General features: G+C 36.6%; 1 long non-coding RNA gene and 1 other non-coding gene across 3 annotated transcripts; one reads left to right on the forward strand and one right to left on the reverse strand.

The window, feature by feature from the left end:
* The first annotated feature begins 7,047 nt into the window (after positions 1 to 7,047).
* TRNAY-AUA (transfer RNA tyrosine (anticodon AUA)) lies at positions 7,048 to 7,120 on the forward strand. The gene has a single exon. It is a non-coding gene; the product is annotated as a tRNA-Tyr (tRNA).
* Positions 7,121 to 22,377: 15,257 nt separating this feature from the next.
* LOC138697397 (uncharacterized) lies at positions 22,378 to 47,688 on the reverse strand. Of its 2 annotated transcripts, XR_011331575.1 has the most exons (5): positions 47,269 to 47,688; positions 46,239 to 46,312; positions 31,159 to 31,361; positions 30,798 to 30,913; positions 22,378 to 25,054 (listed from the first exon to the last, which is right to left on the reverse strand). It is a non-coding gene; the product is annotated as an uncharacterized lncRNA (long non-coding RNA). The 2 variants fall into 2 exon arrangements; XR_011331576.1 differs by lacking the exons at positions 30,798 to 30,913; positions 31,159 to 31,361 and having other exon boundaries at positions 22,381 to 25,054; positions 47,269 to 47,666.
* Between the last annotated feature and the right edge of the window lie 24,401 nt (positions 47,689 to 72,089).

The following is a 72,089-nucleotide window of genomic DNA, read 5'->3' on the forward strand; positions in this document are numbered from 1 at the left end:
ACACTGGTTAAGAATGAATCTGGTGACAGAGTAAAAAGTTTGACTGTGGCTTACGGAAAAATGGATTTGAAAGTAAAATTAATATTTTTTAATTCATCGCCAATTTATTACCATCTTATATAGGTGTGCCTCGTTTTACCGTGACAACGCTTTTTAGTTCTTTTAGCACTCTGATTATTTTATTATTTATGTCTTTGTTATATTAAGAATTTTAGATAAGGGCGCAAATAGCCAAAGTAGCTGACGCGCCCTCCTTACACCCTACTACTACTTCTTATATAGGTCGAATTAATGCATGGATACCGAATAAGAGCTTGAGTTTTGAGTTGACCGAAGTGGGGATTTTTTACTGATCTTGGGGATTTTTTGAACATCTATAGGCATTTCCATCTGAAAAAATTTGGCAACACTGGTTAAGAATGAATCTGGTGACAGAGTAAAAAGTTTGACTGTGTCTTAGCGCGTTCCCAACAGACCACACGTTACTTTTACTAATGTAAATTTTTAAAAACATAGTATAAGAAGTTTCCATATATTTGAAGAGTTAAAAGACAATATCCAGAGAGATATTCGACCACAGCGAAACCGGAGAAGATTAGCAGTCAGCAATTGGGGGCTATACCGAAGAGTATAAGAGAATTACAGCGTGATGAGAAAACAACGACGAGGCAGTCGAGGAGGGGTGAAACAGAATCAGGGGGCAGTGGCGAAAAAAGAGGAGGTAATAGCAAGAAGAAACAATATGATTTAAGGAGTTGGTGCGCTGTGGAATTAGTGCGAGAAAAAAGAGAGAAAAATTAGATAGTAGGGGGGAGACAAGGATGTCAATGGCAAGTGAAGTGAAGGGGTTTGAATAAGTGTGGGTGCCGATAGTGGATCTTCACTAGTATGAGAAGTAGGGACGTAATAGATGGTAGTGTGAGGAGTGAGAAGTGACAAAGATACACTTAAAAGTACATGAGTGAAAGAATGAATTAAGATATGACTCGCATAAATTGCCATGTAATAAGTTGGATTGGCACTGTATGCAAAATCTGTGAATTATCATCTCGCCGAAAGAAATACTTAATGACAAATATATTACATGACATATCCAGAGAGAGATGATGGCAGGTACTCATGAATGACTGTTTCAACTACTTGTGGTAAACCAAAATCTCTGTGAATGTTGAATTATTTCGGATGAAGGGATAGTATTGGCTTGGCTTTTCGAGAGTCAGACAGGGACGGATCCTTACACTTGTGCTGAGGGGTAGTATTATCAGAATCTCCAATAATTCAGGCAAGCTAATTTTGTTTGTGTACATGCCATTGATTTCTCACGAAGCTGAACGGGCGACTATGAGAGCAACAATCAAGCGGGAGTAACCTCCGTAACCACCGGCGCCATATCCGCGGGCCCGCGGTAAAGTAGGTAAATAACCCCATTGTAAGCACAACAGTGCACGTTTCATCGCATTCATTTGCAACCAATGCAAGTATTTCAATTACAGCATTCAAATGGGCGCTATTGGACATCACCAACTGCAAAAACGGAAGAGTGAGGAATTTCATTTACAATAAAGGATGGTTAAGTACTACATGTGCTTTGAGTGGTTCGTTGTGCGTCACAATCCAAAAATGCTTGTTATAACATTGTGAATAACTATTTTGAAGTAGCAGTTGTTGTACAGTTGATTTTCATGTAAAAATAGCTATTGTCAAACAACAACTAATACTTCTGTTAGGTAGTAAATAGGACTCGGAAATTAATTACCTAAAATTACCGAAAAAAGACCTTCAATATCTGAAAATATGAAATTAAAATAAAAAAAGACCAAGATTTTAATGGTGGTAGTGGTGGTGATTGTGGGTGGTGGTATCTCCGAAACTACACCAATGCAAATTTAAATAGGAAAAATAAACAATTTCGGAACCTATTTCTCATTCAGCATTGCAGTAAATAGCCATCGCCATTCGGAAGATTTCGAGTTTGAAGGATCGCTGGTTATCCTGACAGACATTTCTATATATTGAAAAACTACTCTCTACTTCAACTGAAGTCATGGGCTCATACTTGAACTCATCAGGCATCCGATGAAAAAAATCTTCATTAAAAGTACTGAAGTCAAAATTTGCAACTTGCAGAACTTTAACTACTTTAGACATTGACTTGACTGGTATTCAATGTTTCTTTCCAATATATATACATATATACAGTATGTATATATACATATATGTACACAAACTTTAATTTTCACTCTGACTTCATGTCCAATTTTTCCTCAACATAGTTGGAAATGTTTTTCGACACCTTTAATCCTTTTGACAACTGAATTAATGCTCTTATTTCCTTTCTCTATCCATGTTATTGTTTTTGCTAAAATTGAAAACTTACAATTGATAAACGCCAAACTTTCCTCAATTTGATTATCAGCCAACAAGTCTTGATAAATTGCTGACTGAGGGCACTGTAGCTGCAGTATTTGTTACTTTGCGTTGAACGGGAGGAAGCAATTAACACACGTAATCAGGAGTCAAGGCTGGTGAAACCATAAGGAAAATCCCAGCATGACGCAAGGCAATTGCATAAGGCGTAAGAAATATGCAGTAGGTTCTCGAATTTAGATTAGAACTACACTGTAAAAAAGGTTCTTTAAAAAAAAGACAAAATGCAGCAGAAAGTAGAATATTTCCTAAAAAAATTACCAACAAAGAATAAAATATTGAAAAATGCAAAATGAAAGTGTACTATATTTGTTCGTGTTGAAGTGAAACGAGTTTATATTGCATCCTGCATTGTCTGATGTTTCAGAAGAAAAGATGATATTTCATCTACTTCCGAGTACTAGTAAATACATGTTTCCATATCTAGTGAGGCGCACCGTTAGTCGAGAAACTACACCACAAGTCTTTTAGCGAGTTGTGATGCAAACATGAGTTGCGAGCATTGATCACTGTAAGACGTAATGCTTTCTACTTCAACTCCTTCCACTATCATCTGCATGACAGAGGAACGATGGTATCAATGGCGCTTGTATCTTCGCAATGTCTGTATCGAAGTCGTGTTATTCCGTGTCGATTGTGAAGAAAAGAAACTTCCATTCGCAATGGGAGGAGAAATTTTATTTCTGAGTATGAATAAAATATTAAATAAGGGTTGTACGTGGCTTTTCAAAACTAGTAAATAACGCCATTAAACTACGTGTCACTCCCAGTATTCTGATTAAGAGGTTAAGCTCCATCTTTATTGTTTTTAATCAACTGTCCCAAGATAGCTCTGAATCTCACAAGTGATACCAACAAGGCACCACCTACGAGGCAACCGATGTTCTTTCAGCACGACAGAGCTTCTTCACATATCCGAGAGATGACACAATATGCAAAAATCAACTTTTCCTTAACGAAAGATTGGCCACGGTAGTTCCGTTCATTGGCCTCCAAGGTCTCCAGTTCTCACTCCCTTACATTTTGGTTTATGGAGATAGATGACAAGCGAAGTATACAAAAAACGTGAATATAGGTGACGATTTCACGTCTGACATTATTGATACTGCAGTTTTCAAGAACAACACGCAATATTACCAATAGAGTTCAAAGTGCATGTAGGTTGTCTGCGGAATTTTCGAACACCTCACTCACTCACTCACTCACTCACTCACTCAATCACTCACTCACTCACTCACTCACTCACTCACTCACTCACTCACTCACTCACTCACTCACTCACTTGCGGCTTTTAAGGAACCCGGAGGTTCATTCCGCCCTCACATAAGTCAACTATCTGCCCCTATCCTGAGCAAGATTAATCCAGTCTCTACAATCATATCCCACCTCCCTCAAATCCATTTTAATATTATCCTTCCATCTACGTCTCGGCCTCTCCAAACTATTTTCGATGAGTTACTATGAAATATCAGTCGCCACTTCCTTATCTCCCCCATCATCCTTTCCTCATCATCCCGTTTCTGGTTTTTCAGATCAATCTACCGGCGGCCTCTGCTGACTCTCTCGACCGGCCTCCGTGGAATGTAGTTCAGCGATGTTGGATGGCTTCTGCAATGACACCCGAGGCAGACCTAGTCGGGAGAGGAGCTTCGCCGGACCGACAGGGTAGCGTTGGGGGAATTTGCCGAAGGAGGGATGGTATATGGATTCTGTCGGCTGTAGGGACCGGTCGTTAAGGAAGTCATGTTGTTAGGGCGGTGCGCGTAGGGTATCTGTGGCATGCAACTCATTCCATATAGAGGGTTAGCGCAATAGATCTCAATAGGTCGCAGTGCTGGGCCATCCGTCCGTGCCTCCTCAGTTAAATTCCATTATTATTATTATTATTATTATTATTATTATTATTATTATTATTATTATTATTATTATAGCACAATTTTTCAATCTCCTGACTATATGACTACCTAATTTACATGATATATCTGTTATAGCTAGCAAAGTAATTATGTTTAATGTAAATTATGTTCTGCAAAATGTATTTATAGATAATGTTATGGGAAAATTGTGATTTTGTTTTTAAGAAATGAACAGCGTACTTAAATCCATTTTTCGATGTCTATAATAATCTGAAAATCTGTGTGTATGTCATTGAAATTAATTTTGAAAACACTGAAATTCTTCGACATAATATGTATAATGAAAACGTAAAAGACTGCTATACGTATAGACTTGTCACTACCTATTCGTTTTTATACAGAGTGAAAAGTAATTAAATCGACAAACTCCGGGAAGTTGTAAGGGACACCAAAAGAAACGGTTTTCTTTGTCATATTTTCCTGAGGTTTTATTAAACCGGCAGAAGGTGTATGCGTTCTTCAGTTCATGACGACTCTACAAATACACATTTTGTTGTACATCTTGACACAGTGCAGTGCTTTATTAAACCGGGCTGGTGGTGCGGATATTTGTTGTAGCAGGGGAAACAAACGATAATCCTTAAGTCTTTCACTGCGTTAGACAATCCATGTTCCGCCTATGTAATCTTTGTGTACAGGTCAATGGAGGTATTTCTGAACAACTTTTGCAGTGGTTTTGGTGTGTAAATGTTTTATAAGAGACTCACGCAATAAAGCATGGCAATGGTTTGTGTTACATTAAGATCTGGTGTTCTCGCAAAATAGTGTCTCAGAGCACAGTATGACATTAGAGAAAACTGTTTATTTCGATGTCCCATACAACCTCCCGGAGTTTGTCAGTTTAATTACTTTTCATTCTGCATAAAGATTCGTTTCCTAATTCTAAATATAAGGTATACGACAAAAAAACTGCACTGAAATATTGCTTATCTGCTGTCCACAGTTCCCTAGCAACGAAGCATTTATTTATTTATGTAATAGTTTGACATATTGTGAATTCAGTGCAATTATAATTCTCACAACAGAGAAGAAGGTAGGCCTATTTATTGTCAAGCATTATTTGCGGTTATACGGAGTGTGGCGTCAGAATGGGCCGAACTTACAGACCGATTATATAGTCCTGACAGCTCAGCGACGCGAAAGAAGGGAAGTAATAGGAGGAGTGGGGAGAGTTCCGGAGTAGAGATAGAGCGAACGGTCGGTAAAGGCAAGCGAGTGAATAACCCAAACACCCCTTGGCGTAACTAAATGGACTCGCCTGTTTCACGCGCACATCTCCGGCGACTGTCAGGACTAAATAATCGTACTGTACATCACGTCAAAGAGCAGTATCAGGAGCGATTTAACAATTCGGCACCAAATACCACAACAATGTTAGCCGTCGTCGAGAAGTGCCATCGTACGGAATTTCTTATATCGCCTTGCATAATAACGACTTATCTTAATTTTCAAAGTATGATTGTAATTTCAGTACTCCGTATTACCGGAAATATTCTTCGACAATAAACACCTTCCCCTCTAGTGAGAAGCATAATTGCAGAAATCAACACAACACTGGATTCAAAATTTATCAAACTATTATACACAATAAATAAATACTTCGTTGCAAGGGAAACCTGGACAGCAGATGACCGATAATTTCACCGTTGTTTGTTTTTCCGCATTATTTACTCGTTTTTTCCGTAAATAAATGAAATAATTGCTTTTTCTTTCACTTAACCCGTACATTAGAGTTCCCAGACGTCCCGTAAAATTCGGGATCGTTCCGTTTTTCGCTAATGCGTCCCGTTGTCCGAGAAAAGTCTTCGGGGCAGCTTTCCGTCCCGTATTTTAGAGTTCTAAACTCAGAAAAAAAAACGGAAAAGTTACAATGTACATTCTATATTACAAATTACAAACATCTCACTTCATCATTGAAGGTAGATGGACTATTATAAAACAATATTATTGCGAGTTATTAATTTCTCAAGGCGAGTATGGCAACACCAAATGTTTAGATGATGTCTGGGTGTATCTTTTTAAAAGTACTGAAGAAGAACTCTCAAATTTGAATAGGGTAGTGGAATTCATTATGTGTATCCATGAAACAATGCATGTGTCGAAAGATTATTTTCTCACATGAGCGCTCTATGGACTGATGAGAAAAATAAATTATCTGTAAGAACAGTAAAATCAATGCTTGTTGTAAAATTATTCTTTAGTGAAGATTGTGTTGCTTTTCATGACATGATTCTTCAAAATAAACTGTTAAGTGAAATTAATTCTTCAGAGAAGGCCAAGGCCAAGGCGGATGGATTTATAAGAATATTGTCACGTGAGTAGAGTCTTTTGTAGCTATTTCTGTAATAACTTAGTAAAAGCAATTTGAAGGCAACTTACATAAAGGATTTTTACTAAAGATGTTATTAATTGGTCCAACAGAATAATTTCTGTTATACTGACAATTAATATTTGACGAGAAAAATTCGCTCCGGCGCCGGGGATCGAACCCGGGTCCTTGGTTCTACGTACCAAGCGCTCTGACCACTGAGCTACGCCGAATTCAATCCACAGCACCGGATCGAACCTTCCTCCTACAGTGTTATTTCCCTTTTGTGGCCTGACTCCAAGTTGGGCATATACGTTGACGTTTATATTTCAAGTCAACTGCCATTATCTAGGAGCGCACTCAGCTGAGTGACTAATGGCCGGGATTCCGCAGCTATTCGGCGTAGCTCAGTGGTCAGAGCGCTTGGTACATAGAACCAAGGACCCGGGTTCGATCCCCGGCGCCGGAGCGAATTTTTGTCCGAAAATATTAATTGTCACTATAACAGATATTATTCTGTTGGACCATTTAATAACATCTTTAGTAAATTCGTCCAGCTAGCAGTGCATTATTCTGTACAGATTGCTGTGCACTTTACTGCGGAATCCCGGCCATTAGTCACTCAGCTGAGTGCGCTCCTAGATAATGGCAGTTGAAATATAAACGTCAACATATATGCCCAACTTGGAGTCAGGCCACAAAAGGCAAATAACATTGTAGGAGGAAGGTTCGATCCGGTGCTGTGGATTGAATTCGGCGTAGCTCAGTGGTCAGAGGGCTTGGTACGTAGAACCAAGGACCCGGGTTCGATCCCCGGCGCCGGAGCGAATTTTTCTCCTCAAATATTAATTACATAAAGGAGCTTAAACTTAATGCAAATATGCTCCCCAACAATTTTGTTTACTATTTGTTTACTTACCCTTAGTTAGTAATGTGTTTGTATAGTAAACTTTACTACACACATACTTTGAAAGATTGGCATATTTGATGGGTGTGCATAGGCCTACTGAACTTACTCAGTGATAACTGATAAGTGTCCCGTATTTTTTTCCATATATCTGGGAACCCTAACGTGCATGTGAGTAGATATGTTTCATTTCCGATATGGCATAAGTCCGAGTTAATCCCAAACTGTTTTATAATACATTATGTTATTGAAGAATTTGGAATTTCTTAGTCGAATTTCACCAGTTATTATTAATTACATACACACAATAAAAAGAAGGGACTTACTGAGGAATTGTCTGCGTGGTATCTAATTTAATTAAAGTTAACGAGAGAGCTGCTTTCCTATCCTTTTAACGTTTAAAATGGTGGAGGTAGATGTGGGTAGATCAATTCCAATTCAGAAAATGGCTTTGAACTCGAGTTAGTCCCAATGAAATTATGTTGTGGTTATAATTCTAATTGAAACATGGGAATACATTGCTCCCACTCCATTATACTCTTATACAGGGCAATTACAACTTCTTCATAAGCTTTTAAGCGGATGCATAAAATAATGTAACGCTTAGAATAATGTATGATACATAAAATTAACAGAAACTGTCCAAGTTTAGGACACACCTCCACAAGTGTTCGATGAGGCTTCCTTGCGTTACACAATACACATCGACGCGATATTGAAGTGCGTTCCATACGCAGTAGCATATCCGTTGTAATGGTCGTAAATGCATCTGTAATGGGATCCTTGAGCTCAACCAAAGTTGCTGGTAGTGATGGCAAGTACACTATGTCTTTTACACAACCCCAGAGAAAAACATCACAGACCGTTAGGTTGGGGGATTTAGAAAGCCACTGTAACAACGCTAAGTCATCTTCAGCGCATCGCCCAATCCAACGGCGAAGGAGTTCTGTGTTCAGATAGCGACGCACTTCAGTGTGCCAATAGGGCGGCGCTTCATCAAGTTGGAATATGAAGTTATTGGAATCCTCAGTCACTTGAGGAAACAACATATCGAGAAATGACATCATACCGGTCACAGTTGTCTCAATGGAAAAAAAAAAAAAAAACGATCGTATGCCTTTGATTTAGACACTGCGGCAAACACATTCACTTTTGGAGAATCTCGTTCATGTTGCAATGTCAGAAGTTGTTTTTCAGTAGCCTACCTCAGATGCGCACATTATTGCGATTAACTTTGCCAGTCAAGTGAAATGTGCTCTCGTCACTAACCACTAGAAAGTCATCAAAGCCATCATTCTCCTCTATATCAGCCTTAATGCAATTACAAAATTTATATCGTTTAACGAGGTTTTCCGGTTTTAACTTTTGCAGTAACTGTATGCAGTACGGTTTCATTCGCAATCGGGTTCGTAAAATTTTCCATTAAGTCTGTTGCAGAATATCAAGTTCCCGACTCACGCGGTATGTTGATTTCTAAGGGCTGCGAATGAAACTCGCTCCACTGTTTCGGCAGAAACCCTTGGGCGTCCACTGCTTTTATCTTTACTCACGGTACCAGTTACCTTAAATTAACGTTGCCATCGCAGAACACTTTGGTGACCTGGCGGTGAAGTTCCAGGGTATTTTCTCCGGAACGCAAGCTGTACGGTAACAAAAGGAAATGACTTCTCATGAGCTGCTGCCAGAAAGTAAAAGGAGGATAAAAATGGCCAAGGAATCTTTTAATATAAAAATTAGATTCTTCTGCGGACCTCTGCAAAAAGCACTAAGGAAGAGACTAGTGAAGTGCTTTGTACGGAGTTTGGCATTGTATGGGAAAGAAACATGGACATTACGGAGGAGAGGAGAGGAGAGGAGAGGAGAGGAGAGGAGAGGAGAGGAGAGGAGAGGAGAGGAGAGGAGAGGAGAGGAGAGGAGAGGAGAGGAGAGGAGCATTTGAAATGTGGATATGGAGAATGGAACGTGTGAAGTGGATATACAGAATAAGAAATGAAACTGTATTGGAAAGAGTGGATGAAGAAAGAATGATGCTGAAACTGATCACAAGGAGGAAAAGTAATTGATTGGGTCACTGGCTAAGAAGAAATTGCCTATTGAAGGACGCACTGGAAGGAATGATGAACGGGATAAAAGTTCGTGGCAGAAGAAGACATCAAATGATAGGCGTCATTAAGACATATGAATCGTATGAGGAGACAAAGAGGACGGCAGAAAATAGGAAAGACTGGAGGAAGCTGACTTTGCATTGAAAGACCTGCCTTTTGGGCAGAACACTAAATGAAATATTCCAAAACTGCCAACACTTTCTGCTGCATAGTCACTATTTTGAAAATTATGCTTGTGCTGCCGTCTGTCTACACGCGCCAGAGTTACAATGGAAAAATAATCCTTCAGTTTTTTTCTTTCGATTCATGATTGTATAAATATATTGCATCCATAGTTTTCGCAATTATTTGGCATAAATCCGAATTAATTATGTAATGACCCTGTTTGTGTATTCTCTGTGACATATAAAGTTATCTTCTCTTAATGAGAAATTCATATAGAGTGTTAGTTGGGAGGCCAGATGTAGATGGGAGGATAATATTAAAATGTATTTGAGGAAGGTGGGATATGATGGCAGGGACTGGTTTAATCTTGCTCAGGATAGGGACCGATGACGGGCTTATATGAGGACGGCAATGAAATTCCGGGTTCTCTAGAAGCCATTTGTAAGTAAGTAAGTAATGTTAAGATTTAGGCCTCGCAAAGGATTTTGAAAAATGATCTTGATTGTCGTATTCAAGCGGTCTATGCAAGGAAACTGTCGGCTTGCAAGCAGAGCTGTTTCATAGAGAAAAGGTCCACATCAGCGCAGGATGGTCGTTTTAATTTTCTTCACACACTTATAGAACATCATTCGACTGCAGTTGATACAAGAAATATTCTCCAAGAAGTGGGTAGAGTGCATGATAGTGAGCGACCCATAGGAAAAAGATTGATGTAAGCCAGGCCTGCACAAACGGCGCTCATTGAGAGCGGCCGCTCCTTCGGAGCGGGAGAACCGTCTAAGGCCGGGAATACACGGGCGCGCTGCGGCAGTAATGTAACAAGAGTCGAACAGAATTCGAGGCCTCGTTCGCTCGTTTGTACGCGATTTCAAGCACGCGCTGCGGCCAGAACGCGCACACCTCAAATGCCGCGCAGCGATCCGTTCCCTGTCGGTTTTTCTCGCGAACACAAAGGGATTCGTTGCCGCAGTCTGGACGGGTTCGTTGCCGTTTGTCTCGTGAAGCGCGCACACCCTAAGCATGGAGTGGTCTGAAGTAGATTGGACCTCATAAATGATGCCCTGTCTTGTGGAAACCTGGTGATATTGACTATTACTTATAATAAAAACAACGGAACGTGCCAGTGAATATGCAAGATGAGACAGGGCTCCAAAACGAGCAGGATGATAGTACACAATTACTGACAGACGCTGTTGGAATTATGCAAGCCGCTGCTGGGACGTTAATTTTTTTAATTAGTTATTTTACGACGTTCAATCAACTACTAGGTTAGGTTCTATTTAGCGTCGATGAAATTTGTGATAGCGAATTGGCAATTGACGAGATGAGGCCGAGGATTCGCCATAGATTACTTGACATTCGTCTTACGATTGAAGAAAAACCTCAGAAAAACACAATTAGGTAATCAGCCCAAGCGAGAATCGAACCCATGCTTGAGCGCAATTCCGGATCAGCAGGCAAACGCGCTACCGCCTGAACCACGCCGATGGTTTCTGGGAGGTTAAAAATCACTGTTAAACAGTGTGAAGTCAAATCATTTTGTACTTTCTTTTATCGAAAATAATAGCATATATGCGATTACTAAGAAATAATTCAGCAAGCAAGCCTAACAGCTCGTCGGAAAGATACGTCAGAATGACGTACTCCTGCTATAGTTAGACGATAGTCCACGCAGCTGTCTGGTGTAGTGTGTATTATCAGTAGCTATTTCACTTTGCCTATCTACGGCTACATAATGGGGGAATCTAAAAGATGGAAAAGTGAACATCAGGCAAATTCTTTTAATGTTGCATGGGAAAATGCTTATTTCTTTACAGCAGCTGGCGTCAATACTCAGTGCTTTATCTCCCACAAAAGTATGAAAGAAAGAGGAAAACATAATATAATGCGTCATTACTAGTCAACACATACAGAAACGATGTTTTTGTTGAAGATCGCAGTAAAGGTGTTTAGGAGTTGAAAGTTGCATTATTACATGAGGTAGGGTACGTTAGAATTTATTAATCTTCAACAATTTAAATATTTCTCTTGACGGAAAAGGCCAGCTCATTGTTGATATGTTGAATAAATTACGGGATTTCAGTCCTAAACTTACAGGAAGGTAATATGGCTCACTTTCAAACGATAGAAATTATTCGTAATGAAGCCATGTTAAACGATTATGTCCAAATATTAATTGAAATTCAAAATGAATTTAATTCTAGGTTCCAAGATATTGTCTTAATTGGAAAGAATTTTAAAGTTATCATAATAAATTCCTTCAACACCAATTCAAACAATGTCATACGATTTACAAGTCGGCCTGGTTGGCGCAGTTGGTATAGCGCTGGCCTTCAATGCCCAAGGTTGCGGGTTCGATTCTGGGCCAGGTCGATGGCAATTAAGTGTGCTTAAATACGACAGGCTCATGTCAGTAGATTTACTGGCATGTAAAAGAACTCCTGCAGGACAAACTTCCGGCACACAGATATAACTTCGGCAGTTGCGAGCGTCATTAAATAAAACATAACATTTAACATTTAACGATTTATAGCTCGAACTTAACTGATCTTCAGTGTGACCTAAGGGCTAAAGACCGTTTGAATAATACTACTAGTCTAGATGAGTTTTACAAGACTAAACCTCAGCAATAATATTTCGACTACACAGGCTGGCTGTGAGAATGATTGCTATGTTTATCTCAACATTTATATTTGTGAGCAACTGTTTTCTATTATCAACTTTAATAAAGGCAGGCACCGAACATCATTCTGCAACTGATGTTTCATTAGATCAGTACTGTTACTTTCAGCTGCCAACAGCATAAAACCCCGTTTTCATGTACTGATAAATAAAAATATAGCAAATGATATTGTATATTTAAGTAGCTATAGAGTTTCTATTATTTCTGTTAAATAAATATTTCTTTATTAATTAATAATAGTTTAAGATAGTTTTGTAAACCCTGAACGGGAATTCATTTCATAAACACTCTTGCTAGTAGTTTCTTTTGTGTAAATTTGTACGAGATCACCCCTTCTTCCAGTCCACCCTTACACAGAGCACAGCTAATATCTGCATTCCGCTCATGAGCTGTGAGCCGGCTCGGAGAGCACAAACCTTGTGCAGGCCTGATGTAAGCCAATCTGCGTATTTCCAGACTAGCAAGAGGCCTCCAGTTGATTGCTCTTTTCCCACCAGCATGTCGACAGGGTCTCGCATTGGCATACGACGTCACGTAGCTCATACCATATTCAGTAGAATTCATCAGTGCTTGGGAGTGAGAAGAAGGCTATTGCCCTTTCTACGCGAAAATGATGCGATGATAAAGTTGACTCCTTCATATGAGGAACATATTCTCAACCTGTAATCGAATACTACCTTCAATATAAGTCCCTGGAAGAAACTTCTGCTACCGTTTGTTCAATAATGCATATCTAATAATTGAAATAAAGACAATAGTTCAAAAAATTGTATGAGCAATTATTATTATTATATCAATAGCTTTCCATAAAGCATTAGTAGGCAAATGGAGCCTAGTTTGCAGGGTGGCGCGAGCGCATACTGGTTTCTGACGTATAAACAGTGCCAGCATCACTTACACATGGCACATTGCTCCCTCTCACCCCCTTTATTAACCCAGATATGCCTATTGTCCTATTAAAAGGACAGTTGTCAATGTTTCAAATTACCCTCCTTACAGATAACGCATTTGATTTTTCACAGGTGTCACTATTACTGGTCTTAATTAGAGGTTTGCTAGGTGTGGTAAGACTGGTAATTAGAGTTCTGGTCACCGTTGAGTTTGAGATATGGACGTGAGAATTGTTAGTTTATTTCAGCTATGGCATCCGAGACGCAAATCAGATAAGAATGTTAAATATTTTTACAGTTCGGAATTATTTTACAAATTGTTGTAGATCAAATGACTCCTAATAAACATAAATATAACGTGAAACCACAATGCGTTCGAAATATCTATTCATTGCGACATGGCAATGACGAAAACTTATATGTCCTTTTAAAAGGACAGAAGGCATATCCCCATATATTTAAAAATTGTTTCGCTATTTCAATTTTAGTGGATTTTCCCTGCATGAAATGCTATCTACTACCCTTTATTAACACTGTAAATTTGTAACGTATTCATGCGAATACATTGTATAGTCTTCATCAGACAACTTGATAAACTAGAATTTAATATATACTGTATAAACGCATTACAAGTTCTTATTTTCCTTTTATAGCTGTAGTAAACAAAGGAAGATAACAAGTGAAACAATTTCTACCAATCGTTTGCCACAATGAACCGGTAGGGCTATGAAAATGTAACAGTAAAAAGGAGTATTGCGCTTACATAGTCCTTTGATTACCGGCGAGGATCACAACCACATAGTCGACCTGGTTGACGAGTCGGTACAGCGCTAGCTTTCTATGCCCAAGGTTGCGGGTTCGATCCCGGGCCAGGTCGATGGCATTTAAGTGTGCTTAATTGCGACAGGTTCATGTCAGTAGATTTACTGGCATGTAAAAGAACTCCTGCGGGACAAAATTCCGGCACATCAGGCGACGCTGATATAACCTCTGAAGTTGCGAGCGTCGTTAAATAAAACATAATATTTCACAACCACATCCACAGATGAGTACAGTTTGATGAAAAGAACTTCAGCATGCGTAATAAGGAGTTCTTAAGTAACTGTTTGTACGTGATTTATAAATAAAAATGAGGCAACATAAGTCGCGTAATCTGAATACATTTAGCAGATATGTTTCCGAATATAGTCAAGATGTGTTTTACGTAGTACCTGGGGGGAAAAAACGTTTGTGTATTCTCTGTGACATAGAGTTTCCCTCTCATAATGAGAAATGCATATAGTGTGTTAGTTGGGAAACCAGAAGGAAAAAGATCTTCGGGGAGGCTGAGCTGTAGATGGGAGGATAATATTAAAATGGATTTGAGGGAGGTGAGATATGATGGTAGGGATTGGTTTAATCTTGCTCAGGATAGGGACTGATGGCGGGCTTCCTATGAGGGCGGCAATGAACCTCCGGATTCTCTGAAAGCCATTTTTAAGTAAGTACGGTATGCGCCAAAATATACAGTACTGGATTTCGCGCATCCCGCATGCGCATGCCTGTGCGTCTGCGTGTTGTTGCATCACCATTATGAATTGCTAGTTGTGTAGCGAACGTTGTGCTTTGTGGTTGGAATTGACAATGGGTCTCGCGACGGAGGAAAAAGTATTATTTTCGCTCGTACGGAAATGGTTTTGAAGATGGGCCGAGTTTAAAGTTAGTGGCGCAACAATATCGCAATATTCTTATACCACCTGATGCTTACGTGTGGGGAAAGTTAAAGGAGAACATTTGAAGAGTCCACTGCAAGAATGATGGATGTCACTTTCTTGTCGAAAATGAACCAAGACTGTCAATGCATAGCTTAAGACATATAGAATGTACATAGAGAGTTACATGGCATTAACACTGATAGTCATTGTCCAGTAATGATCGGACAATCACAGTTAAGCTTTGAGCGCTAAGCATTTCAAACTTTCAATTGCTTCTCCTGAAAAAATGTATTCCAAACGGCATCCATCATTCTTGCAATGGACTCTTCATTTTCAACTGTAATGATCCACCCACAACTGTGCCTGCATTATGTCAGAAGATCGTGTCGTTTTTTAGGACTCTGAAGCAACCTATGTTCCAGAATATGTTTCAAAATCTGCGTGATCGTTATGAACACTGTCTACAGCGCAATGGAGCACGAACATTTACATAATCATCCCGATAACTAACAAAAACAAATAACAGTAACATATTGTTCCAGTACTGTATATTTTGACGCATACTGTAAATGTACACGTGAATAGGAAGAAACACAAATGTCCTGTAAAAATAAAAAGGCGTGTAGGGGAAAAATTGCGAAGGTGTGTTTTTTATATATAGATTTCACTACAAGTAATCGATGGTGATAATATAATAATTTAAAATTCTTTTTGTTATTTTAAGAAAAAACTTCTTAAACAATCTAAACTAAACCCATTTCATGAAGATTTGTGCGAAGCAATCACCTCGGCTAATATATTCAATTCACTAATTTAACAAACATTGTCAGCGGCGTAGCTCTGGTGGTAACGTGTTTGCCTGCTGATTCTTGGCCTCATCTCGCCAATACCCTCTCGCTATCACCAAATCTATCGACGCTAAGTAACCCAGTAGTTGACACAGCGTTGCTAAATAACCAAGTTAAAAAACAAATATCAAATTTAACAGATTTTTGGGAAAATATACTAGAAAATGCATACCAGATCAAACCACATTGTGGAAGACCTATATGAAAAGAATTTCAATAAATGCATTCATGACATTATAGATGGAATGAACATTAGAAAGTACTGGCTTGTGACGCACGGAAGGGGCTGACCTAGGAACGAGTAGTGTTGCCTGCTCGAAACCCGTGCATGCAGCGAACCTTGATGTAGTCAGCCGGAATGTACCTGGCTTGAGGGTTAGCACAATAAATAATACTGAAAGGTCGTAGTGCTTATTTTAAATTGGTTCTTTAATGACTCTGTATAAATTACTAGGTTATTTAGCGTCGATGGGGTTGGTGATAGCGAGATGATATTTGGAGAGATGTGGTACTATAACTGTAGGAGTATTATAGAAATAAATTTATGGAAAGAGATAATAAAAGAGGAAATTTGGGAGTGAAGTGAAGAGAGAAAGTTAAATACGTAAATAGAGGACAGAATAGCAGAGAAATAGTAAGTGATGTGTTGTAAAATAGAGAAAACAAATAATTTCGGACAAAAATAACTAGAACATAATGATTAAGAGTAGATAGATTTGAGAATAGAGAATAAAATAAATGAAGAATATAAATTATTAAGGAAGGGAATATGCAATATTTTATAGGAAAGCGAGAAATGGAAGGCAGACAGTCTAGATATGAGAGAGAGAGAATAGAATAGGATAGATAAGGAAGAATAGACAGCGATTGATTTAAAACAGAAGAATAGGAAGTAATCAGAAAATTCTTGGCAAATGAATATGTTAATAGAAAATGGTGGTAGGCCTATGTATTAAAGGAAAAGAAGAAATGTGATGGTCCACCAGAACTATTGTAAAGTTGACTGACAAATAAATATATCATATCATATCTTTTGGAGAGATGAGGCCGAGGATTCGCCATAGATTACCTGATATTCGCATTAGAGTTGGGGAAAACCTCAGAATATGTCCAACCAGGTAATCAGCCCAAGCGGGAATCAAACACATGCCCGAACCCAACTCAGGATCGGTATACAAGAGCGCGATCCGACTGAGCTACGCCAGTGGCCTCATAGTGCTGGGTCATTGAGCTCCCCCCCCCCTCGCAATTCAATTCAAACGTAAACTTCCTAGAATTAACATATTTGAAGGGTACACGGGAAAAACGATCAAGGTCCATCAAAAATCGAAATTGAGTTAATAATGCTATCTTAAAGTGGAAAGGAAGTACTATCATGTGGTCTAGCCAGTAATAAGAAATCATCGTTCTTGACATTCCACTACGTCAATTTCTATTAATACATACATAACAAAGTATTAAGTAATATAATAATATTGAATTGGGCTAACCGTCTATACTTATCTAGTTTATATTTGAATTAAACATTAACGTTTTCGGCACTTATGTGCCATTTTCAAATGCATGGAATTACCTTAATACATGTTCAAATAGATACACCTTATGTGTGTGAAATATATGGTGTGTACCCTTGATGATCTACCATCGTTTACAAAATAATATATAAATTAAATTAAAAACACTAGCTAATAATTAAAATCTATACTAATTTACATCTACAATAAAAGTCCCATTGTTTTATGTGACAATATGGTTATCTTGAAGTTGTTATCACATGCAGTTCCTATATTTATTGAATGTTTTGAGTTGCACTGTGTTGCACGTATTAAAATGTTAAAATTTGTTTGTTATATATTAGCACACCAACCGGTTCCGCCAGACGTTCATTAAAAAAATAAGAACTATTGTGAGCACTGAACGATTCTCAGTAACAGCCTGACCAACGTCGAGCACACAACACGTCCAACCAATGTAAGTAAGTTAATATTTTCAATCAATGCATTTAAACACCAGTACATTCACACACGTAACAACACCATTTTATATTCGTAGTGTAAAAGGCTTAACTGACAATCGTATGGTGACAATGATGAATTTGTAACATCCAACTTTGGCAAACCGAAGGAACACAATAACAAGCATCAATGCAACTGATATTACGCAACATTTCATCGTGGTACAGTGCTTCGACTTGCGTAAGTGAAACAACATGAATCCTTGGTGTGCTAATATATAACAAACAAATTTTAACATTTTAATACGTGCAACACAGTGCAACTCAAAACATTCAATAAATATAGGAACTGCATGTGATAACTTCAAGATAACCATATTGTCACGTAAAACAATGGGATTTTTATTGTAGATGTAAATTAGTATAGATTTTAATTATTAGCAAGTGTTTTTAATTTAATTTATATATTATTTTGTAAACGATGGTAGATCATCAAGGGTACACACCATATATTTCACCCACATAAGGTGTATCTATTTGAACATGTATTAAGGTAATTCCATGCATTTGAAAATGGAACATAAGTGCCGAGAACGTTAATGTTTAATTCAAATATAAACTAGATAAGTATAGACGGTTAGCCCAATGCAATATTATTATATTACAATGTGCTTATCGGAAAATCATACAAAATGAAAAAAAAAGTATTAAGTGCTTAAACTTTAAAATTCGTTTTTCTCGAAACTTTCTAAAATGGACCTTGATCGTTATTTCCGTGTACCCTTCATTTGTGTACACATACATCTCTCCCTTTCATTACAAATTTATAGTACGCATGATTAATGTTCCAGAAAGGGTATTGTCATTCGTCTCTCGATGCTGCCCGCCGAACACAGCGTGCTGTAAGGCTAGAGAAGGGGAAGAGACTCGTACCTCAACGGAAGGGAGCGATCAGTGGGAGATGGCGGCAACGGTCTGCTTATGTTTACAATTAATAATATAAAAAATAAGAAATATCACACGTTTGTATATTATTTTGACATAGGCCTACTATGAAGCTGGAGCCCCGTCTGTTGCTTTTGACACAAGCCATTGTAAATTCAAATTCTTCCGTTCTATGGTGCCTTTCAGAGTCTGGAAAAGATCTTCTACAGTTGTATTTTGTAATTACATCTAGAAGACATTCAGACACAGTAAAATATTAATTAACTCCTCCGATGAAAATGGCTAGGTGAGCTTTGTCATTTCTATCGGTGCTTTCGTCCAATGCAAGTGAGTAAGCTACAAACTGGTTAATTGTGGTTTCGACTTCAGATACAATTACATTTACAATCTTGAAATTCCTTCTCTGAACTGTAATTGGAAACAATTTAATTTTCTTAAACTTTGACTTTGTTCTGGACACAGTATTTTAGTAGCGTTCTGTATGCACGTTTTTACAAATGATGCTTCTGTGAAGAACTTCATTGATTTTCCAATATTCCAAGCTAGACCATAGTTAGCAAGAAGTTTTTTTTTTTGTTTAAGACTGAGGACACGTGTGTGATTTGTGTTTGTCCTTTCTTGTTTTATATTTATCAAAATATTTGTAGGCCTACGCATTTCACATGTAATTAAACGAAAAACTATATGTTTGTCATGCGCAACTGAGTGTAAACGTATTGTAATATACTGATTATTATGTATGACCAACAGTTATACAGATAGCACCAAAATAAATTATTTTCACATGTCCAACATGCCTGTAATTGTACGATATTCTTTGTGAAGAGTCGAGTAGTGTCGTCGCATGTTGAATTTTAACACACCCTTAAGAATTCTCGAACAAATTAAACATTTCACATTCTCCCCACTAACACAAAAAAAGTATTTCTCTTCCCTTTCATCCTAGAATGTACTACGTCCATGACATTGTGAAACGGTGGAACACTCCGACCAACACAATGATAATGGCAGTCCACCACTGCTCTTCGTTTGGGCATAAGCATTGAGTACAGTACAGGTGGAGATGGGTGAGGCGGAGCGCGCTCATTACGTACTGGCTTCGGTTCCGTTCATGGGCTTACTCGCGAATAGGCTTTTGGAGACGTCTGGGTACCACTGTACCACTGCTTACATAAAACTGTCGGTGGACATTAACCTTATTCCTCTCCACACGTTATACTGTCCAACATACTTAGCTTTTAACTGCTATTTTTTCATAACCCTGATAATCAGAGTCCTCTTCCTCACACAAAATTGCTTGGCATTCGCTACTGAATGCGTGGGGAAAAGCTTTCAATGTTATACAGACACTCTGTTACTAAGCTAATCTGTAACATGGACAATAATGGCTCATGCATTATTCTTCTACCCTATCTGTACTGCCGACTGACACGAAAGAAGAATAGCCCTATGTAGAGGCAAACAAATCGTGAAGGATGGCTTCTAGAAAAAAGAATTTTACATTTTGTTTAACGTTAACACTTTCGCCTGAAAGAGCCGGAGCGCTTATCTATAATGTAATGGTCGCTATCTCGCAACGAGGTACTTGCAGTGAATATTATTGCTACACTGACCGTCAGTTTGAAAAGCTGAATGATTGAGAACGCTCTGTGCAAACACAATCATGCAGTCTGGAGGGACAATCTGTATTAGTTTCTCCAAGCTGAAATAACGTTCGATTTAATCTACATGCAAAAGAAGTATGGCATGGTAATATTTAGGCTGTTTGGAAAAGAGAGTCATATTTATTACGCCGGTGTTATGGAAAACAAACTGTTTTATTCTACAAAATGCAAAGAATATTATAATATTGATTCATTCATAGCGTTCTGCTCAAAAGGCAGGTCTTTCAATCCAAACTCAGCTTCCTCCAATCTTTCCTATTTTCTGCCTTCCTCTTAGTCTCCGCATATGATTCACGTATCTTAATGTCGTCTATCATCTGATATCTTCTTCTGTTACGAACTCTTCTCCCGTTCACCATTCCTTCTAGTGCGTCCTTCAGTAGGCAGTTTCTTCTCAGCCAGTGACCCAACCGATTCCTTTTCCTCTTCCTGATCAGTTTCAACATCATTCTTTCTTCACCCACTCTTTCCAATACAACTTCATTTCTTATGCTGTCTGTCCACTTCACACGCTCCATTCTTCTACATATCCCTATTTCAACTGCGTCTATTCGTTTCTCTTCATTTCGTCGTAAAGGGCATGTTTCGTCCCCAACAATGCCACACTCCACACAAAGCTTTACTAGTCTCTTCCTCAGTTCTTTTACCAGAGGTCCGCAGAAGATGCTCTTTTTAATAGAGACTTCCTTTGCCATTGCTATCCTCCTTTTGACTTCCTAGCTGTAGCCCATGTTACTGCTTATAGTACATCCCAAGTATTTGAAACTGTCCACTTGCTCTACTGTCTCATTTAGAATTCCTCTTCTGCTAACAACGCCATATCATCAGAGATTTTTTCTTATTCCTCCTACTATTACTCCTCCCATGTTCTGAAAACAGTTCTTCACTTTATTCTTCTTCCTCCTACTATTACTCCTCCCATGTTCTGAAAACAGTTCTTCACTAAATCCTCCCAGTAAATGTTGAACAGGGTAGGTGATATAGGGCGTCCTTGTCGTATTCCTCTCCCTATTTCACTTCCTTCTGACATTTCTTCTTCTATCCTGACTTTCATTCGTTATTTCATATAAAGGTTATTGAACAACCTCCCTCTTTCCAATCCACGCCAATTTTCTTTAGGATCCCCATCAGTTCATTCCATTTCACTCTGTCAAACGCCTTTTCAATGTCCACAAATACTATATACACTTCTTCATTCTTTTCTAGGTATATCTCGCCGATTGTTCGTAGCAGTCCAAATGCACCTCTCGTACCTTTTCCCTTCCTGAAGGCAAACTGCTCTTCTTCCAACTTTTATTATAATATATAAACAAATATTAAACACAGTGAAACTGACGTACAGATACTCTGGTGTCCAGTAACAGAGTAAAACTCATTCGATATGCAAGTAATGAAATTGAATAAAAATAATACAGTTTGTTGTAATGTTTATTTTGTTACTGGTGTTCAGTGAAATTAAATTCACGAAATAGTCTTGGCAAAATAACTGTCGTGGATTAATCTTTTGAGATAGCCTAGTTTCCCTCGCGCTTCGCTTCCCTCCGCTCTTGTGAAATTATCGATAAGATGAAACTCACTCGTGGTATTATTTATGAAATTCAAACTAGGAATCAGCTATACGTATACCGAACACCTAACAGGACGAATGCTAATCATTGGAATAAATGTACTGAACGTTGACACAGCACAAATCTTAGAAACTTTGGAAACTGCTGACACAATCAAAGCAATTTCTGTTTATAATTGATTTCAGTTACTTTACGTACAAGTAACATATATTCACAGTTCTGATGAATTGTTATTTATACAGTAACCTATAATCCTCAATTTTAATTATTCGTGAAATGGTAAAGCGAATTTCACGTCAGTAATTTTATTTAACATATTTCCATTTAGAAATTTCAGAAATAACAAACTTAGTTCCTCTCAAGAGCACTTGCGTAACAGGGAGAAATTGTAGATTAAAGCTTGTTTCGTATTTTTTGTATTTTAATGACAAATGCACACTTATATTTTTGGAGGATTTTGTAATTTACCTAAAGCAAACATTAAGCCTCTCGTATTATAATATTTACAGCTACTGGATGCAACACGCCTGTACCATATTTTATTTTTGCAGCCTTCGCTCTTTGAGATATTAAATTCTAAATGTTGTTATTGACTTCTCTCTGTGTTGACGTCACGACTTTCGTCACATCTGACGCCGCTTGATAATCAGCCCATTGGTTATTCTCTTTCCGTGAATCCATAATATTAAAATGTGAACTGTGAGATACCAGTACAATATCATGAATTTTACAACCTCTATCTCAATATATGTTTCATGTTCCCCATAATAATTTAGTATCATTCGCATTGTGTCGATTAAATTAATTTTATTTATATTTTTAATTGAAAAATATAATAAAACATACTAATCATTCACCGTACTCCAAAACAAAAACATAAACTACTATCTTTCCTCAACTTGCAGACAAGATATCATCCCAAAAACTAACATGACATGCATTCAACGATAATTTGTAAGATTCCAATAGGCGCGTGCAGTTAATTTTTCAGAAATTCACAACAAATGGCACTTAATTTATTATAATTTTTCATCCGAAAATCTATCTACATTCTACGTTGATATAATTAATATATCATATTATATTTTGGTAACTATATTCTATTACACTTGCTTATGCGAGGCTGAGTCAAAAAGTAACCTTAATTTGAAGAGTCCACTGCAAGAATGATGGATGTCATTTGGAATACATTTTGCAGGAGAAGCAATTGAAAGTTTGAAATGCTTAGCGCTCAAACGTTAACTGAGATTTTCCGATTATTACTGGGCAATGATTAATGCCATAAAACTCTGTATGTACATTCTATATATCTTAAGCTATCCATTGACAGTCTTGGTTCATTTTCGACAAGAAAGTGACATCCATCATTCTTGCAGTGGACTCTTCATTTATAAATAAAAAATCTGACTCTCATAGTAGATCGTAATACAACACATATATAGGATCACCAGATGTCCTCTTTTGTCCGGACATGTCCTCCTTTTTAGACCCTTGTCCGGGGTCCGAGCGGATTTTAAAAAAATCAAGAAATGTCCTCTTTTCGTAACTTGTATGCCTGATATTTTGAAATTATCTGATTTGACTCCTTTTTCAAGTAATTTGCCAGTAGGTGGCAGTAGCATCCACAGAATATACTCTTTGCCAACGATTATAACTCTCTTTGTTCCTATGTGTTATGGTCGTTGCTTTCATATGTAGCTAACTATAAAATAATTTTATATTATTAAGTTTTATCATAAGTATGTTGTAATAAAATATATATAGACATCATTTTAAGTATAATATAGACTAGGCCTAAGCCTAAGTGTAAATAAATATTTTCTGTCCTCTTTAATATTATAGTTCCCTTGACTTTAATTTGTAACTAACTCTAAATTATTATTATTATTATTATTATTATTATTATTATTATTAGTATTATTATTATTATTAAGTTTTATCACACTTATTTTGTGATAAAATAGATATTAGCATACTTTTAAATATGATATAACCCTAAATCTGTACTGTAAATTTGTTGTAATAAAATAGATACTGACATAATTTAAAGTATAATATAGGCCTAAGCCCAAATCTAAGTACATATTCTCTGTTCCCTCTTTTCGGACAATATTCTCTTTTTTTACGCTTTGTGTCGTCTTTCTTTTTATCGATGTGAATCTGGTCATCATATATATATATATATATATATATATATATATATATATATAGGATGTTAAAAAAAGTATCCAATTTTTAGGTGGTGATAGTATGCATCAAAACAAGAAAATAATGTCTAATAAACATGAGTCCTACAACACATACTTTCTGGGATCTGAACATTTGTTCATAGGAGGTGCTCAATATGACGTCCATTCATTGAAATGCATTTCTCTGCCCAGCAATACAGCAGACTACTAGATAATTATAGAGTAGTTGACACCCCTGGCATGGAATACTGATACGTAGCAAGGAATACTGATTTTCTCTGGATAAATCAAAACCTCTATTGAGATTACCGTTGATAAACCTTGTAGTTCAACATATATTTTATTTTTCTTGCCTCATATTTTTTCTTCTTCTTGATCTGCTTCATCAGAAACACTACATACAAATAATCATAGAAACATTCCAATCTAAATTTAAAAAGTAATAAAAATAGTCTAATTTACACTAATGAGTAAATAATCATAGAAACATTCTAATCTGAACTAAATTTTGCTACTATGATTTGGATTGAATGAAGTGCTTTTATTTGATCCGCATTTGCCTCCGGAGCAAGGCGAGAATTCGCCTGGACGGCTCCCTTGGTTTATGGTATAGTAGCTCTTCCCATCACACCGGCCTGTGTCGTATGCACAGCACTTCATACCATAAACGACAGCCTAAGCATCGCAGCAGTCGTCGCCGAGGTTGTCCTGGTCTACAAGACGTCTCTCGGGGTGTTCCGCGAATGGGCATGACAGGAGACAACTTGATGCGTGTGACATCGCTGGTACATCTGTAGAATACAAATTATGTAAGAATTGCGCATATGAAAATAAAGAATCGCCCACGCACTCCAATCTTTGTGTGTTTGCGATCACCGCATGTGTAATTTTATTTTTTTTAAGTGGGTTATTTTACGACTCTGTACGAACATCTCAAGGTTATTTTGTGTCTGAATGAAATAAAGGTGATAACTAGAGTTAGGAAGTTAGTAGATAAGAAATTATTGTGACGACACAGATAATAGGTAGGTAGGTAGGTAGGCAGGCGGGTAAATAGTAGGCGTGGTTTAAAGTGTTACAAGTGGGCGTGACAAGTGACGTCATAAGGGGGCGTGCCTAATATGCGATGTCATAGGTGGTCGTGACTAAAGTGTGACGTCATAGTGGGTGGGTGAGTGTGACGTCATAAAGTGCAAAGTTAAAGTGTGACGTCATAGACTTGGCGGTTTGGATTTTAAAAACACAAGTGCAGGCATGTTTTGTATATGTAGTTGAAGTTGGAAAGGGGAATGGGGGTTATTGGTGACGTAATAATTTGTAATACACAAATTCACATATGTTTGTATATTTAATTCTAGTTGGGGGTGGGAATGGGGTTGGGGAATTTGAAATACACAAGTTCATACATGTTTGGGTGGGTAGGGGTATGCACAAGTGCAGACATGTTTGTTTCGCTGGCATAATAATTTTTTCAGCGCGGAGCCTGACGTTTATTATTTATCGTGGTTGGAAAAAGGAAAATTTTATGTGAATGGTAATTTAATTGATGAATAGTAATGGGGATTGGGCATTAGGGATTGAGGATTGGGAGTGGGAATAGGAAATTCGCAAGTGTTATTTGAGATTGGAATTTGGGAGTTATTGATGGCGTAAAAACTTTTCAGCGCCATGTGTAATTGGGTGTGAACGTAATTCCATATGTTTTGATTACGTTTGCATGTGCTCATAGCGAACAACTGCTATATTGTGCAAATATTACGCAAGCTTGCAATACCGATGACGCCATTGCTGAGTAATGCGTATTGATAAAAAATTAATTTTGCAAGGTGTTGAATTAAACACATACATTATTATTATTATTATTACTATTATTATTATTGTTATTATTGTTATTATTATTATTGTTATTATTATTGTTATTATTATTATTCCAATTTAATACATTTTGAAGTAACATTTATTGGATTGATTAGTGGATTTACTTACATACATGCATACTACGTATTACGTTCCGTAATTAATTGTTACGTATTATTTTGTCTTTGCTATAGGCTAGTGAGACAAGATTAATTCCGACATTATGAATGAATTTACAATAACGCTTTATGTACCCATTGCAGATAGCTGCAAAGATAAATTTGATAGCAATATGATGCTTTAATAATTACTAAAGGCATATGGATACAAATAAAATTAATTTGATAAAACCTTAAAATTTCCATAACATTTTAACTTCTGTTTATTTATTTATTAGGTCTAAATAAGAAGCTAATTTTTATTGTTCCAGCAACACGGAGATGAATGCAGTTGGTGTACTAAAGAATGTTGTTGACTCACGTTTTATAATCCTTCGGAAATCGAAAGTAGGATTTGGAGCCGTAATTGTAGCACTTATAAACCGCACCTGGTGATTTGTGATGTAATTGTCGAGTAATGTGGTGTGCGTGGGCGGTATTCGCGAATACAGACATATTTCTTCGCACTAGCAGAGCGCGAGGAGGGAGACATACATGTTTCATTGCGCTGACATAAGAAGTTTTTCAGACAACTATGACAATCTTAAGAATTAAACAACTGTGTGAATGATAACATAATTGCTGAGTAGTCTTTTCAATATGTAATCATGCATCTCTGATCTTGTGAATCTTATACACAATTGCTAGATCATATTCTTCTCATTTATTTATTAATTTTTTAACTAATCATTCTTCTTCTCTCCGCCACTGTCTAAACTCGTTTAATACAATTATTCTACACTGCAATAATTCTTTCAGTAAAATTTCTTCAATTTTGGTGGAAACACCTTCAGATTTGGGATTCATTAATAGGAATTGTATTTGAATAATCATTGCATTCTAATCAATATACTTATTGTTTTATTTTGTTATTGTTTCCTTCTACCCATCACACCCTCACATCAAATCCACAATGACAAGGAGGTAAGAATAGGTTACTCCCCCCACCCAATACACCAGTTAGCCATTCCCAATCACAAGGAATACAGATTTGGATTTGTCTTCACTCGAAATAATAACTTATTACATTAATTTCTTCTTTTATTATCACACACACTACATGAATGTATTGTTTTATCAACCACTTTTTTTTCATTGTCGCGCTTTATTACACTTGGGGAATGTACAAGTTTTTATTTCTTCTTCTTCTTCACTTTTCTTATTCTCCTCCCGCTCTTAAACTTTCATACTATGGTGATTGACCAGTAATGGTTCAGACAGAGACTGGGATCGTAGCATCATCTTACTTACTTACAAATGGCTTTTAAGGAAGCCGCAAGTTCATTGTCGCTCTCACATAAGCCCGCCATCGGTCCCTATCCTGTGCAAAATTTATCCAGTCTCTATCATCATATCCCACTTCCATCAAATCCATTTTAATATTATCCTCCCATCTACGACTCGGCCTCCCCAAAGGTCTTTTTTCCCTCCGGCCTCCCGACTAACATTAGTAGATAAGAAATTACGGGTAACTCTGGTATAAGGCAGGTATTAGGGAGGTAATAGGGAGTGACTGGACGTAGGCAGGTATTAGGGAGGTAATTGGGAGTGACTGGAGTTAGGCACGTATTATGGAGGTAATAGGGTGTGACTGGAGTTAGGCACGTATTAGGGAGGTAATAGGGAATGACTCGAGGTAGGCAGGTATCAGGGTGGAGGTACGGATTGACTGGAGGTAGGCTGGTGGTAGGGTGGAGGTAGGGGTTACATGTAACGTCAAAAGTGGGCGTGGCTAAAGTATGACGTCATGGAGGGGGTGTGGCTTAAAGTGTTGCGTCAAATTTCTATAGTTAATTGTAGGTGGGGGTTGAAATACACGTGTTTCTATATTTGAAAGTGACATGTGACGTCATAAAGGGACATCTAAGAATGCAAGATTAAAGAGTGACGTCATGCACAAGTGCAGGTATGTAATTGAAGTTTGGATGTGACGTAATAATTTGAATTACATATCTTCATAGAAGTTTGTATACTTGGGGGGGGGGGTGAAATACACGTGTTTGTACATTTGAAAGTGACATGTGAATGGTAATTTAATTGATGAATAGTAATGGAGATTGGGGGTTGAAATTTGGTATTGGGAGTGGGATTAGGAAATTCGCAAGTACTAATAGAAATTGGAATAGTGGAGTTAGTCGAAAATTGTATTAGGATTCCAATGTAATACATTTTGAAGTAACATTTAGTGGATTTACTTTAAGCCATACATTATTACCGAAAGTACGATTTGGAGGCGTTCATGATACAGTGAATATAGCAGTTAAAAGTCGCACGTGCTCAATGCTGATGTATTTGTCATGTTTGTGATTACATTTGCATAATCGCTATCTGCTATATGATGCAAGCCTGCATTGATATTCTGTGATTGTTCGATGACCACTTGCAATGTTTTATACAGAGTGTTCCGCTTATAAGTATAACAAAAGAAATAGCTATAACTTCTGAATTAATACAAGTATATAGTTGAAACCAACTGCTACAAAGAATGAAAACTGGGAATTTTTGTTACCTTATGTTCCATAAACCTCAACATGGCTTCCATTGGTGGCACGGGAAATATCCAACCGGTATTCAACCTCGACCCAAGTGTTATGAAGCATCTGTGGTGTAACATTGTTGACAGCAGCATAAATTCTTTCTTGTAAGTCTGCCAAATCACGTACTGGCGTCCTGTAGACCTGGTCCTTAACAAACCCCCACAGGAAAAAATCAGGTGGTGTTAGATCTGGTGATCTGGCAGGCCATGTGATGTACGGTGATCCTCTTCCGATCCATCTTGCAGGGAATTGTTCGTCTAAGAATGTGCGAACCATGTTGGCAAAGTGTGGTGGAGCCCCATCTTGCTGGAAAATTGCTCCATCTGGGAGTTGTGGCACAGCATACAGTTGCAACATATCCAGGTACGTGTTTGCAGTGACTGTCTTTTCAGCAAAGAAATAGGGACCAATGATTCTGTCACGCATGATCCCACACCAAACATTCCATTTAGGGGAATCCCGTTGGTGTTCAATTACGACACATGCTGACTGACTAAAGATACGATACGAATTCTCTTATTTAATGATCTGCGCATGCGTGAGTCTTCTAAAAATAAGTAACAACAATGGATTAAAACTTCCCAATTTCCTCTTTACAATGGTACCAATCTTAACCCATTTGCATGCATTGTTATGAAATTATAACTATTTCTTTTATTATACTTATAAGCGGAACACGGTGTATTACACAAATATTGTATTGATTGCATACACATAATCGCTATCTATATGTCACAAGATTACGATTTTCGACAAGTTGTTGCATATGTCACAAGATTACGATTTTTCGACATGTTGCTGCACATATGTCACATTTTCGACATGCTGTTGCATATATGTCACATTTTCGACATGCTGTTGCATATATTTCAGTGTCCACCTGTTGCCCTTCCCCGGCCAGCTGAATACACCGGAGCAATAAATACAGAAGGAGTTACCACAGTGTTTGCAGTAGCATAAGAGACAATCGATGTCAAACATGTTTTATTTTAACATAGGTAATTAGGTGCAGATGATGATTGTATTTGATAATGTTGGAATAAATATCTCAGGAGTGGAGCGGAAGGAGTATGGGTATGTAGACGTTGGTATAAAAGTTACTGATGAAAATGAATTGAATGACGTCAAGTTTCATTTGAGTTTTGAAAATTATGACAGACAAATGAAAGATATGGAGATTGAAACACCCGATGGAAAGTGGGCTACATTTAGACTGCAAAAGAAAAGTAAACGTGTGTTGGATGATGGTGAAGACTATGTTTTATATATAAAGAGTGTTCCCGAAGCATTGAAAGGAAAAGCGAGTGTTGTATCAGATACCTGGAATGTAGGAAAGAGTAATATGATTATACGTACTTGGAATGTGGAAGAGGATGAGAAAGAAGAATCGTTAAATTCCAGAACTGCGATAAATTGTGGTTGTGATAGCTGGAAATGTGATTGTAATTACTTAAAGTACTTTAGTCTTAACAAAAATATCCCCACTAAGAGATGGGGACTTTATTTTCATGAAACAATAATCAGATTTAAATTGTGGTAGTTGGAGATGTGATTGTGTTGTATACAAGATGGAGTTAATACAGTACCACATGGATTTTATGAACCTCCATGTAAAAGTGCAAGAGTGTGTTTAAATAATAACAATTGGGTTCAATATATCCCATTCAAAAGGTGGAAGAGATGTGTGCAAAATTGGTGTAACAGCGTTGTTCTTATACAATGTTCAACGTGTCTTATTGGATTATTATAAAGTGCTTTTATTCATATCATATATTTAAAAATGTAAGTATGTGTTACTTTTTTCTGTGACATTATACAATTTACAATAAGTATCATGCTACACCGTTCTTATTTTGTTTCAGGACGTACATTATGATAACTGATGTATAAGGTTTCCTATTGGATTATGTATAAAGTGCTTTTACTCATATCATGTGTTTAAAAATGTAAGTAAGTAAGTAAATAATATTTGCAGAACATACATCTTCTTCAAGGAATGAAGTCAGATGGCAGCCGTCGAAAGTTTGGAAGCAAATATATAGTTAAATTTGCTTACATTTTCACGATGAAGTGTTGGTTCACATGGTTGCTGCAACATCTAAATTAAAAAAAAAATATATATGTTAATCCAATGGCTGCTGTTACAATATTACTGTACATGAACATGTGTTTAAAAATGAATTAAGCCATACATAAAACATAATATAATTTCAATAGATATAAGATAAAACAAAAATATATAAAATATACCGTTCGAAAAAAAGCATAAAAAATATATAGTAAATATGAAATAAAACAAAAGTACATATATAATATAAATGAATAATAGTTAAATGTGCTTACATTTTCGCGATGAAGTCCTTCTTGGTATACATCGCACGTCTCAGCGCACTCGTATATTGCCACTGCCGGTTCCAATAGAGTAGGGTTCAGAAGGTTACTATATGCAGACAGCTATCACATCTCTCAACATGATAGGGATCGCAATGTTGTTGGTAATTCATTGTTATGAATAAGGTTGCATTCATTGTGATCTTCCTTATATCCTACAGTGGGGTAGATAGCATACATGTCTTGTTATTGCATGCCTCGAATACACATATCACATTTCAGTTTGTCAGAGTATGGTATTTTTTAACTAATCATTCTTCCGCTAGATTTGCACCTTATGCATCTTCTTATCCCAACCAGGGTCTAAACTTGTTCAATGTCAATTATTCTACACCACAATAATTCTCCCATTACTCGACAATCCGAACAATTGTCGGATGTGGTATTGCAAGCTTGCATAATATTTGCAGATCATACATCTTCTTCAGGGAATGAAGTCAGATGGCAGCCGTCGAAAGCTTGGAAGCAAATCTCCAACTCACCTGGCTGAGAACCAGAGAAGAGTTATTCTAAGAAGAAATTTTATTGAAAGAATTATTGCAGTGTAGAATAAATTGACATTGAACGAGTTTAGACAGTGGTGGGGAGAATAAGAATGATTAATTAAAAAATAAAAAAGTAAATAAATGTGTTCCACTGATTGTGTACCTCTAATATTGCCTGGTTTAGGAACACTTGCTATATAATTTAATTTCAATAGATATAAAATAAAATAAAACTAACATAAAATATTAATGAATATGAGACAGTTATTTAAAAATAAATAACATTAATGCGCATTCAAAAACCATAAAACATAATATAATTGCAATAGATATAAAATAAAACAAAAAATATATATTAATCCCCTCGCTGTTATGGACATAGAATCCACGCATACATGCTGGCTGTGATGGACATAGTTTTTACGCAACTAGCAGTGTGCACAGATAATGATTATTTTACAAGAAAATACTGCGTAAATGTATTTTATAAACAAACTTTAAGTGTGATTATAATATAAACTTATCTCTGAATGGTATGCCGAGTATGATAAATTTCAAAACAGGGCTGGAAACACAGGGGAATATCGCCACATGCGGTACATACGATACACGCTTCTCTGAGGATTCCCTTGGACTTAAAACATATATTTTGAGTGGATTCGCGTGGGAAAATATTTCTCTTTTAGACGGAGAATTGTGAGTTTTGATGACTTTTTTCCACTTTGTACCTTGGACAGGAAACCTTGACTCTGGGCTTTATGACACAACGGACATTAGTGGAAGAGTAGCTATTTTTAGACCTTGCAAATTCCCGTGGAGACGGCGAGTTATTTTAAAATGAAGTTGTTTGTCACAGCTTCTTGGAAACCTTGTACGTCAATTATCATAATGGATGTCCTGAACAAAATAAAAGCTGCTTAGAATGAAACCTAGTGTCAATTGTATAATGTCACTGCAAGAAAGTAACACATAGGCCTACTTAAGTTACATTTTTTTTTAACATAACCACTATTCTACAATAGTCCATGTTGTAATGCTGTCACCTGATATAAAATGCAACTCCAGTGGTAGTTTATTGATAATTGTATTAAAATACCATATCCTCGATAATTTGTTCCCCACCTTGGACAAGCATACTACACATAGAGAAAATGTAATGTATTATTCCACATTGTTATAATATGAGTAAAAGCACTTGATGCATAATCCAACAAGACACTTTGAACATTGTGTTCGAATAACGCTGTTACACTCTTTTTGCGCACATCTCTTCCTCCCCTTGAATGGGGATATATTGAACCCAAACATGTGCTCCAATCGGCCTTAGCTTTAAAACAAGAAAATGATGTAGAAAACAAAAATTTATAATTCTAAAGTTCGTAATCTCCCAATCTAAATTAATTTACCGATAGTTATATAAGAAATAACATACAAAGTATATACAACTATGATTGTAGCCTCATTATAAAGCATAATGAACATTTTCATTTTATCAAAAATACTTCTTTTAGCTTCAGAAAAAAAAAACAATATTTGTAGTCTAAAAATATTCCTTCTACTGCAGCAAATCTGATATATGATACAGAATTTATTACAATCATCAAGTGAAGAAACACTTTGTGAATCTAATGGTGTATGTCGTATCTGGGACATAATTTAAAATCCATAATTGTTTTCAAGAAACTTTTTCGTTTCTGTTGTAATTGCAGCTAGGAAGTTCGTATCATAATTCCGATGTTGAACTTGGACTATAACGCAACTGAATGCATAGTAGCACGAGACGTCAACATGTAACGAAGAATAATCGGGGAAAAAATAAACGTGTTACACATTCCTGTTTGAATAATTGAAGCGTCGGCTGGAACAACGTTATAAGTTACATTTAGTAAAATTTACAGGAGCTGCAAAAATGTATACACGTACAACGTTGTTCTTATAGGGTAGCAAACTTTTGAGTGGACAAATTTCACGTACTGCGTTGATGGATAGTTGCAAGCCAAAGAGTATAGCAAGGTAACATGACATACAACATTATTACACGGAAACACGCCGAATGAAAATTTTGTAACTTACAACGTTGTTCCAGCCGACGCTGCAATTATTTAATAATAGATGAGTTTACTTTTTGGAATCCTGCATAATATTAATATTACGTAAATAATACAATAATAACAGAACAGTTCACTTTGTTCATAATATAAAATATTTATATAAATTTACAATATTCTTCAAACTATTCACGACTCTACACACCTCCAAAGAATGCCACTAAGCGTTGTTTGCGAACATACTGTGTATCATCTGTTGAGAGCGGCAGCTGGGCAAGGCGCGGGTGACATCTATACTCCTCGCTGTACTCAACTGAAATCTACTGCTTTGGTACGAACTTCCTAGCTGTAGTGATAATGCCGATGAAATGAATCCAGGGTTCAGCACCAATAGTTAAACAGCATTTGCTCTTATTGAGTTGAGGGAAAACCCCGGAAAAACCTTAAGCAGATAATTTGCTCCTACCGGGATTCGAACCGGGCCACCCGGTTTCATGGTCAGACGAGCTAATCGTTACTCCACAAGTGTGAACTTCTTTTCCTTTCTTCGACAGTTCGCCAAATGGAATTCCTTCCGTATTATATGTTGTAATATTTTGAGAGTGCATTTTTTTTTTCATATCCAAATATTCTTTTGATATCTTTTGAAATGAAAAGATTTCATCTGTCTGGTACAATTACATCATTTGGCTCATAATTAGAATAGATGTTAACGAATACATGTGGAATAATTGAAACCTGTCAGACAAGAAGTAACAATTGGTTGAAATATTTAATATGCCTGAAAGTAGAAGTGCTTAGGTCACTTAAGCGGCTTCCTAGGTTCTTCCTAGAAACAGGACAGCTAAACAGTGCGGTTGAGTAGCTGAAAACATTGTTACTACATCCGGAGAAAAGAGAGTGTAAATATCACCCCTTGGATCACTTCCTTCCAACTAGGCATAAGATTGTCCGTCTCCTGTAATAGTAAAATACGGACAGACAGGTACGATAACATTCAAACTTGAGAATTTGCGTTTTGAAGTGCTGGTAATGGACGTGCTTGATAGATTTCGAAGTAATGGCTTTCTTAATTTAGTGCGACAACAACATATACGCGTAATTTATCTTTGGTTGCTAAAGCGTGTATTACTCGACCGAGGACAGTGGAGTCCTGCAGCCCGGAGCCGTGGCGCTACTGTTCCTGCGTTCGTAATACCGCATCGCGATAGTTCACATTACGCCCGCGGCTTCACTCGTTTCGGTCGAGTAAAACTTGTACCAAAGTAGACTACAGGGAAACAAAGCTGGTGTCGGCCGATGTTAGCATAGTGATACCAAGGAGTAAAATAAAGGATATGCCCGCTATAATTTTAGACATTAAGTGAGGAGGAGCTATTAAGAACTCAATTTTCCTGCAGCTGTAATATATATTGTTTACATAAATTTAGAAGATTATCTTCTGATTAGGTTCTGGCTGATATGTACATCTATTACCAGGTAGTACATTTCACTTGACGATATGTGTCAGAGGAAGAATAATTTGTTTGTATAGGTATATCTGAACTCTGACTAGTGTAATTAATATGTAGCTAGTCGACGATGTATGCAATGAAGGGAGAAAGGAACTGGCCACTCTACCCCATTATCTCCTGGCCTCGTTGCCTCATAAGTGGTGTCTTCTTGGTATCACTTGTGCGGTTCAGACCTGTCTTCGGACAGTTGAATAAACAACAATGTTCTTATTTCTAACCACGGTGGTCTAGTTATTAAAGCGCTGGAGTTATAATCCTGTAGACCCGGGTTCGATTCTCTGTGTAGTCCCGATTTACAACTTGTATTGGTCCAGGTAACTCAGGGATTTTCTTCGGGAGCTCCCGGTTCCCCTGTGGCATCCCAATAAATTTCCATAATCATCTCATCTCAACGCGGTTGTAGCGTAGTCAAGCCTTCTAATTTTTTTAAATCATGGTTTATTTAACGACGCTCGCAACTGCAGAGGTTATATCAGCGTCGCCGGTGTGCCGAAATTTTGTCCCTCAGGAGTTCTTTTACGTGTCAGAAAAATCTACTGACATAAACCTGTCGCATTTAAGCACAGTTATTGCCATCGATTTGAGTTGGGATCGAACCCGCAACCTCAAGCATAGAAGGCCAGCGCTATACCAACTATGCTACCCAGGCCTTCCATGTCCTACCTTGAGCAATGACTGGTCGGTAAATTTGTCTAAACAACTAGCTTCATATGGGTGAATAACAAACAGTCAAGTATTCGCCATTAGTAAAAGGAAATGTTCTAATCTTTTAAGAGCACTTTCAATTATGTGGCCATCTTTAAAATGCTGCTCATATCATGTAAAATGTTAGAGCTATGGGAATATTCATTTTTCTCGTATTCCATCTATATTTTTATGCATGTTATTTAGGGATTTATTTACAGCTTGAAAGGTCTGTTGGAGGTGTCGATGATTCTGAGATATTTCATCATTTTTGTTTGAACACATGCCAGTTCCATTAGCTACTTTTGACTATTGTAGATAGATGAAATTTGAATATCAATTCCCTCAATATCATCGGAATGCACAGTTACAAAAAGAAATTTAGCAGTATTCCCGCCTATATTGATTAAGTCCCAGATCACATATAGATTGCTCATTCCTATGTTAAAATCGGTAGCACTTTGAAGAGAGCAACCACCAGGATCGCCACCCGTCTGCCATAAACGAACACGAGATGGCAGTATAGTCGCTAATACAATTCAAATGGGAGTTGTGACGTGACTTCTTATGTAACAACTAGATGGCAGCATAGTAAACCTGACAAAAGTTGTTACTGTCAAAGCCTATAACGCAAAGAAAATCTGGGTATATATGATCTAGGATTAAGCCTAGTTCTTCCTATATTGTAAGCTAATGAATAAGATGGTTTTCAATTTATTCAACTAAACCTTGTATTCTATCTACCTCAACGTTTATCTTGTCGTTTGATTACGACAACATAATTCGGGACATGCTAGAAAGAACACTAACACGATACCAGGAGGATAGATATTGTTTTCTCTGTATCCACATGCCACTTCGTTTCCTTGTCATTCACATTTGCCATTGCCATGAGTCCTATTAGATCTATTATAATTAGGACTCGGAAGTTGAACACCTATAAATTGCCTAAAAAGATCTTTAGAAAGACCTAACGGTATCCTAAAAAGGACCTAAAGACTGAAAAAAGGACGTAAAAAGGTGATCGAAATTAATTAATAATTTCAGTGTCAATCACATATTTAATGAGTATGTTTCAAAAATACAAAATTCTGATGGTATAAAACATACAGTGCGAAAAAACTATATGAATGAAATGTTTATTCTTTCATACATTATATATTTTGTAGATTAACATAATTTGAAAAAGGAATTCTGTGTTTGTTGAAAAAAAAGTACTTGGAGAAATTAGAATGAACGATTTTTGCCACCTAGAATGAATTCGGCGAATCCGCAATGGACGTCCAGGAGAAACCAATTTAAATTATAATTAGAATCATATTTGGCTTAATCACACTAGGGTTACAGAAATTGGACTTCGGAAACCCTACCTCAGTTAGCACTACAGCATACCAAAATAGTCATCTCCAGGTTCTTAGATGCAAGAATCTCCGGTTTTCTGACAGCACGTTCCGAAACATCGAGAAACTTCTATACTTGAAGCAAGTGAGATCTCGTTGTGGATTCTTGAATTGTAAAATATTGTAGTAAAAATGTAATCGTTTGAAGCTGAAGTTGCCAAAGAAAAGCCATTAAGGCTAAAAAAGACCAATATGCCAAAAATCGCCGAAAAAGGCAAAAAAGGACAAATAAACCCTCCAGTTTCTGCCTACAATGACCCAAAATGAACGTATAATATGTTTGACCTTGTCTTCAGATACTCGAAAAAAAAGTATTTTTCCTCTACTTCCGAGCCCTAATTACGATCATATAACAAGAATAATATATACGAATGTATTATTTAGTGCTTCCTATGAGAGCATGTTTTTCCCAAATTAACAATTTTCGTTTTTAAAACCAAATTTCTAATCATTACTTTCGGCATTTACTCGTATTCCAATAGTCTTTCTGAACTAATTTATCCAATGCTTTAATAATCGCTTCCAATGTGCAGTCCATTTTAAAAAACTTGGAATATAATTTTCTTTTGTCTGAAGTTCTGCATCACAAAACTCATTTTTATTTTTATCGCTACATACAAAAATTAATAACCGAGCGAGTTGTCTCAGACGGTAGCGTTTGAGACTCATATTGGGAGGTCCCGAGTTCAAAATTCCGTGGCCGGATAATCTGACTGGGATTTTTCATGGTTTCCCTCAGTCACAAAGGCAAATGCCGGATTAGAAATTTACATATCATGAATCATCATCGCCTCAATCACCAATATCATAAACATTAGTCAAAATCCAATAGCATACTACGATACAAGATTGGGAAGTGCTTTTTACAAAATTGAGGCATCAGTTTGAAAAATGAGCAGAGCGAATTTTTCAATTTCCGAGATTTTTATTGCACTTTACAAACGTGTATTGTGCAAAATTTTTTGCACGATCATATTTTTAAAATTGCAAATACAATAGGGTAAAATTGCCTAATTCCGTGACATATTTAATAAAATCTATATTTATGCCAAAATTGTAATAAAAATTTTCAAATAACAAATAAATGACTTATTTGGACCTTTAGCTACAGTTTATACAACATTCAGTGTCAACAGTGTCACAGGTTTGATATATAATATATGGTTCTTCATTGTTATACAACGGCTCCTAAATCCGTGACAGAGATCCAAATTCCGTGATAGTGGTTTCCTAATTCCGTGAGTGATACCCTAATTCCGTGATACTAAAATAATCCTCATTAACTGCTCAGAAAACAAACATGTGGAAAAACACATTTAAGTCATGGTATATTGTTTTAAAATGGATTAAGCAAGAAATTACAACATAGAAGGGCCTAAGAGACAAATGTCATAGAAAATAGTTGTGTAATTACAGGAATACATATTACGCATTAATATATTGTGAACAAAATAAACTGAAATAAAATTCAATACAAAATTAAGTTTTAATAAATTGAATTAGAACACAACTATTTCTCATTATTTGTATTCCTAACAACAGCAGTAATTAAGTTAAATATATGCCCCATTATTTTATTATAATTGTAATTGATGTTTTCTATAACTTATTTCTATTATTATTTCCACGAACTAATTTCTTTCACAGATATTAATTTTCACAGGCATCACTGGTCGAATGAACCAGGAAGGAGAAATATGAAAATAAATTCGAAAATGGGAAAGCTCCCATAGCATTGTTTTTGTCTCACAATGTTCAAATAATCATACACATTGATTCAGCTGACTTTAATCTACAGTAATAAAGCATTTTTATTATGCTATATTCATTCTTACCTCAAATATAAAATGTTTCTTTAGAAGTAGTCACAAGAGAAAGAAAAACTTACTGGTCAACCACCTTTCACTGAATAAAAGCTTCTGCAGTCGACTGCTTCTATTCAAAAGGCGAGTAGTCAATAGAATTGAAAAGAAGACATTTCCTGGCATCTATTAGGTATTTTAAAAATTTAAAAGTCAGAGACCACAACTTCATGGCAGTCAATTGGAATTTTATCACGGGATTAGGGGTATCAACTTTACCCTATATTTCGCATTGAAAATTTAGAGCGATATTATTCCCCTCCCCCCCCAAAAAAAAAGTAAATCCATGGCGCTACGGCCCGTGAAGGGCCAAGATCGACCAGCCGGCTGCTGGTCTGATGTCCACATGCCGAAGCAGAGGTCAACAATCATCCAACCAGAATGGAGGAATACATATTACACATTAATATATTATGAACAAAATAAACTGAAAGTTAAATTCAATACAAAATTAAATTTTAATAAATTAAATTAGAACAAAACAATTTCTCATTCTTTGTATTCCTAACAACAGCAGTAATTAAGTTAAATATATGTCCTATTATTTTATTATAATTGTAATTGATGTTTTCTATAACTTATTTCTATTATTATTTCCACGAACTATTTTCAAGTTATAGCTGGTTTGCGAAACCTGATTTTCGCTACCCATCGTAGCTCCCCAAGTACATCACGATGTTGGGTGGGCACCGGTCCCAGACACTGGCCGAAATTTCATGAGGAAATTTCTTCCCCTTGAGGACTCGAACCAGAGCGCATTCCGTAATGCGAATCCTAGGCAGGATTCCTTAGACCGCGACGCCACGGCGTGGAATGATGTTATTCCAAAGCCTTCGCAAAACTAAACTGTAATGGTAACTAAGTAGCAATAAGTGTACCGTAATGAGTCTATTTCAGAATAGTTTTATGTTATGAAGAGTGGTTTCCCTAGCAACAAGTCTCTGTGTGGAAATTCTAATTCTCAAGGCCTAACAGTAACTGTAAATACAACAAAAACACGATCGTGCAAAAGTCAGTTAGGCCTACATCAACACTAGTCATCTACAACACACAACAGGAACAAGAACTCAACAATACTCGTAACAAGGGCCTACTGGTATACCCACAGTTCCTAACACGCGATATCACCTCAGATGTTAAAGCGTGTATCAATAAACTTAACAAAAAATTTAATTGAGTTTGTATTTACGTCATTGGTTACTAATTTGTCGTTTAATATAATAGGTCTACGACACTTGTTTTGATTAACTAAATATTTAGCATCTATAACATGTATAATTTTCAACAAAATCATATGAAATTTCTATTCTGTGCAATTCGAAATATGAAGAATATGTAGTAGTTGCATTTCACGTTACGTCTCTTCATGCGAGAATAAAAGACCATCTGTATACCAGAAAGGTAATTGTACAAGTTAATACAAACATAACTTGAATCTGACTTGCCAGTGGCGACAAATTTTGAAAAATATTGGGTGGTCTCAAACTTCAAGTTCACAAAAAAAAATCTCATAAATCCCCCTTTCCTTGTAACATGAAATTAATTTTCATAATATTGATGTGACTACGAATAGTATATAATGCAGCATGCTAAAGTAACAAAATGGAGATCTAAGAACGATCTTGTCCACCGCTGTGGAGTAACGGTTAGCATGCCTGACCTTGGAACGAGCGGGCCCGGGTTCAAATCCTGGTTGGGAACAGTTACCTATGCGTAGTTGAGGTTTTTTCTGGGATTTTCCCCCAACTCATTTAGAGCAAATGCTGGGTAACTTTCGGCACTGGACCCTAGACTCATTTCATTGGCATTATCACCTTCATCTCACACACTGACGCTAGATAACGATAGCAGTTGATAAATCATCGTAAAATAAGCAATTAAAAAATATAAAGCTCTTGAAATGTATGTTATTAGTATTAGGTTCAAGGGCTACGTTCCATATTTACTTGTAGCTAATATTCTTTGTATTCTTCTTTTTTTTTTTTTTGTGAATACCAATTTCGACCACCAAAGACAAAACTCCTTCTCCATTATACATAAAAATTCTCTGCATTATATAATGTGTAGCTGCTCTGCATAATTCCCCAGTTTTAGTAATTAAATAGAATCTCTTAATTATGCACACATTTTAAACTTGAGTACTTGATTTCTTTCTAAACTGAAAGTAGATAATAGAACGTGGACTCGCTATTATACAGGGTGTTTCAAAAATACGGGGCATAATTTCAGGTATGTATTTCCCACATGTAGACAATCAAAATAGTTCATTACATCATGTGTCCGGAAATGCTTCATTTCCGAGTTATGGCCTTCACAACATTGAAATTCATCGGAACGTTTTTCTTTCCGCAGGTCGTTGTCATTACAGAAGATGTTCAAAATGTCCACCTCCTGCTTGAATACAGACCTCACATCCATGTCTCATTGACCTGCGAACACGATCCCAAACTCCAGGACTATTGCGTATGTCCTCAGAACATGCCACAATTCGATTCCGAAGGGATTCCAACAGTCTCCAGACAGTCGTATGAGGAACATTGACTTGCAACGCTACCCTTCGTGTGCTGATAGAAGGAGTCATGTTCACAGACTCCAGAATCTCCTCCTGTACTTCTGGAGTTGTAGATCTTGGTCGTCCCCTTCCCAAACCAGGAGAGTTAAATTTTCCATACTCGCACAGACGGTAATGGAGATGTACAAATGTCTTCCGATCTGGACATTGTCGCTGTGGGTACCTCTCCTGGTACAAACGACGAGCCAGCGCAGCATTGCCGTCCGCCTTACCGTACATGAAGTTTATCTCTGCCAGCTCTTGATTTGAATACATGTCGCACAGTCTAACGCCTACACAACACTGAATGTAACCTTCGCCTCGGAATGAAATGTCAGAGTGCCCTCTTAATGTCTCCTTTGCCGGCAACGACCTGCGGAAAGAAAAATGTTCCGGTGAATTTCAATGTTGTGAAAGCCTTAACTCGGAAATAAAGCATTTCCGGACACATGTTGTAATGAACTATTTTGATTGTCTACGTGTGGGAAATACATACCTGAAATTATGCCCCATATTTTTAAACACCCTGTATAGCACGGAGTGTTTCAAACGTTTTTCTCCTAACTGCACTTATCCCTATCAATTTGTCACTATATCTTCTAAATCCAAATTTCCAGCACTATTCTTATATGATAATGATCGGGACGAAATTCAAATACAAACTGCTGAGCCATTTATACCGGAACCCACACTTTCTGAAGTCGAAATTGCGATAGAAAATTTGAAAAAGTACAACTCTCCAGGTATTGATCAAATTCCAGCAGAATTAATTGAAGAGGGTGGAAGCGCATTATCTAGCGAAATTTTTAAACTTGTACTTGCAATTTGGGAAAAGGAAATTGTACCAGAACAATGAAAGGAGTCCATAATCGTACTTATTTTTAAGAAGGGGGACTAGACTAACTGTAGTAACTTTCGAGCAATATCACTCTTGTTGACGTCGTACAAAATTTTGTCGAATATCCTTTTGAGAAGTTTAACTCCATTAGTAGATGAAATTATTGGGGATTATCAGTGTGGTTTTAGGCGTAATAGATCAACTGTTGATCAGAATTTTGTATTCGACAGACAATACATAAGTTATTGATAGATTTCAAAAAGGCGTATGACTAGGTTAAGAAAGAAGTTTTATATAATATTCTTATTGAATTTGGTATTCCCAAGAAACTAGTTCAAATAATTAAAATGTGTCTTAGTGAAACTTACAGCAGAGTCCGTTTACGCCAGTTTCTATCTGATGCTTTTCCAATTCACTGCTGGCTAAAGCAGGGAGATGCATTATCACCTTTACTTATTAACTTCGCTCTAGAATATGCCATTAGGAAAGTTCAGGATAACACAGAGGGTTTGGAATTGAACGGGTTACATCAGCTTCTTGTCTAAACGGATGACGTAAATATGTTAGGAGAAAATCGACAAATGATTAGGGAAATGCGGAAATTTTACTTGAAGCCAGTAAAGCGATAGGGTTGGAAGTAAATCCCGAAAAGACATAGTATATGATTATGTCTCGTGAACGGAATATTGTACGAAATGAAACTATAAAAATTGGAGATTTATCCTTTCAAGAGGTGGAAAAATTCAAATATCTTGGAGCAACAGTAACATATATAAATGACACTCGGGAGGAAATTAAACACAGAATAAATATGGGAAATGCGTGTTATTATTCGGTTGAGAAGCTTTTGTCATCTAGTCTGCTGTCAAAAAATCTGAAAGTTAGAATTTATAAAACAGTTATATTACCGGTTGTTCTGTATGTTTGTGAAACATGGACTATCACTTTGAGAGAGGAAAAGAGATTAAGGGTGTTTGAGAATAAGGTTCTTAGGAAAATATTTGGAGCTAAGAAGGATGAAGTTACAGGAGAATGGAGAAAGTTACACAACGTAAATGCTGCACGCATTGTGTTCTTCACATGACATAATTAGGAACATTAAATCCATGCGTTTGAGATGGGCAGGGCATGTATCACGTATGGGCGAATCCAGAAATGCATATGGAATGTTAGTTGCGAGGCCGGAGGGAAAAAGACCTTTTGGGAGGCCGAGACGTAGATGGGAAGATAATATTAAAATGAATTTGAGGGAGGTGGGATATGATGGTAGAGACTGGATTAATCTTGCTTAGGATAGGGACCAATGGCGGGCTTATGTGAGGGCGGCAATGAACCTCCGGGTTCCTTAAAAGCCAGTAAGTAAGTAAGTATTCTTATATGATACCTGAGAGACGAATTAACATCAATAATACATCCTTATTTATTTAAAAAATCTGTTAGTTACTGATTTCAATAAGCAATCTACCACGTATCACGAAGACAGACAATAATATTAATAATAATAATAATAATAATAATAATAATAATAATAATAAGAAGAAGAAGAAGAAGAAGAAGAAGAAGAAGACAAATTATTGAGTGGGTTCGGACCTCATGGTCCAATATAAGTTAAGTTGGCGCCAGTGTGCCTTGTTGTTCAGCGTTAACATACTGTAATCTGCCGTGTGTCTACGTCACGTCGTTTCCATACGAGTTCAACTAAATATTAATGAAAATCTAACATCACATTTCATCGATTTTCCTTATGTTCTAAATTTTCTATAGCCACTAAAAGCAACTCAATGACGTTTCTCGTATTTGCAGTATTCTAAATAGAACATGATAACTAATTCACACAGGATATCTGTGATATACTGTTCTCTGTGTGTATAATTAACTCTCGTTTTCATTATTGAATTTTTTACATATGCCTATACGTTTTCATTTGTATTATTAAGATGTTTCTCAACGCGGTAAAATAGTACAGATCACTAATCACTATTGTTTTATTTTTAACGGTACAAAATTTTTGAAACCATATTGTACATGAATATCTATTAATTGAACTTATAAATTAACAATAATTGATTACTCTTAAATTACTTCCATTTACATTTACTATCCACTTGCTTACTTATTTACTTACTTACTAATGGCTTTTATAGAACCCCAAGGTTCAATGCAGCCCTCACATAAGCTTATCTGTTCCTATCCTGAGCACGATTAATCCAGTCTCTACCATCATATCAAACGTTCCTGAAATCCATTTCAATATTATCCTCTCATCTACGTCTCAACCTCCCCAAAGGTCTTTTTCCCTCCGGTCTCCCAACTAATATTTTGCATGCATTTCTGGATTAACCCATAAGTGCTACGTACATGCCCTGTCCAACTCAAAAGCCTGAATTTAATATTCCTAATTGCATTGGGTGAATAAAATGCGTGCAGTTCTGTGTTGTGTAACTTCCTCCATTCTCCTGTAACAACATTCCTCTTAGCCCGAAATATTTTTCTAAGCACCTTTTCTCGAACATCCTTAACCCATGTTCCTCTCTCCAAGTGAGGGTCCAAATTTCCCAACCACACAGAACAACCGGTAATATAACTGTTTTATAAATTCTAATTTTCAGGTTTTTTAAAGCAGATTGGATAACAAAAGCTTCTTAACGGAATAATAACAGGGATTTCCCATATTTAATCTGCGTTTAATTTCCTCTCGAGTGTCATTTATATCTGTTATTATTGCACCAAGGGTATTTGATTTTTTCCACCTTTTCGAAGGATAAATTTCCAATTTTTATATTTTCATTTCGTACTACAGTATGTATTTGTCGCGAGTCATAATCATATACTTTTTTTTAGTATTTAGTATCCACAACAATAATAAAAATCATGATCTTTTTTTACAAGTTATGACTTTAAAATATCATAGCCACAATTATCACAACACAATATTATTTAATTCATCGTAAAATATTCTTAAATATAGACATGAGTATCTGAAACAAAGTAAAATCAATGACGTATATGACATCCATATCCCACAAAATAAATGTTTATATAGCCTACATATAAGGACATAAAACTGGAAGGTTTATTCTGTAAAAATTAAGAGAATTGCACAAGGGGGAGTAAATCACACTAAAATTCTAATTTGAATTTCAGAACACCTGGAGAAAATCTCTTCTATTATCAATGCCCAAGTATTAAACGGGAGTGTCTCTGTAAAGATAGCATCGAATCCCAACGGGAGGATCTAAGGAAAGATCGCATCGGATCCCACTTCTAAAAAAAACTTATGCCAGTTCCTACTATAGCCTACATCATTATGTTATGTTATGTCACGTCGTATTATTAGTAAAACAAGTTAAGTCCAGTAGTGCATTTTTGTAAAAACGGCAATTAAAACTTTATTAATACCAACGAAAAATCATAATCGTTAAATAAAGTAATTGGTTTGTTGCCTACAACATTTCGGACTTATTCCACTTTATTAGAATACAGAGCACTGAAAGACAAGTAGGGAACTATACTTAGCTTATTTTACAAAAAAAAGTGAACTTAATCGGTTTTACTAGTAATAGGACGATGTCATGTTTTATATTATGTTTTATGTTATGTTCTACGAGTATTTCTGACAATAATATTAAGTCTTATATTGCACTACTTACGTGGAATGGCTTGTAAAACGGTTTGGTACTGCGTTCAACACCGGCCATAATCATATTCAAATTCATCACGATTTCTGTAACCATCAATATATCTCATAATAAAATAGGTTGACTTCACTTTATTTCCACTCTTCTTAACATATTACGCCGTGTTTAGTTAAATTCACTGATTTTACTTAATTCAGCTAATAGTACTCGTTTTACTATTGTGCTGGTTTACTTAAAATATTTAGGAGACCTATTTGCTTACTTGATTTCAGATAATTTTAAGATTCACAATAATTTACGATAAAAATACCAAACTAAAGTTTAAGGGAGGTGACGGGTGAAATTTTGGTCATTTTCAGTAGAAAATCACACTTTCATTTTCTTGTGAAAAATGATACGGCAATCTCTTATTAATACGTTGAAAAATTTTCCATGCTCTGCGGCGCTCGAAAGCATAAAAATTGCATAATATTTAAATGACTGCACCCTTGAAATTTAATTCCATGCAAATTTTACATGCTATTTTCTCACACTTCTTTTCAGCACATTTCGTCAGGATTAAAGTGTTAAAGGCTCTTATAATTTTGATGCTAGGATCGTGAAATTTGTACTGCATGTTCTATATACTGTGGTTAACAATATAGCGCATACTTTTTTAAAATAAAAAATGAAATATTTATAGTGGCAATGGAAAATTTTGGTTATAACATTTTTCCCATCTTTTGTAGTAAAGATATGGGAAAACTAATGCGTGATGTTTTACTAATTATGAAACTGGTCTTCCAAAAAATATTTGAAACATTTTACTGAAAAATTGAGCAAAACATTTCATTTTTGAAATACGTAAATTTTTATAAATATTTTTGTTAATAATTCAGAAACTAATTGACTCACAGAAATGAAACTTCACCACATCATTGCCCATTACACCGTGATTATTTGTACAAAACATTAAGGACATAGCTTGAAATATGTATAAAATAGAAATTTCATTCATTACCCCCCCTTAATTTCATTTTTACAAGTATTACAGATCACTTACTTTAAATAAATATTTCACTCAAACTCGACGCCGTGGTTCTTCTCTTTTCCTGCAGCCATAGCGACTGATACCCATAATTCGTGAATAAACGATTCTCATCATTTTGCCACCGACGCTGCACGGTTGGAACGGAACCCACGCCAACATTCAGCCGATATGGATCTTAAGACACTTTTCTCTTAACGAAACCACAGGCGTCATCTTAGTAAACACAATGTTCAAATTGGCCCATTCGAATGTCTCGCAGACAATACGGGAATAAGTAACTTCGTTGAAATTCCGCATAAGAAAAGAGTTCAAACGCTATTTAGATGTCATTAGCCAATTAGAATCCATAGTTTAATACACTTCACCAATAGGCTGTGGTTAATCCACCTATGGCGCATGAATACTCCTGCTGCAGAGTGTGAAAACGCGTCCGCTGCCGACGGATAAATGTATGACGCGTCAGATGGCTTCTATCAGCGTTCACATGGAACAATTTCTACGTAAGCGAATTCCTCCGTCTCAAAACCTTGAACTGTAGTCGAGATGTAACGAGCAGAACTGAGATTGTTGCTAGGCTATCTTCGGCTGGCTACTCTTTATTAGAACACCAAAAGATTAATGAATACAGTATATAAAGGACTGAATATTAGAAGATTAATACAACAAATAGAGCACTATAGATGTAAAATATATTGCATTTTTATGTAATGAATTACGCAAAATTATGTATAGATTTGTTATACTTCGTATTTACGTCCCTATTAATATTTTAAGATTAATTTATTTATCCTTGGTGCAATCTGTATTACGTTATGACATTGGCGTTTGGGGCAGTGTTTCTAAATCCATAAGAAAGCCGCTAGATTGAATATAAAAGAGAATAGTCAAAATTTGTCCGAAAAAATCTATTGATTACCCTACAAAACTTCTTTATTCGAATTTTAACATTTTCAAATTGGAGCAAATATATGAATATACATTATTATCTTTCTTTCATAAGAAAAAAATGTCAACACATATTGGCATAATTATAATAGGAGAAGGAACATCATATTATTTCATTCCACAGAATCAAAAAGTTCAACGGTTGCTGGTATGAAATATGGTTTCAACTGTAGCTTAAAACCATACAATAAATTAATTTCCCAGTACCCTGTTTTAAACTTAAAATTGAAGAAATTATTAAGGGAACTTAACATAGGGAAGGCCTGCAGAACCCGTAAGTAGGGAAAATATTAATTCAGCCTCACTCCACTTCTATTGGGGATGATTGACTTCTACATAGAGTTGTTGACATTCTTTGCATGTGGAAAGTCTATTAGTGGAGGCACTGCAATTATAAAAAAAAGATTGTAATAAAGTCATTGTATGTATAATTCGTTATGTCGTTTCAAGGTTTACGATTTTGCTAAATTTCCTGTCCGTAGTTTCTTTGAGATTTCTTTGCACCTAGCCTGCTTTATATTTTCCAAAAATTTCCTCCTTTCATCAAATACAGAAATATAAATTTGTAGCATTTGAGTAATGAACATTGAAAGTTAATATAAATGTCACTATTCATTTCAATACAAAATGAACACAACGAGTGATGTCCTTAATTTAACAATACATAATTAAATAATCAATATACAAGAGATAGGTTTGGTAGAAAATCCCGAACAGGTAAAGTATATGGTGATGTCTCGTGACCAGAATATTGTATGAAACGGAAATATAAAAATTGGAAATTTATCCTTTGAAAAGGTGGAAAAATTTAAATATCTTGGAGTAACAGTATCAAGTATAAACGATACTCGGGAGGAAATTAAACGTAGAATAAATATGGAAAATGCCTGTTATTATTCGGCTGAGAAGCTTCTGTCGTCCAGTCTGCTCTAAAAAAAGCTGAAAGTTAGAATTTGTAAAATAATTATATTACCGGTTGTTCTGTACGGTTGTGAAACTTGGAGTTTCGCTTCGAGAGAGGGACAGAGGTTAAGGATGTTTGAGAATAAGGTTCTTAGGAAAATATTTGGGTTTAAGAGGGATGAAGTTACAGGAGAATGGAAAAAGTTGCACAACGCAGAACTGCACGCATTGTAGTCTTCATCTGACATAATAATTAGGAACATTAAATCCAGACGTTTGAGATGGACGGGGCATGTAGCACGTATGGACGGAACCAGAAATGCATATAGAGTGTTAGTTGGGAGGCCGGAGAGAAAAAGACCTTTGGGGAGGCCGAGACGTAGTTAGGAGGCTAATATAAAAATTGGATTTAAGGGAGGTGAGATATGATGGTGGACACTCAATTACTCTGCTCAGGATAGAGACCGAAGACGGACTTATGTCAGGGCGACAATGAACCTCCGGTTTCCTTAAAAGCCATAGGTAAGTAATCAATATAGAGTTCGTAATAATGAACTTACCCGAAAGTTTCTCTATTGCATAATCCTTAATATGGACTTTGTTTAAATGTCGTTTAATATTGAAATGACGAGTAGAAATAAACTGGATGGGACACAGTAAACAAACAATTCTTTCGTATTCTTCAACAACAAAATAATGATATTCCCATTTTCTTTGGAAGTAGTATTTCTTCACGGGTTTAGAATTTTCCATGTTTCTGTTCTCTTCAAACTGCAGTACGCGTATTGTGTACCTGCCGCCGCTAGAATGAATGTTGATATAGCTGAGCGCAACTAGAACGCCATGATCACACTGGTAGAAAAGGTGGGTGGGGTCGAAGGGGGTAATAAGGCAGTCGCTCTGAGGAGCTACAGTTTTGCGGGTCTGGTATAGGCGATAGCACGAGCATACGGCACGTTTGGTATGGTGAGCGCAGAAAATAACAGAAAAATAGAACCGGCGGTAACTTGTTTAGCTGTCGATTTTATTAGTCTGATTGAAAATTTTTTGGCGACCTGTATTTATACGAATTTGCAAACATCACACTACATGCACACAACACATCCCGCTCCAAGTCACCTCGCTCGATTACTCGTTAGTAAAGTTTTGCATGTTTTGCTAGACGAGTGTCATGCCAGTACACTTATCGATGTATCCTTTTTGTGTGTGCACCAGTAACTTCTTGTGAAATTGAAAGAAGCTTCCGAAAGTACAAACATTGCTTATCTGAAAGAAGAAGATATTTTTTATTTGAATATGTAACCATCTGTTACAGGCTTAATGTATTTATGCTCATATATTACATTCGTAAAATATATTGGTTTTTTAAAGTAGGTTATTTTACGACGCTTTATCAACATCTCAGGTTATTTAGCATCTCAATGAGATGAAGGTGATAATGCCGGTGAAATGAGTCCGGGGTCCAGCTCCAAAAGTTACCCGGCATTTGCTCATATTGGGTTGAGAGAAAACCCCGGAAAAACCTCAACCAGGTATTCTGCCCCAACCGGGAATCGAATCCGGACCACCTGGTTTCGCGGCCAGACTCGCTAAACGTTACTCCACAGGTGTGGACTATATTGTTTTTTTATTGTTGTGGAAGCCTTGTAATTTTTATTTATAACAATTATAATTTACAGTACAGGCCTATTTGTTTTTTAAAATAATAAATAATCGTATATGTTTTTCTTACATTGTAAATAACCATCCTTGTTTAAAACAGTGTTTTGCGGATGAATACACTAATTTCATTCGCGAGCTGACTATACAGAATGTTCTGAAAAAAAAGGTTCAAATATTTAGTGAGGAAGCAGTATGCATCAAAACGACAAAAGTCCTACAAACAAGGTTCCTAAACTTAATATTTTCTGAGAAGTGAAAAAATGTTTACCATTACTGTGAGATCAGCATATCTTCCACTGTGAGCTCCTTGGTAAGAAACAAAATAAATGGGGAAACAGAAAGCAACCGTTTGTCACTACGTATTAATTTCGTATCTGTTGAATAGAAGGATGTTTTTTATCTTGTCCAAGAGCTCATAGTAGAAGATATACTCCTCTTACAGTGATGATAAATATTTTACTCATTTCTCAGAAGATATTAATTTTAGGACCCATGTTACTGTTACAACAAAACATGGTCCGATTTAACAGATACAAAACAACCTTACCACACTGGTACAGCAATAATTTCTGTAGTGTAGAATCAATTTACATACAATAGTGCGATTACGAACTCTAACGTACTGTCGTCTGCTTAAGGCAGTAATGTCAAGGAGCAAGTGCGCGCTTTAGAGCCCAGGAGAGCCTGAGCGCTTTACAGAGGAAAGGAAAGAGACGACGAAAGAGGTAGTATATGCCGCTTGGTCGAGCTATAATAAGGGATGGCCAACACTGATTCAATGGATAAAGGGAAGAGAACTTATTAAAACTGTATCCATGTTAATTTTTAGATTTGTCTGAGAAGTATAAGTGCATTATAAGAATGTAAGTTTTAATTTTAATATTCATTTTTCACAAGTTTGCTTTTTTATTCAAAAGGAATATTTTCTCATCTTTTTTAGAGAAAAGTGAAATTTTCAGATATATTTGTTTAGTAGCCTTACAGGTACTAAAACAATGTTTTCGTAAATCTAATATATCGTAAATACGTATTACTGAAGATAGTGAATTAAAATGTTTGAAAATATTCGCATGGAAAATGTTTGTAAGAAAATGAATTAACAAAGCAAATACCGTTACATCACATACAAAAGATATGTGCCTATATGTTGGTAAAACGTCAGCTCTATAGCATCAGCAGATTTCGAGATAATTTAATATTCTTATAACAGAAAGTTGCGCACTAATATCACCTAAAAGCATAATGCGATAAGAGTTTTATTATGTAATATTAGTTACACTTAAAACATATACCTAGACAACTTTGCTTTGTACTATAATACTGTTTTGATTACTTAGGCTAAATATACCATCAATATCAATTTCAACTTATCATGTCATATTCAGTGTCTTTCTTTGGGATAACACTTTCTTTATGAATGATATGTTTAATTCACTTAGTACAGTATAGTTGTAGTTATTATGGAATTTGTGTAAATATTCCTTCTTTACTCTTTATTATGTTATTAACGTTAAAAACACAACTACAATATTAGGCTAAGAAATAAGTGTTAGTACTTTTGCTTTACAGACAATATAGAAAATAACAAACAGAAAGAAGCCATATAAAAAAACGACATAAAATTTCACGTTCCGTTTGAAGTTTGTGCACCACTGTTTTCTTAATCCAACAGGCTGCTTATTCCTCCTAGCATACCTAGCGCTTAATGCCCGCGCACGACGTCAAGGTCAGAAAAATGCGCTTGCTTTGACATCACTGGCTTAAGGGGTTAGGTACAGTTTACAGCAGTAACAGTTTTAGAAATATTCAACATTTTTTTCCTCCGTTACTGGATATTGTGCAATAATGAAAATTGGTGTGTGTAAAACATTGTCCTTCTGCTATATGGAAAAATATTTTTACGATTTAAAACATTATTTATATTATTTTCTTCAAAATTCAAAATGGTGGCAGTTTACTCTGCAGTGATGAAGCGTTTCCCTCATAACTCATAAACTTGTTAAATGTTTTATGTTCTCTCTCTTTTATTTTATTCCTGAAAATCATATTTACAATATCATGCTCTTTCAACTGCATTCCTTAATAAATAATATTTTTTTTATTTTGTGTTAGAAGAAAATACTGATATTTGACCATTTCTTAAAATGAATTTATTTTTATGAGATAATCTATCAAAGGTAGAGAAGTGATCTTGTATCATATTGTAGCTATGAAATGCATAAATACAAACAACAAATTTCATCAAAGAATATTAGATAGTTTTTTAGTTAAGTGGGAAACGCTTCATCACTGCAAAGTGAATTTAATTTTTAAAAAATGTAAATATATATTTTTTTAATCGTCAAACTATTTTTTTTCTTGAAGCAGAGGGACAGTGTTTTACACATACTAATGTTGCATTTTTCAAAATTTTACTGCTGTAAGCTGTACCTAACTTCTTAAGTGTCCTCTAGATACAAACACAAAGGTGTGCCACAGTCTAGTATATACAGTCACGAAGCTTAATACTTACTAAATATCCAAACAGACAGTTAAAACATGCATCCATAGATAGTTGCTCACCACCAGGATCGCTACTATCGCCTCATCACAGACTCTTTCCCTAGCAGACCATAAAATGTATTGTAATTTCGATATCGTGTTCTTTTGAAAAAAGTTAACACCTTCCTTCCACTATTGAAGTATGAAATACATAAGGTTTATATATTATTTTCATAAAATATACACAGTATTATATTCTATAAACTCACCTTCCTGGATCTTTCGGAAGAAGGATAACTCTAACCTATTTTTTTTTTTTTTCAATTTATAGTACTACAAACGTCTCCTTGTCCCATAGTATTATTCAAATTATTGTATTTTAGCCATTTACATTTATTACAACCGATAACGAACATTTCACAGTTTACATAGCATTTTCATAAAAATGCGAAACACTGCACAGTCATTGCCTTTTCGATCTAGACCAGGCCGTGATGTACGTTCGGGTTTTCTATTTCAGTGTATGGAGCTCAGTGAAATATTATATTATAACTTTATTGCTTATCATTGCTGAGCTTTATTTAGTGTAATGTGGCCATAAGTTCCGTTTACTTCTTGTTGCATAATATGTTGCAGAAATAATTACAAAACTGTGTTATTTTAATGTGAAGTGAATTTTACATGTTAACATAATCTGTTCGCGTCAACATTTCAAGTTTAGAATGAAAGCTATTTTGAGGTTTAGTAAAAATAATTTATATTGTGATTTCAATTTAGCACATCTACCTTCCTTAATTTTAGACAAAACATTTACCATACCACTCCTATGAAATTAGTGTACGTACAATTGTGTTACTTCGTCTCTTAAGTAGTAGATAAATAATACAATAATTCAGTACTCAATTGTAGTATTAAAATACAGACAAATTGAATGTCCGGGGTATCATACATGACATTATTTTTAATTATAATGTATGATTGCGAATGTAGTAATACTACTAGGTTCAAAAAGTTCCCGGAATTTTACTACCATTTTTCGTATTAATATATAACAAGGGATATTATACATTTGTTTTGTTGGTAACATTCATGATGTCATTTCCTTAAAGTTTGCTGATAATGGCAATTATTGGTTTTGAGTTGTAGGCAATTGTTTATCATAGTGTTTTGTTTGTTCGTCGCATTTTGTAATTATGTCCACAGAGCAAAGTACAAACATCAAGTTCTGTGTTTCGCTGGGGACATGATCAGTATGGCTGATGAAGATGGTGATTTCTTGAACAAAATGAAACTGGTGCTACTTGTACGACCCAGTCCCTAAACGACAGTCATCTGAGTGGAAATCGAAAACATCTCCTCGGAAGCAAAAATTTCCTAGGGACACTTCCAAAGGCAAAGTTATTTTAAATGTTATGTTTTATTTAACGACGCTCGCAACTGCAGAGGTTATATCAGCATCGCCGGATGTGCCGGAATTTTGTCCCGCAGGAGTTCTTTCACATGTCAGTAAATCTACTGACATGAGCCTGTCGCATTTAAGCACACTTAAAACAAAGTTATGTTGGAAGTTTTCTTCGACTCTCAGGGTCTCATGCACCATGAGTTCATTCCAGAAGGTCGTACTGTAACGAAAGAATTGTACGTAGAAACCCTCCGTCGCCTCTGGGACGCAGTGAGAAGGAAACGTCCAGAAAAGTGGGTAGAAAACAACTGGTTCCTTATGCATGACAATGCACCTGCTCATCGCGCAATTATTGTAAAGAATTTTCTTGCCAGGCACAACATAACTGCTTTGGATCACCCACCATACTCTCCTGATCTCTCACCACCTAATTACTTTCTGTTTCCCCGTCTGAAAAGTCATCTGAAAGGACGGAGATTCAATGCTGAAGAGGTTATCGCAAACGCGACGAGAGCACTAAGACGGGTTTCACAAAATGGCTTCCAGGCCTGCTTCCAGGAACTCTACACGCGTTGGCAAAAGTGTGTTGTTGCGGAAGGCAACTATTTTGAAGGGAATGCTGTAGAATAGTGTTTAAGGTACGTTGTTTCTATGATGCTAGCAAATTCCGGGAACTTTTTGAACCTAGTATGTATAAGTTAAATATAGTAAACATAACCTATAATTTTCATATGAATGGCAAGGCATTGGAGATCACTAAATTTAGACAGAAAGGGGCAACTGGTACAGTAAACATAACCTATAATTTCAACATATCTAAATATCCGTGCGGTGCAATTGAAAATTATTGAATCGTGCATAAATGAATGTACAAGAATTTCGCAATATTTAATCGAAATAAAGGCAGGTATTAAACATACGAAGAACGTAATTTTCACACCATAAATAATATTATATCTTAACTCGCAAGTCAATTATGTCTGAAGTGTCTCATGATCATTGTTTTAAATTTTGTTAATAGAATTACACTACATTTTAGAGAAACATATGTTACTGTTTATGCATTCCAACTAATTTATATGGTTGAAACGCCGCCCTTCGTGATCGGGTTAAGCGAGTTACATGGTCTGCCTTACGGCCTGTATTAGATCACGTTGGCTGTGGCACAGTCTATTGTTCCTAGTACTCACAGCGCTCCAAGCGGCTAGCAACTATCGCGAGATTTGCAAAAAATCATCCCAAGCTTCGTGACTGTATATAGTAGGCTTGGGTATGCTGTATAATACACAGTGACAAACAGCTGCATTCTGTTTCCTCATTTGTTTCTTCCCAAAGAGCTCACAGTGGAAGATACTCTGCTCTTAGAGTGATGGTAAACATTTCCTCATTTCTCAGAAGATATTAATTTTAGGAGCCATGTTTATAGGATTTTTACTTATTGTTTTGATGCATACTACCTCCTCGGTAAATATTGGAACCTTTTTTCAGAACACCCTGTGAAAGTTTATACCTGCCCAGTATCAGTATTTCAGTTATTGCCGGGTCGCTCGTTGCACAATACAGTGGAGAACGCAGGTATGTGTTCACTAAACTAGTTTCAATGTGATCAAACTGTACTTGTGAGTTGTAAGTTAATAACAATGTTTGCAGCAGACACTGGTACAGATTTAATACATTCCTAAGTGGCATTATTACTTTTCTTTTCGAGATTACACGTTCCAGACCAAATTGAATTTGAGAGAGTAATATTACTTGAGAAACAATATGGCTCGGAATCGATTATATCAACACTTGCAGGATGAGTTCGCTTTCCAGCTTATATAATTCAGACTACAAACTATGTGACATAAGAGATTAATTTTAATAGGATTATTCATGCATCTCATAGACTACCGACGCCAGCGATCTCCGGTAACTTCAGGTGAAAAGATACTAGTACGTTAATAATACTGTGTCCAGTACAGTTGTGAACAAAAAGTACTGGGTGCCACTCACACAACATGTGTTTTTGTAAATTTTATTTAGATATGCACTAATTAATTCACTTCAAAATCTTTCATTTAAATCAGTAAAGTTTATTTAATTCTCTCCTCTTGTTGCCTTACGTGAATTGAATGTATAATATTCACATCTTCATCTTCAGATCACTTCTGTCCAACTACTGGCTGTTCGTTTCAAAGTGTGTCATGACGTCACTGTTGTGAGTCGGCGATTTGAAGCGAGTTTTTATGTCAGAGAAGTTGCCTATTAATCAAGGCGTTCGATCTGAACTTGAGAACATGTGTGGTATAACTTGAACGTCATAACAACAGATGGCGGTCTGTAAAGTCTGTGTGCTACCATAACCTCTTTCGAACTGTGTTTTGCGCGGGCAAGTCGTACGCAGGGTATTTGTTATCATCGGTTGCGTACGGCAGCATTCCACAATACAAATCAAATGCTCTGTGTCCATGTTGACAGTCGAAGGTAATGTCAACAAATACTGTATGTAAGTAATCGTCTTAACCCTCTCCCCATATCCCGACAGTAAAAAAAAACTCACCCCAGTACGTCTTTCCAAACAGTTCACATTCCTCCCACTACTGGATTTACCGTACGTATCGGTAAGTACTCTTCAGAATGAATGCCGTACTTACTAGGCAACTTCTCTGGCACGTAGGTAATTCGCCTCTGCGGATGTGTAGGAAGATTGAATTATCTAGGCTCATCGGCTAGCTACATGACGTCACACAGCGAGCCATGACACACTTTGAACTGAACATGCAGTATATGATAATCTAGTCATTCAATCTCGGTCTCGTCTTATGATAGACGAAGCAGACGTTGTACACCGTTTTACTCAGGGCACTCCTGATCCTTCTTTTCATTCCACCAACAATCTTCACCTTCCATCGTTTATTCTGTTATCTAAAATTGTTAAAAACTAGGGCGAGTGACGCTTTGGTTATAGTACTGGTCACCGATGCTAGTGTAGTATGTAAGAGTGTGGAACCCTGGATCCTGGGGTTTATTAGGTACTAGTCTGAAGATGAAACTTGGCGAAGGCTGGATGGCCCTTTTATCAACATCCAATTCATGACTGCTGCCCAGGCCACGTTCCGAATTGAAACAATATCGAAGTCTATAGGGCGCACACTGTATGTGTATAGATAAATCTCAGGTGAAGTTCCCATAGGTGTCTTTTAACTAAAGCGTGTGAAATAGACAAAGTAACATAATGAAGCTGTGCTAGAAAGAATGGGTGAAAAATAAATAATACTGAAACATATGAGAAAGAGAAAATGAAATTGACTGGGTTAAGAATAAACTGCCTACTGAAGGATGTACTGGCACGAATGGTGAATGGGAAAAAAATAATTTCGGGGGAGAAAAGGGTATCAAATTTTACCTATTTACTTAGCCTACTTACTTACTTACGACTTTTAAGGAACCTGGAGGTTCATTGCCGCCCTCCATAACCTCGCCATTGGTCTCTATCCTGTGGAAGATTAATCCAGTCTCTATCATCATATCCCACCTCTCTAAAATTCGTTTTAATATTTTCCTCCCATCTACGTCTTGGCCTCCCATTATATCTTTTCCCCTCCGGCCTCCCAATCAAATGTTAGACAACATTATTATGGATCATATGCGGAGACTAAAACGAAGACGGAAAAGAGAGACTATTAGAAAATGCTAGGTTTGCAGTGAAGGATCTGCCCTTGAGGACGGAACTATGAATGGGTGTATTTTACATAATTTTATTGCGTCACAAATTTACCTCGTGTGTCTTCCGCGTGTATGCAAATGGTGGTTGACTTATGCCAGAACTAATACCACAAGGAAGTAAATTACTTTAACCCAATAAAAATCACTTCGACCTCTGACCAACATTTCCGACAAAAGGAGCGTTATTTATTTTATCATCATATATCCTGCTTATTGCATGAAGAATGTGTAGGCGAAAAAGAAGATTGTATAATTTAAAACGTATAAAATAATAAATGGTAAGCTCCTAATGGATCATAATGAGATTGTAAATGTAGCCTTAGTACGTAAATACTCAGTAATAGGGCCATTGAGAAAAGATATTTCTATCTTTTTCTTCCTTCCAAACAACGCAGAAATTTGCCTTAACTTTCTACAATAATCCTCTTATACTATTTTCTCCCTGTGATCCTGTCTGACATTTAAATAAAGTATGTTTGTGCGAGGAACTGATACAGGTAGTGGGTCTTAATCATCATTTAAATATACAATCCTTAAATTATTTTTTATAAAAAAAAATATGAATCGTCCTTAGTAGACATGCTATCACAATGCTGGCCGTTGAATGCAAGGTTTACGAATTCAAATCTGGCGTGTGAAAATTGATTTTAAAAAGCGACAATATTTTTAGCATTGTTTCCTAGGGAAGGGACGTGAAGCTACATATGTGTCCCGTGTCGTAGATTTAGAAAAGGAAACAACTCTAATGCCTTTAGAGGTCCCCAAATAAAATTTGTTGAGGAGCTACTTCGGTGTTGAGTGAAGTTCCTAGGTAGCTCAGTCGGTAGAGCGGTGGTGCATTCAGCCAAAGGTCCCGGAATCGATACCCGGCCCCGGAACGATTTTTCCCTTGAAATTATTAAAATTAATCGAGATATAAGTTCACAAACAATTTCCTTCAGTTACGACTTAAGGTTCCGAGACATGGCTTTTTTATCTGCGTCCACGAAAATGGTGCGAATATGTATACAATGTACAGTAGTGGCAAAAAAATCCGGATAGACCCTTGTGGCTGATTTCAGAGCCTTGTTCACTCCAGAGCACGATAGGCTGATGATTAAGACTTTCGTGGTTCGAATCCTGCCTGGGAAGGAAACTTTTTTTTTTGTTCCTTATTCAAAGTTATTCCCAATAGTTTTCGATTTCAGCGATATTTTACTACTTAATTAACTTATTATTCCCAGAAAATGAATTTTACCAGCAACCGAAAAGTATTGGGAATAAATTTGAATAAGGAACAAAAAAAGTTTCTTTTCCAGGCAGGATTCGAACCACAAAAGTCTTAATTATCAGTCTATCGTGCTCTCGAGTGAACAAGGCTTTGAAATCAGCTACAAGGGTCGGTCCGGTTTTTTTTTTTTGCCACTACTGTACATATATACAAAAATTTGAAACTCTTCGGTTCCACTGACCAATGTTAAGGTATCCAAAAGTCACGCATCGCCGTATAGCACTGTATTTGATTTTCTTCTAATGTTTTCCCGTCCTTTGTTTCAGGTAAGTGTCCAGCAGACTATTTGTCTCTCAGATCACATTTGAGAAGATGTAAATGTTCTTTAGTACGAGTGTTATGCAAGGTCAATATTTGCTTCCATTCTGTTACAGAAAATTTTGTTGTTTCACCTTGATGCACTATTGGTATTCATTATTCGTATTGTATAAGACTTCAAACTCTGTGGAGAGCATTACTTTTTGGATGGTAAAATCTTCACAACAGCTTCCAAATCAAAAGAAAATAAAACCAGAATTCCCCTAATTCAGTAAGTACGAAACGTAGAACAAGCTTAATCCAAAGAAGATTACCGACGCCTGTTTCTTAGATTTCTGAACTGCTTATTTTGAAGACAGTAGGCTCTGCTTGTCTAACGCTATAATTGAAATTATGGATGTCTTCGAAACACAATCTCTCTTAACACGTTTCCACGAAACTAGAGATTAACAACGATGAAGAAAGCAAAACTAACAGCGGCCGGAAAACCGAAAACTCGCACGACAACGTTGTATACGTGCGTCGCGTCGTTGACGTAAAGACTGCTTGTGAGTGTTTCGAGATGTCGAGATTGATCATTCCCGAAGTCCCGACATCAATCAGCCTTGAATCGCCACAGTTGTTTATACCTGACTGAACTTTTATCTACTCTGGCAACTGTTATATACGTATAAAAAAATCAAGTAGCCTATTTGATACATCATCTCTACCTTTCAATGTATAATAATCCGTTCCCCAATCTTATTTAATTACTAGGCCTTTATTAAAAGGCTAGGTCCACACCTGTGGAGTAATGGTTAGCGCGTCTAGCCGACAAACCAGGTGGCCCGGGTTCGATTCCCGGTCGGGGCAAGTTACCTGGTTGAGGCTTTTTCCGGGTTTTCCCTCAACCCAATATGAGCAAAATGCTGGGTAACTTTCGGTGTTGGACCCCGGACTCATTTCACCGGCATTATCACCTTCATCTCATTCAGAAACTAAATAACCTAAGATGTCGATAAAGCGTCGTAAAATAACCTACTAAAATAAAAAACTGAAAGTCTAGGATTTTTTTTTTTTTCGTGTGTTTGAGATCAAGTGTAAAATCTCAAGCAGGAAAATATTAGCGTTTTATTTAACGTTATGTTTTGTTTCTTAGAAATGCAAATTTATTTCAGATTTTTTTTTTCTATTTATATAACCATAGGTAATATCATATAATAGAACCAGAACATTTTGATAATTACGATGCTGTTCTGTTTTGTCTTTTTGTCTCATTTAAACATTTATAATATTATTTATTTCAAATATGAATGTTATACAAATTTACGAAATCTTTCCACGCCGACCAAATGCTATTTCGAGAATGATGAGCGAGACTCGAAGCGCACGGGAATGACAAGACAAGACTCGAAAGACAAATGCAACGTACTCAGCGAGCGAGAGCTGCAGTTAGTTTTGTTCATTTCTACACGATACATATCTCCTCATTAGAAGAAGTCGTTGAAATAGTATAATAGTAACTTATTTATGAAACAAGTGTTAAAAATGACATTTTATTTTGTAAGTATGGATGTTTACGAAACGAGACCGTAGTCAGAGACAAGCAAGCCCTATCAACAAAATATAAAACATATTTTTAAATACTCGTATGTCATTCATTTAGTGTGTTCTGCCCGAGGACAGGTCTTTGACTGCAATCCCAGCTTTCTTCAATGTTTTCTATTTTCTGCCTTTCTCTTTGTCTCCGAATATGATCCATATATCTTAATGTCGTCTATCATCTTTAAATATGTATCGTACACTAGTTTGAGAGTGCTGTTCGTTCGTGCTGGTAGGCTTGGAGACAATTGAAGGCTTCAGAGTCCTAGTGGGCCAAGCACCATTTATTAAAAACGGAGAAAGCAAGGGCTAAAGTTAAGTGAATGCCATAGTTTAATGAAGATTGTCATATAGGCCTAATTTAGTTTTAATGTCTATACCTTATATTACTTGCTATATGTTTCCTTGGAATTATGGTAATAACTTCATTTTAACCCTTGTTTTCTACGGTTTTAGTAAATGGCGCATGGCCCACTATGGTTCTGAACCCTTCAATGACTTATCCAGTGCGATCAGTTTCATAGTGACATTTTAACATCTTTACAACCAAGCAGTATTATAGCATTGGGCTGCAGATCGAGATGTTCCCGGTTAAAACCTCGTTCCGTCCTAAGTTTTTAATAATTTAATTCAATTTCGGAATATAAAGTATGTACAAGCTTTCACGTCTTAGTTAACTAGGTTACCTTGTTGACTAGTTTCGGCCTGGGGGAAATCTTTAAAACTGGATGATCTTAGCGCCTTCTGATTCCGTGTCCTATGGGGGTGCGTTTGTGTAGCGTAAATTGGAGTCAAATAGCGTGTGTGTGTTCTGAAATTGAGTTGTGTGTTGAGGATTTGATGTGGGTGTGTTTTTGTGTCTGTATATTTCGTATAATTAACACGTGAAAGCATAGTAGCATATCGAAATGATAACCATCCAAATCTTGGATTTAAAAATCGGCATCATAATCAATTCAAATCAATGCAAATTAATGTTAGAAAAATCCATAATATTTAAAAATAATAATAATATTCTGCGACAAGATGTGGTAGCTATCAAAACAAAAAAATTATGAAAATAGATAATATACACCGAATATTATAAAGATGAATAGAGATGGTGACTGATGATGTTCAATGAAGATTTTAAAATGATTGATGCAATTTTCTGAAGAGTCTTTTCAGGAACCTTTAATTTTCTGAGGATCTCCAATGTAAATTTGAGAATTGTTCCTCGCGCACCAAACATAAGTCCAATGACATTATAATACTTTGTATTCCGAAGTAACGTAGTGTTAATAGTTGTGTAATCAAGATGTATAAATTTAATTCTTAATTTCAATTTTCTGGATTCAAAACCCACTAAACACCATTTTGTTCATCATTGAGGTATCCCCACATATTGCTTGCTAAGAATGAATTGCAATTATATATATAGTTTGAATTCAATAAGTCCCTAAATTTAAAGCAAAAGGTTTGTTAAAATCCTCTTCTAGATTGAAAATTCACTCTATTTGCCACCAGTTACTGTCAAAATCCTTTAATTTGTGAACGTGGATATAGAGGATTTTGAATCTGTAGGATTCATTTGTAGGAAGCCGGAGGGAAAATGACCTTTGGGGAGGGCGAGACGTAAATGGGAAGATAATATTAAAATGAATTTGAAGGAAGAGGGATATGATGGTAGAGACTGGATTAATCTTGCTCAGGATAGGGACCAATGGTGGGCTTATGTGAGGGCGGCAATGAACCTCCAGGTTCCTTAAAAGCCAGTAAGTAAGTAAGTAAGGATTCACTTGTCAAATAATTTTCAGTAAAATAAATTGTTGGAACAATTTATTTCACTTGTATATATTTTTAACAAATAACAATCGTTATTGAAGTAGGTCTACAATAATTATTGTTTGAATCGCTTTATAGGGCGCTTGCGATAGCTGCCGTGTTACAAGTGACAATCGATACAAACGGTTGAAAGTCAGTGTTAAAAATACTTTTCGTGATGGTGTTCCAAGTACATCTTACATGCTGCCATATAATAAATAGTCAACTTTTATCACTCTTACCAAGATTTAAATGATCTGTTGTTAGGAATGGTCCTCTAAAAATGTTATATCCTTCGATTTACTTCGTTTCTCCTGAGTTACTATCTGTATCAGTCATTTCCAACTGGCCAGTCTGTGACTTCATACTCTTCCACTTCAAATGACCAAGCATTTCAAACTGCTGGCTCTGTGACGTGACACGTATCTGCTTTCGAGCTCCGTCAGAGGGGAAGCATAGATAAAATATCAAAGTAAGGGGAGTGGCAGTGGAAGAGATGAAAATGTTTAAATAGCAGAGACATAACATTACCCTCTCTTACGTGCTCTACCAGCTCTGTTCCGAGAGTGGACAGACGTATTAAAAATACAGGAAAAGGATGAGGCGTAGAAAAGGATTGCAGAAGAATGAATTCAACAGCGTTGCCCACTTTACCGCCAGAACCAGCAAACAACTAAAACGCTAGGAAAATGGTGCGTTTGATAGAAGTCACGAATAACACGTGGACGTTAATTAACTGAAGGAAAATTTATATACCTTTGTCTCATTGATGCTACAGCTGCAGACACCTTAGAGACAATTCTACAAACAATAGCTTTTGAAACTCCAACATTGTCTCCAATCATTAAATGAAAAGACCCTGTAGCATATTATCTCTTTATTAATACAGAGTTGTTTCCGATCTCTGACAACGAATTTGAATGACGTCATGTTCGTCAGGAATCACACCGACAGCTGAATTGCGAAGAGAGATGACAGACCAGTAGTGAATGATTTCATAATCAGAGTATCACAGTAGCAATGCCCAAGAAAATCGAGCCTTTTTGTGACGGGTACATAACAATTCTTTCCGATGACAAGTACAGTTACGTGAAAACCATAGGAGCCTGCAAAAAACATGGTTTCGTTATTTCCAAGAAAGGCATCTTGTGTGTACCTAATAAGACTGGCAAAGTTCGGATGGGATTAATTCCAGAGTGGAAAAAGCAAGCAAATCCACTCTCCATCACAAGTCGCCGCACCCCACGAGATGATACAAATTAATTCCATTCGAGTTTTACCAATCTTATTAAGTACACAGAAGATGCCTTTGTTGGAAATAACGAAACCTCGTTTATTGCAGGCTTCTTTTATTTTCACTTAACTGTACTTGGCATCGGAAAGGGTTGTTATATACCCTTCCTAAAAAGGCTCGATTTTCTTGGGAATTTCTGCTGTGAGTCACCGTGCACTCTATGAGATCACTCACTATTGATGTCAACTCGCGCCACAGTTCAGCTATCGTGTGACTTCTGACGCAGATAACGTCATTCAAATTCGTTATCAGAGATCGGAAGCAACCATGTAGTACCTAGGTGAACGGGAGAAGAGTTCGGAGCAGAAGAAGATATCAGATGATGAACAATATTAAGATATATGGATCATATGCGGAGACAAAGAGGAAGGCAGAAAATAGGAAAGACTGGAGAATACTTAGTTTGCAGTGAAAGACCTGGCCTTGGGCAGAACACTATGCTATGGATTAATGAATAATACTTGCAGCACAGGAGAGAGAGAGAGAGAGAGAGAGAGAGAGAGAGAGAGAGAGAGAGGTGTGTGTCAGCTTCAGTTGTGTATTCTAATCTCTCGTGAATTTCATCCACAATCTTACTGACCACGGCTTTTGACAATGTACGAGTAGGGGAGAGTGGGTAGTAGATTCTTCTGCACTTTTGATCCTAAATAATAATAATAATAATAATAATAATAATAATAATAATAATAAGTTTTCAACGAAAGAGTAGCTGCTAACATGGCTCATATGAATAACGACAGGATAAATACTTTCAATTAAAAGCACTCATAACAGCCACAAGTTGTCTTGTGCAACTCTTAATTAACACAGAGACGACATAGTCTAATTACAGGAGTCAGACACTCTGAACAGTAAGCCAGCAGGAATACCAAAATCCTTTAAAATGTAGGTACACCTTGAAAACGGAAGGAAGAGATTAGTTCATTTAATAATGCCAAGTAGATGCCACACTAATCACGCAGTTGTCTAGCGGGGACTGTGTTGTCATTGAAGTAACGGCGGGAGTAATTAATTTTATTTTTCGCACCACCCACACATAGTTGTATGCAGTGAGGGAAGTGGGGAAAAAACCAGAGGCTGTATGCTACCTCAAGGTTTTCCCCTGGCATACCTCTATTTAAAAAAAGGCATACCCCCTCCCTAGCAACATACACATACATGATGTATACAATAAATTGTTTCGTGCAGTCAGTAACGCGAATCTTTGAAGCTACACATTAAATTTCTTAAAAAATAATTTCAAGTTATTTCAGTTATTTAGTAGATTATTTTGCAATGTCCATTGAGACTTATCATTTAATAGTACATTATGCAACGAGCCTATAATGATAGTAATTAAGAAGCGAATATGGATGTTTATGAAACGAGCGCAAGCGAGTTTCATAATTTTCATACGAGCTTCTTAATTACCATTATAGGCGAGTTTCATACGACTTTTTATGCTCGACCATATTTCTAACTTGAAATTATTCATTTTATTTGTATCTAACTGACCTTGAGCAATACCTCGTAAATTGTGAGATGTGCGCAGACGCGAAAGTATTGATTTTTTCCGAGGAACAGATGTCCACATTGAACTTGATAGCTTATAAGAACCTACAGACTAAACTAAATATTAACTTTGATATAACATTGAAATTAAATTAGACATTGAAAAACGAGATGACAAATTGAATTTATTTGAATATTATTTACAATTAACGCTAATTATTATAGTAACAGAACATAACGTTCTGCGACAGTATTGGATTTCCAGCCTCCGTGACTTTTCGCTAATTCTCTTTCGATTGCATATCCGAGAATAATCGATACTTGAGGTTTTGTAACGGTACAAAGCTGACTTGTCATTGGGTGAACACCTGTAAGCTGACTTGTCATTGGCTGAACACCTGTACTTTAATGAGTAGGTGTACTTTAATGACATGCATTAAAGGACTGCTACCAGGTGTATAAATACTACATTTCGGCATGGTCGAGCATAAAATAATGTTAAAGATTCAAAGTGCCTTACTTCATTATAAATAAAAAGTGCAACAACAAAAATGGCACAGTCACTAAATTGGCAACAATGGCCACCACAAGCTACAGACCATAGCCTTATAGGCTACTTGAAATATTACCGTTGTAAGCATTCCAGGGGTTGACTTATCAAATAAACGTGTCTAAATACACGTGGAATACAGTTCCAGAATGCTGTGGTTTAGATTTACGAAGCAAACAGATAGTACTCTTTGCTGTGAAGAAATATATAAACAAATTTTTACGGGTAACATTTTTTTCAGTGACTGTATGTCATTTTTCACTAACGGTATGTTTTCTGGACACACAAAGCAATGGCAGTATTCCATACCGGGACATACCGTCTCACTTCCCTCACTGGTTGTATGTAATGATCAGGCTTCGGCCTAGAGACACAGAGTAGCCAGTATGAGGTTTAGAGTACACGGAGTATAAATGACGTCATGGCCGTGTGGAAGGGTGACTGCAACAGCACAGGTGGGTCCGTAATGTGCATTACCGTTGTGTGTAGGCCTATTGCTGCTTGGCTGTGGTACGTGTAACAGGCTTCGGCGTAGGGACACCTGATTGAAGGTTACAACTCACGTTAATACTTTAATGGTAGACATTTATTGTCTAACTAGGAATGTGCTGTATATACTGCATCTGTACAGGGTAAAATACATTTTGTGCCGTACTGTGACGGACTGTTTACATGCTGAGACACGATGTAACGGCGCGCTCCATCTCCCACTCCACTCGACCAACACAACACTATAGTTCGTGGTTCTGAACTTCATGCGTTTCTGTGCCCAGGACCGAAGTCTGGTAATGATGCGTAGCATTGTAAAGTTGTGCGCCTATCGACAGGTGAACGCGCCCACACGTAGTTCAGCGTAAAGATATATTGCAGCATAGTATAAGTTATGCGACTTTAGATTATTTTCCATTATTGTATTCTGTTATTCTTATGCTGGCATACTTGAATTTACTTTTAATATTTCCCTGTTAAATGTTTCAAATGGTCTTTTTTCTCATCTTTATAGACATTCGTAAATATGATCATATTACCCCATCCCTGGAAACAATAGGTTGGCTTAAACTAGATAAGAAAAGAAATTTACATTCACTTCTCCTTCTCTTCGAAATCTTGAACCTGTCTTCGTACCTGTCGTCTCGCTTCACTTACTTTTCTTCCCACCACAATCTGAACACACGCTCTCGCCATGAAACAATACTAACAATACCATCCCATCGCACAACCTCATACTCATCCTCTTTCACAATAGCCCTGCCAAGACTCTGGAATTCGTTACCTTCTAGCATCAGGGACTGTCGAAATAAAATTGAATTCAAACGCAAACTTACTAGGTACTTGGCCAGTAATTGTGACTCGTTCAGACATGGTTTCTTGTAAATAGTTTTCTTAATCTATCACAAAATATTTCAATATCCGGTAATTTCATTACTATAGATTTTTGTTATTGTAGGTTTAATTTGTAATTCAGTAAATACAAAAATATTCTTTGTTCTTAACTTATATGATAAAATGTCTAGCCTTCATTAATCAGGTAATCTTGTCGTACTTTAATGTCTATTGTAATTGTAATTGTAAATTTAATGTTAATTGTAATTTTATTGTTCATATTATAGTTGTAATTCCCTGGTAGAGGGGCAGAGAAGGCCTGACGGCCTGATCTCTACCAGGTTAAATAAATAAATACCACTAATACTACTACTACTACTACATTCTTTCTTGTTATTTATTTTCCTTCTCTCTCTCTCTCTCTCTCACTTTTCTGCTCTTTTATTTTACACCTAGGCAGTGGCGGCTGGTGGCTGAAAATGAGAGTGTAATACAGTATGGGAAATTTACTTTCAAAAAGTCATTAAAATTAGGTTGATCTACTCACTAGTGGAGCAGTGTGAAGTTCATGCTGCAGAATCTGTCAATCAGTGTTCCCAACACATAAACTGTATCCGTGTCAGTCTAACACCTGGAAATCCGTCAGAATCCGTTAAAATTAAAAAGAAATAAGACCCACTTAATATATCTATATAAAAATTAAAACAAATATTAACGCCACTTTCTTACCAATCTTGATTAATATAATAATAATTCATCCACATCATATGCATCTAGTTCTGCAGTTTATGTGCTGGGTTGGTCTACGTTCCCCCAGAATTAAACAATTAAAAATGACAACAGTTAAAAAAGTCAAAAGACGATGTAAATCGTAATTTCCGCCAGAAAATCCGTCACCCGTCAAAGCCATTCTTTTCCCGTCCGCTACATTGAAATTCCGTCAGTTTTTACGGAACTGACGGAATTTCCGTCTAGTTGGAAACACTGCTGCCAGTTACTTTGGAGTTCAACCCCTCCATGTCGGCAACCAGAAATCAAAATTTTAAATTCGAATAGCATTCCGGTGCATTCAAGTCATCTGTCGGAAGGTTGAAGGAGTAGAATAGGAGTACAGCATCTTTTAATTAAATTGTATTAAATAGAGTACATATAAATAAGCTAATATTAAATGTTCTAAACAATACGTTTCAGTTTTATAGGAAAGTTTAATAGCATAAGAATAAAATAGTCGTCCCTACATTCTGTGATCAAGACTTGTAAAATAGACACAAACTCACAAATAGTACACGACTGCTTCTCAGAGATGTTGCGACGTCCGCGTTCTTTGTAGACTGCAAACCATCTATACAAACAGTCACTCACTCCTGATTGGTTGTAGATTTTATAAAACGCCAATGCGAACGAGTCATTTAAATTCGCTGCGTTTGCTTGTAACTCACACTGTTCGCGCTCGTATAATGGGAAACCATAGATTACGTCATACAACAAGCGAATGTAAGCTCTCTGCGCATGTGCAAGGTTCGCTGCATTTCACTGCAGTTCACTGCGATAAGGAAGTCAACACACATTACCGACTGGGACTTGAAGACGACGCACAAGCTATAGACAATAGCAGTTCCCGATTCTGCGTGCATTGGAACGCGTAACACGAATGAAAGAAAATATAAATAAGATTATGCTAGGGACAGAAAATTAACTGTGTGCTGCAGCACTGCAGCATATAAAGACCGGCCGCCACTGCACCTAGGCCTATTCCTGTCAGTAAAGCTTGGACTTCATTGTTTGTTTATTGCTGAGCCACGCGAAACACGTTATGTGGACACGGATGTTGCCACAGGTTATAACGTGAGGTCGCTGAGGCAGCGCGGCGGTATGTTCTAGATCAGTCAGTAGTCAGTTGCATATTGAAGCGTGTCTGTCATTCACGCAGTTGTAATATCATGGCAGAAATAAACACAATTAAGGAATTTGGACGTCAGTACTTCACAATACGAGGAACAAATATAGTAGTAGTAGTATTTATTTATTTAACCTGGTAGAGATAAGGCCGTCAGGCCTTCTCTGCCCCTCTACCAGGAGATTCCAACTACAATATCAACAATAAAATTACAATTAAGTTAGTATTAAATTTACAATTACAATTACAAATAATATTACAGTTAGTATTAAATTTACAATTACAATAAAATCTAAGTACGAAAAGATTACCTGAATAATTAAAGCTAGATAATTTATCATAGAGAAACAAAGAATATTTTATATTTACTGAATTACAAATTAAATCTAGAATAACAAAATTGTATAGTGATGAAATTACTGAATATTGAAATATTTTGCCATAGATTAAAGAAACTATTTACAAGTAATCAATTACTGACCAAGTGCCTAGTAAGTTTTCGTTTGAATTCAATTTTATTTCGACAGTCCCTGATGCTAGCAGGTAGCGAATTCCAGAGTCTTGGCAGGGCTATTGTGAAAGAAGATGAGTATGAGGAGGTGCGATGGGATGGTATTGTTAGTATTGTTTCATGACGAGAGCGTGTGTTCAGATTATGGTGGGAAGAAAGGTAAGTGAAGCGAGACGACAGGTACGAAGGAATAGAAGAGTTCAAGATTTCGAAGAGAAAGAGAAGTGAATGTAAATTTCTTTTCTTATCTAGTTTAAGCCAACCTATTGCTTCCAGGGATGGGGTAATATGATCATATTTACGAACATTGCTTACAAAACGTACACACAAATTATGAGCACGTTGAAGTTTCATTTTGTTGTCGCTGGAGAGGTCAGTCAGTAAAATGTCCGCATAGTCGAAATAGGGAAATGCAAATGTCTGCACAAGGGACTTTTTTAAGCAAGAGGGGAGATGAACATTTATCCTTTTTAGCACATGGATAATAGAATATACTTTTCTGCAGGTTTCTGTGATTTGCATGTCCCAGTTGAGATTATTATCCATGTGAATGCCAAGATTTTTTACTGAAGAACTGAAAGGGATATGCACTGTACTTACTTTAACAGGGGAAATGTCGAGGTGTTTTACAGCGTCGGTTTGCCGTTTGTGTCCTAATATAATTGCTTGTGTCTTTCCAGGATTGATTTTAAGACGGAGTTTCTTTGTCCATGTCACAATCGAGTCAATGTCTTCGTTCAATTTATCTATAGCGTCATTTACTCGGTCTAAGCGGGAAGAGATGTAGCATTGAAGGTCGTCAGCATACAAGTGATAGTTACAATGCCTTACAAGAGATGTAATATCATTGACATATATTGTGAACAACAATGGTCCGAGTACCGACCCCTGTGGTATACCTGATGTTATGTCAAGCCAGGAGGAGCTTCGATTCCCGGATACAACACATTGTTGTCTTTCCCGTAAGTAGGATTCGAACCAACTCACAGCAGTCTCTGACAAATACATATTTCTCAATTTATGGGTGAGCAGGTCAAAATTTACAGAGTTGAAAGCTTTGCTAAGGTCAAGAAGTGTTAGTATTGTTACTTTATTAGAGTCGATTGCTTCACGAATGTCTTCGGTCACTTTAAGTAGAGCAGTGCTTGTGTTGTGTCCAGCTCTGAAACCTGACTGATACTCGTCGAATAGTTTGTGTTCGTTCATGTAGTTAGTAATTTGTCTGTGTACGATTCTTTCCAGTGCTTTTGAAATGGCTGGCAGGATACTGATTGGTCTATAGTCGTTCGGGTCGGTGGGAACTTTGACTTTTGGAAGAGGAAGAACGAAAGCTTGCTTCCATATTTTAGGGAAAGTTGAAGTGATTAAGGAACTATTGAATATATGTGCAATCGTAGGTATTACTATCTCTTGTATTTTCTGTATAAGTATTATGCTAATGTTGTCTGGCCCTTGGGCTTTTGTCTTGATGCGTCGGATGGCTTTCATTACGTCAATGGGAGTGACGTCGGTAAAATAGAATTTGTCTCGAGTTGGGGGAACTGAGTCAGGCAAAACTGTGTCTTGTTTCGTTGTGTCGTTCAAGCTCGGGTCCTTTACAAAGTGTTCGTTCAAGCGGTCAAGTGGGATGGGAATGTCTGCTTGTTCACTAGCCCTTCCAAGTCCAATAACCTTCAGATTTGTCCATAATTCGGAAGGGGTTGTGTTGGGTTCTATAAGTTTGTAGGAGTATTTCAGTTTAGCGTTTCTTATTA

The sequence above is a fragment of the Periplaneta americana genome, chromosome 1 (genome assembly GCF_040183065.1).
Source record: "Periplaneta americana isolate PAMFEO1 chromosome 1, P.americana_PAMFEO1_priV1, whole genome shotgun sequence".
Classification (NCBI taxonomy): Eukaryota; Metazoa; Arthropoda; class Insecta; order Blattodea; family Blattidae; genus Periplaneta; species Periplaneta americana.